The 60,948-nt window shown below is 57.8% G+C and overlaps 3 protein-coding genes across 5 annotated transcripts; 1 reads left to right on the forward strand and 2 right to left on the reverse strand.

Annotated features, from left to right (window-relative positions):
- Positions 1-4,144: 4,144 nt before the first annotated feature.
- On the reverse strand, positions 4,145-32,842 carry PTPA (protein phosphatase 2 phosphatase activator). Its single transcript, XM_082843330.1, has 10 exons — positions 32,737-32,842; positions 27,765-27,862; positions 25,227-25,313; positions 20,059-20,184; positions 17,797-17,914; positions 15,831-15,930; positions 14,803-14,927; positions 13,839-13,939; positions 9,510-9,617; positions 4,145-5,542 (listed from the first exon to the last, which is right to left on the reverse strand). Exons 1-10 carry the CDS (start codon positions 32,765-32,767, stop codon positions 5,465-5,467), a joined length of 972 nt encoding a protein of 323 aa, XP_082699456.1. The 5' UTR covers positions 32,768-32,842; the 3' UTR covers positions 4,145-5,464.
- A 602-nt stretch (positions 32,843-33,444) lies between these two features.
- Positions 33,445-49,015, forward strand: CRAT (carnitine O-acetyltransferase). 2 transcript variants are annotated; one of them, XM_082842957.1, is made up of 14 exons: positions 33,445-33,696; positions 36,476-36,739; positions 39,233-39,351; positions 40,475-40,528; positions 41,115-41,280; positions 41,695-41,869; positions 42,333-42,511; positions 43,062-43,162; positions 43,564-43,683; positions 43,847-43,969; positions 44,060-44,195; positions 44,757-44,819; positions 45,572-45,709; positions 46,285-49,015. In XM_082842957.1, the coding sequence occupies exons 1-14, from the start codon at positions 33,670-33,672 to the stop codon at positions 46,498-46,500; spliced, it is 1,881 nt and encodes a 626-aa protein (XP_082699083.1). In that variant the 5' UTR covers positions 33,445-33,669; the 3' UTR covers positions 46,501-49,015. The 2 variants fall into 2 exon arrangements, with proteins under 2 accessions (XP_082699083.1, XP_082699084.1); XM_082842958.1 differs by lacking the exon at positions 33,445-33,696 and adding an exon at positions 35,670-35,776.
- A 2,120-nt stretch (positions 49,016-51,135) lies between these two features.
- Positions 51,136-60,672, reverse strand: DOLPP1 (dolichyldiphosphatase 1; the record flags this gene model as incomplete). Of its 2 annotated transcripts, XM_082842383.1 has the most annotated exons (8): positions 51,136-52,519; positions 54,583-54,672; positions 55,151-55,279; positions 56,148-56,246; positions 56,478-56,577; positions 56,676-56,760; positions 56,984-57,084; positions 60,597-60,672. In XM_082842383.1, 8 exons carry the CDS (start codon positions 60,670-60,672, stop codon positions 52,483-52,485), a joined length of 717 nt encoding a protein of 238 aa, XP_082698509.1. In that variant the 3' UTR covers positions 51,136-52,482. The 2 variants fall into 2 exon arrangements, with proteins under 2 accessions (XP_082698509.1, XP_082698508.1); XM_082842382.1 differs by lacking the exons at positions 51,136-52,519; positions 54,583-54,672; positions 55,151-55,279 and having other exon boundaries at positions 55,679-56,246.
- Positions 60,673-60,948: the final 276 nt, after the last annotated feature.

Here is a 60,948-nt window from a genome sequence, read left to right on the forward strand (position 1 = left end):
CTCTCTACATCTCTCTCCCTCTCTCTCTCCCTCCCTCTCTCTCTTTCTCTCTCCCTCTCTCTCTCCCTCTCTCTCCCTCATTCCCTCTATCTCCCTCTCTCCCTCCCTCTCCCTCTCTATCCCTGTCTCTATCTCTCTCTCCCTCTCTCTCTCCCTCTCTCTCTCTCCATCTCTCTCCCTCTCTCCTCCCTCTCTCTCCCTCTCTCTCTCCCTCCCTCTCTCTCCCTCCCTCTCTTTCTCTCTCCCTCTCTCTCCCTCTCTCTCCCTGTCTCTCTCTCCCACTCTCTCCCTGTCTCTCTCTCTCCCATTCTACATCTCTCTCTCACTCTCTCCCACTCTCTCCATCTCTCTCCCTCTCTCTCTCTCTCTCTCACTCTCGACATCTCTCTCCGTCTCTCTCTCCCACTCTACATAACTCTCCCTCTTTTTATCTCCCTCTCTCTCTCTCCCACTCTCTAGACCTCTCTCCCTCTGTTTCTCTCTCCCACTCTACATCTCTCTCCCTCTCTCCCTCTCTCCTACTCTCTCTCTCTCCCTCTCTCTCTCTCCCACTCTCTCCATCTCTCTCCCTCTCTCTCCCTCTTTCTCCATCTCTCTCCCTCTCTCCCTCCCTCTCTCCATCTTTCTCCCCCCTCCCTCTCTCTCCCCCCCTCCCCCTCTCTCCCTCTCCCTCTCCCTCTCTCTCCATCTCTCCCTCTCCCTCTCTCCCTCCCTCTCTCCTCCCTCTCTCTCTCTCCCTCCCTCTCCCTCCCTCTCTCCTCCCTCTCTCTCTCCCTCTCTCCCTCTCCCTCCCTCTCTCTCTCTCCCCTCTCTCTCCCTCTCTCTCCCTCTCCCTCTCTCCCTCTCCCTCTCCCTCTCTCCCTCTCTCTCTCTCCCTCCCTCTCTCTCTCTCCCCTCTCTCCCTCTCTCTCCCTCTCTCTCTCTCCCACTCTCTCCCTCTCCCCCCCCCCACACAGAGGCTGGTTAAACACCCTCCCTGGTCACTTCTTCGATGTTTACCGCTGCCTGCTGTGTGCCAGTCTCTGCTGCCACTGGGATCTAGCAGTGAGCTGGTCCCTGTCCTCCTGTGGTTCGTCTTCTAGCGGAGAAAAGCCATTAAACACACACATTCGCAGATAACGGGATGCAGCTGTGCAGCCTGTCTCGGGTCTGCGGAGAGGGCTCTGGGGGTCTCACAGAGGCGGCCCAGAGCCCTTCTGGCCGGCCCGCCAGCCCTCCAGCGCTGCCTGTTGTGGCCCAACATCGGCACCTCCGCTCACAGCACGCCCCCGCCAGAATGCCCTCCCTCTGCGCCCATATTCCAGGCCCTGCTAGAACGTCACCTCCTCCACAGAGCCTTCCCCCAGCTCCCCCAGAGTCCCTCACACCCCTTCCTCCGCGGCTGGCCCACTGGGTGTCTTACTCCTCCCACTAAGTCAGAAGTTCCTTGAAAGCCGGACTCTGACCTTTTCACCTCCACATTCCCCTGTATGGTGCATACATGGAAAACCTGTCACCCGACTTGGGTATGAGTCTGGGGCACAAGAAGCCTTCACCTTTGTTCTCCTTCCAATCCAGCTCCTGCCTGGACTTTTCCTCCTAGAAGAAAGCCCCTTTGCTCTCACCTCCCCTGAGCATGGCTTGGCCTCAGTCCCTTTGAGCCAGAAAGGAGCACAGCTGGAGTTCAACTTGTTCCCTGGGGCCTCTCTGGCCCAGGATGGCGGGAAGCCGGCACCCCCGCCCCTCCAGCTCTGGGGGCCAGCCCCACCCTCAGATTTCCCTGGGACCCGCTGGCCCTCGGGGGATGAGAGCAGCGCAGCCACCCTTCACAGAGCGCAGGTGGGCAGGCGGCACGAACCGCCGCCGCGTTCCATCTCCCAGGTCCTGCGTGGCCCTCCCACCCCTCCCCGAAGCCCTTGCCCACATCCTGCCTTTCCCCACCCCACGGCAGCTGATGGCCTCGCCTCGCAATTCCCTGCAGAACTAAATCCAGTACAATCCGCCTGATGGATGCCAAGGGTCTGCCTTCCCTCCGTGAGGAAGGACCAGCAGCCTGGCGCCTTCTCCAAGGCCCGCTGGCATCAATGCTCCCCTCAGGCCGGCATCGCCGCCCTCTCACCTCTCCCGGGTCGCCCCCAGCGGAGGGCGGACGCGGCAGCCTGCGGCGAAGGCTTCCCTGACCTTGAGCCCCTGCCCACCCTCCCAGTCTGCTCCCTTCGCAACAAAACTGCTAACGGCCGGTAAGGAGCAAGTACACCGCCCAGCTCCACACCCCGCTTCCGGGCGGGGGGCTCGGATGAAGGGCCTCTGTGCTCCCACAAGCCCCTCACCAAGCCACCGCGGGCGCCAGGCTCGCCTGCCGCGCCGCGTTCCGTCCCCGCTCCCTCGCGAGCCCACTCCCGCGCTCCCACCCAACTGGAGCAGCCCTTCGCAAGGACACAAAGACCCAGGGCCCTGCCTCTGTCCTTAGTCACACGTCCAGCGTGTCGACACCACCTCCAGGGCCCCTCACGGCACTGCCCCGCAGGCTCCCCTGCTGCTGTGCCGAGTCAGTCCCTTCTCTCCTTCACCTCCCACCCCGCCGTGAGCGGGGAGCCTGGGCCCATCACTTGCTGCCCAGCCCCTCGTCCACTGCAGCAGCCCGGCTGCCTCGTGCCCACCCCACACCCCCGCGTGCAGCTAACAGCATCCCCAGGCCCAGCGGCAAATGCGTCCCCACGCAGCCCCGCCTCAGGAAGCGGCATCCAGCCACACGTGCCAGGACCTGGGGCTGCCGTTGGCTACTCATCTCCCGCTCCCCCTTCCTCCGGGCGGCCACACGCTGAACACAGCCTAAAGCAGACCACTGCTCACCACCTCCACGCCGAACCCTCACCTAGGCCACCAGCCTCGCAGGTGGGGCCGCCTCCACCCACCCACCCCCACCACCCCGGGCCCTTCTCCTGTGCAACCCCCGCCCCCCCACCCCCGGCAGCTTCCCACAGACAGCTCCCAGCCTGGACCTCAAACCCCTCAGCAGAGCTCACGAGGGCCCCCCACCAGGGCCCCCGCCCACCCCACCCCCCACCCCCACCACCTCCGAGCCTGGCCTCCCCCGCCCTGCCTCCCAGCCCTCCCCCCCCCCACCCCCACCGCCCCCTGCCCTGGCCTGCAGCTCTCGCTGTGGCCCTTCCTCCTCGGTGGGGTCTCAGCTCATGTCTTTCCTGACCCTTGTAGCTCAGGCAAACTCCCTCGCTGACCCTCTCTAATTAACTGCTCTCATTTCCTTTGTAGGAACATGCCACTACCTAACATTCTGGTATTTGGGGATTTACTGTCCCCAACACTAGAATGAGAAATATGTAGCCACTGTTTGTGAAATGAATGAATCTCAAAATCCGTGATCTAAGTACTATTATGCCCATTTTTCAGATCAGGAAGCTGAGGCTCAGACATGAAGTCAACTCTCAGGGTCTCCTAGCTACCACGCAGCGGGCTTTGGGTTGAACTCACGTCGGCCTGGCTCCTGGCCAGCAGGCTCTCTGTGCCCTGTGCAAGGCCTCCCCTCCGAGGCTGGCAGAGAGGCCAACGGCTCTTGTTCTCAGAGGAGGCTTGTCTGAAGACAGAAGCCAAGTCTCAGGCACAGCAGCCCCACAGAGACTCCCAACACCAGCAGGACAGGGACATGAGGCGTGGAGGAGAGCGAGCACAGGGCACCCCCTTAAAAACTGCAGGGGCGCGGTTCACAGCCAGGCCCAGTCCAATGGCTCCCCAGGCCAGTTCGGGGCTGACCCAGGGGTTCAGAAAGGCTGCCTTGATCAGGAAACAGCCGCAGCGACCGCAGAGCATTTGCTACGTGCAGGCCCTGCGCTGAGGACTTCACACCCCTCATCTTCTCCTGGCAAGCACCCTGTGAGTATCCCCATTTTAGAGATGAGGAAGCTGAGGTTCAGAGAGATTCAGGAACTTACCTAAGACCCTGCAGCTGAGGGTGGAGACAACCGGGATTTGAACCCGGGTCTCCACTTCGGAACCGCCTAGGCAACCCAGACCCCAGCTGGACCAGCTCAAGCCCCAGATTCCGTGGCCCAAGGGAAGGGGACTCGATGGGGGACAAACTGTCCCGTGGAGAAGGAACACTCATGTGGCATGAAAAGACACACCTCACACAGGTGACAGGTGTAAAGAGAGGCTTTAATCTGAAGAGCAATGAAGGCGCCAAGGGCTGGGGCCCAGGGGGCCCAGGGAAGGAGGGGCCAGGAAGCTGCGGTCTGGACCCTGGGAGGGAGGGAGGGAGGGAGGGACCGAGCCTTTCCTAGGATAACTATTGCTGTGACTCCTGCAGCTCGTGTCCCAGCCTCTGCCCAGGCCGTCGGCCTAGACCTGAAGGCCAAGCCCCTGAATTGTGCTTCTCGGGTGCTCCCCCTTCCCAAAGGCTGTGTGGACCCAGATATGGGGAGGGGGCGGTGGAGACGGGCCGACCTGGGCTTGGGCAGGGAAGAGTCTTCAAGACCCAGGCCTGGGAGCAGCGCCCCCCGCAGAAGAACATTCTGGAACTGGCCTGCAGCTCCCAGCACCCCCTCACCCCCCAGGTGGGCCTGCCCGGCCCAGCCCCTGCCGGTCGTCGGAGCCCATTCTGGAACTCCAGCAGGCAGAGTCCCGGGCGGTGGGAGGGCGAAGGGAGTGGGCTGCTGTTTTCGGAGCCCTCCTGCGGCGCACTCACCCACCGCCCAGCTAGAGGGAAGCAGCAGCGAGGGGCGTGAGGGTGAGCCCAGGTTCTCCGCGGCCACACTGGCCCCGAGCCCACCGCCTTCCTTCAGAGCTTCCGCCACCCCCTCCCAGCCAGGGAGAGCTCTGGAAAGGCAGGCCTCACCCACTCCGCCGGTGAGCTAGCCCTGCCGGCGCCCTCCAGAGGCCACCCGTGAAGCAGGAGCCAACGAGCAGAAAAGCAAGGATGAGGCACTGGACACAGGTGCCCACGGGCCCAGCGGGCGGGCGTGAGGACGAGCTGGGAGGGTCAGCGGCCAGAACAGCCAAGGCTTCCCCACCCCCCGCCCCCGGGCTGGCCGCCAGCCTCAGCGTCCAGCCCTCAGGACACCCAGACACCCACCCAAACAGCGCTCGGGAAGTTGACCCCCGGCGTGGGGAACAGCTGCTCCAACCCCTAGAAAGACAGCCTGGCAAGGGAAAGCAAGGGCAACTGCACACACCTCCCTCCCCACAGTGGCCCGGAACAGCCTGCTCTCAAATGGGACTGAACAGGGAGGAGAGGCGGCCCAGGGACCCTGCACCCGCCCCTCTCTCCTTGCCTGTCCGCCACAGGGCAAGTCAGGAAACTGGCCACACTTTGGTCACTTCTCCCACCTTGGGTCGTTCAGCCTTATGCCCTGAACCTCCCTCAAGCCCACGCTCACCACCCACCCCAGTAAACAGCCTCTCATCAAACAGAAAGAACACAGGGAGGGGGTGGGGAGGGGGCCACAGCCGGGGTGGGGGAGGGCGGGCACTAGCACGACGTGACCGGATGGATGGGCAGCAGGCTCCCGAACTTGAAGTGCTGGATCACGGGGAACTTCTCCAGGCACTGCGAGGAGGAGGGAGCAGACAAGAGAGGTGAGGGCCGCCTCCGAGGGACCCCTGGACGACTCCGGAGGCCCGGAGCAGCGCAGCTCCAGCAGGTGCCCACCCAGGGCCCAGGAAGCAGCCAGGCCTTTGGCGAAGGGCAGAGCTTCCGACCCATTCCTGATCACCCCCTCCCATCCAAAGACCCCGCACTCCACAACAATCAGGTCAGGTCCACCAAATAATGAGAATGAGAGCGGGTGAGAGGGACCGAGGGAGGGGGGAGGGAGAGAAGGCAGCCTAACCCCACAAGGCGGCCGCCAAGAAGAAAGGCAGCCGTGACATCACTTGGCCCAGAGGGACAAGTTGGGGACCAGAGGTGAAAAGAACCCTCCAGATCATGGGGGTTCTCCCAGCCCTGGAGAAGAGGTGTGGGGATACTGGGACCCAGGCCTGAGAAGGGTCCAAGGCCCGTTTTCCCAATGTTCAGTTCTCTGGACTGAAAAAGGCATCTTGGCACTTCCGAGTGAGACAATAAGAAGCAGCTGACAGCCTCCCCACCCCCAGGGCAATTCCCAGCAGCCCTGTGCGTGGGGCAGAGCACAAGAGCGCTGCAGGGGGATGGCTGAGCAGGGGATGGCGCTGCTCCCTGAACCCAGCCCAGCCAGGGCCTCGGCCCCAGGGCTCTGGCAGAGGAGGGGAGACAGAGAGCAGCAGGACCGACCAAGAAGCTGGCCTGGCCCACAGGCAGCCGGGGCCCAGGCCCACACCGCACAGCACCGGGAAGGTGACGGGCCCCCGGCTCCCAGCCCCCCGCACCAACCCTGCCATGCCTGCCCACCACACAGGCAGCAGCCCCGCACGTGTGAAGAAGGATCTGCCTCCTCTCAGACCTCTGGCCACAGAAACAGGCAGCATGTGCACCTCCTGGCTGGGGTGCAGCAAGACTTATGGCCTCCGAGAGGGTGAGAGTTCCATCCTGTGACCGTGCTCTCCTCCAACTAACTCAGAGAAATAAAGGCACGCCAGCGCTGGCCCAGGTTCCCTCACCTCAACAACCAGCCGCAGAGGTGAGGAGGTCTCTGCCCAGCTGTGTGTGTGTGTGTGTGTGTGTGTGTGTGTGTGTGTGCGTGTGTGTGTGTATGCGTGTGTGTGCGTGCGCCTGTGTGTGTGCGCGCGCACACATGCGTGTCAGAGTGGGGGGGTGGGCCACAAGGCCTGAAAGAAGGGAAATCTACGGTGGAAGGATGGGGAGCCAAGCTCTGTCTGTGTGGGAGCAGAGCTCCAGGCCAGCCAGGCTCCTGGGCCTGGGGCACAGAAAGTGGGGAGCAGGCAGCTGGGGGTCGGCGGGGGGTGGGGAGGGAAGAGCAGCAGATCCAGAAAAGGCAGCTTCCATTGTGCTTACATCATGGAGGAAGTGGTGGGAGTTTGTCAAAGGGGAGCCCCCCCAGGGTACTGGAATTCCAGAAAGGGTCAAAGGTCAACCTGCTTCTAGCTTTCAGGCCTGAGAAACTGCGAACGCAAGAGGCTTAGGGGGAGGGCGCAGGGGCAGAGGTTCTCTCCACTCCGCCCTCAGGGACCCAGAACAAGCTTCCCCAAGGCCTGGGGCAGGGCGGGGGGGCGAGGAGCTGGGCTAAAGGCAAAAGGCTGCTTGGGGCAAAGGAAGTCGGGGGCTCCAGGGTCACAGCAGAGGGAGCCTCTGGCCAGGCCTTTCTCCAGTGACCGGTGCCCCTGCGCTCCCCGTGTCCTGGGCAGAGCAACAGCTTCCGCCTGCCCATGTGCAGACCTTCCAGCTGGAGGCCCTCCCAGGTCCCGGTGACTCAGGGGGAGAAGGGGCTCCCCAGGTCCTGACAGGCCCTTCTGAAGGGAGCCCCAGCACAATGACAGCCCTCAGGAAAGACAGACCCCACCCCCCACAAGGGTCCCGGAAAGCATCTGGTTCTTCAGTTCAGAAAGGCTGAACTGACAGGCAGTTTGGAGATGCTGATAGCTGGTCCCAGATCCCGATGCCAGGCCCGGTCAGGCCTCTGTGGCAGCTCAGGGGACCCGCTCCCCTCCAGCAGCCATCTCTGGCCAGGGGCTCTGGCCTTTGCTAACCCCCATCTGGACTTCAAGAATGGTGAGCCTCAAAGGTCTTCCGCAAGGACCAAGACCTGGTCTGGAGAAGCAAGTCCTTGCCTTGCTCTCCTCCGAGCAAAGGGCATGTGACCACAGGACTCACAGGGACCAAAGACTAAGGGCAACCTGCTAGCAACTTGCCAACGAGTGTCGCACGTCACAGAGGCTTGGTGTCCTTACACTAAAGGCAGTGAGTTCCAGCGCTGTCCTAGAAAGCCGTGTGGCCGCCACGCAGCGCCCGGCAGGCTGCGTGCGCCCAGGGCTGGAATTTCCGGGTCTCAGGAAGGGCGCTGGGTTATCTGCTCCCTCGTCTGGTCCCGAGCTGAGGGCATTTTTCAGTGGCTGACCTCCTTGGGCTCAACATCCAGAGAGATACTGACAACCCTTACACCACGGGCGTTTCGTCCGCGTGGCCCCATCTCCGCCTCTCATCTTCATCTGCTCCTCCCTCAACCTGCCAGCCAGGGTTCTTTTGCCTTTGGACAGGGCAGGTAGGGAAGGGAGGCAGGGTCTCCTCCGCCCTTAGGGGCCCAGGTCAAGCTAACTTTAGTCACTCGAGTAAGAGCCTGCAGAAAGGACGTATCTTACCAAAGAGTCCCGCCTTGGGGGGGGGGGGGCGTGGCCAGCAGGGAGTCCCCCTCAGCACCAACTGTGGGACTGGGGCGGGCAGGGGTGTCAAGAACAACAGAACACGCAGAGGGCAGGACCCCAGGTGCTCCCCAGCAGGAGGGCCAGCGTGGAGGGCCGGGCTGCGGCCGGAAGGAGCCTGCACAGCCCCAGCAAAGGCTCCTCTCAGATTAGAGAGGTATGTGGGCTGGAACCTAAACACAGGATGTGAAGTCCAGAGGAAGGGGACCGGAGGCGGAGGGGGCGGAAGGGAGAGAGAAGGCCAGGCCCGGTCAGTTCCAGAGCCTTTAACCCCTTCAGGGCCACGCAGAGGGATCCAGGCCCACTGGAAGCGCTGGTACTACCAAACGCACCCAACCCCCTACAGCCTGCCCTCCCTGCTCCTCTGCCTCTGTTGATGGGTCTGAGTGAGCTCTGGGTGTAAGGAGGCCACCCGAAGAACCCCCCGTCCCCAGGAGAGGGATGACCAAGGGTCAAGAGAGGCGCACCTGCAGGGCAACACCTGAGACCACCAGCCTGAGGGTGAAAAGAGGGGACTTTGGGACCCACTCCTCCAGGTGAGGGACTTCACGCCCAGGCCCTCCCCTGGCCAAGGTCAAGCAGTTCCAGGATTGGTCTGCATAAGATGTGCAAGGAGCCAGAGGAAAGCGCGGGGTGGGAAGAAATGTCTCCTCCCTACTTGCCAGAAAAGAAGCCACCTCCTTGGCTGGGAAAAGGGTGCCAAAGAGGCGAGCAGAGAAGGGCAGGAGAGGGGGCAGCCGCCTCCCAGCGCGGGGAGCTCTGGAAACCCAGACCTCCCCCTGCCTCTCTGACTGGAGAGCAGCGAGGACCACCTCAAGTGGTCATTAAAAATGCCAGCTCCCGGCCTCCCACCTGCCCAGCGATCAGACCCACCAAAGCTGGAGAGACATCACTTCGGATGATGCCTCCGAAGGATAAAACCCTCTCCCAGGCCTGTTTTCATTTTCGTGTCCCCACAGGAGACAGGGCTGAGAAGGGCCCCCAGCCATCTGACAAGTGGGAACAGAGACCCCCGAGCAGCGGGGCCTTGGCTCAGTCACAGGGCAGAGCTGGGCCTCAGTCCAGCGCTCTTCTGACTGCCCATCCCACAGACAAGAGATGCTGAGGCCTCAAGCGTCAGAGGGGCTGGCCGGCAACTCAGAGCTGGATTCAGAGCAAAACAGCGGGGTGGGGATGAGGGCGAAGCAGCCCAGGACCCAGCGTGCAGGCCAGTGCCCACTCACCTCGGCCTTATACATGCGGATGAGACCCTGGTTCACTTTGGACCAGGAGGGGACGGCACTGATGTTCCACAGCTGGTTGGAGTGCTCTGCAAAGGGGCCTGTCTTCATCTGGAAAAAAAAAGAGTCCACAAGCTGGAGAGATGGGTCGCCCGGGAGCCCAACCCCTGCTCCCCCGGGAGCCCAACCCCTGCTCCCCTGCAGCAAGGTTGCGGGAGCATACACACGTACACACACGCGCAAGTTGCAGGCCCGTACATATACGTGGACACACACACAAGGGCCAGGACAGGGTCCCTCTTGGCCTGCCACAGGCAGAGCTGGAAGAGCTGAGGGAGGGGTCGGTTTGGGGGAGGGCCCAGACCAAACCCAGGCATCTGACTGCCCTCTGCATGGCAGGCAGAAGGAGAAGGAAAAGAGGGGGCAGACATGAGCCACAGGGTACCTGCAACAGATGAGGGAGGAAGGTCTGTTTAGAAAGCCAGCCTGACCTGGCAGGGGAGTGGGGAAGGGAGGGCAACGGCAGCAACGGCTCTGTTCCCAGTCCCTCCTCTTGGAAGGAATTCTGCGGCAAGCCCAGTGGAGCCCCCACGATATCAGAAACCACCGCGCTGAGACGAGGAAGAGCTCGTGTACCTGAGTGCACCCCGCGAGCAGCACAAGGCCAGCGTGTCTGTGTTTGCTAACAAGCCGTTCACAGTCCCCCGCCACACAGTCCCCTCCCGGGCTTTGAAGCAACACTGATGATGCTGGGGGAACGGGTCTCAGCACCCGCAGCCCCAGGTTTCAGAAGACAGAGTTTCAAAAGCAAAGAGGCTGAGCTGGCAAGAAAGCAGACTTGGACCTTGAGTAGGTGGAAGGTTCCAGAAGAGGCTGTGTGTGGAGGCGGGGCTGGTGGAGAGCTGTTCCAGAGAGGAGGGATGGGTCTCCATACTGGGCACCATAAGCATGAGGTCCCAGGAACACAAACCCCCCACCCTTCAGCTGTGGCCTCGCCTGGTGACCCACTCTCGCAGGCCTCTCACTCCTGCAGCAAGGCAACTCTCACAAAACTGTAAGATCTACGTCGAAAAAGATGCCATTCTACCCTTGCCATCTCCCTCCCCTGGCCCAAGTCCCCCCAAAGCCTGTCTCAACCCCCGGGGTTCGAGTAGTGAGGCCATGGCCCATGGTCCCCACAGGGCTTCTCCTGGGCCAGTCCCTTCCCCCAGAATCTTTCCCCTCCTCTCTGTTAAGGCTCCCTCCTCCAGGAAGGCAGCCAGGAGCCCCCCGCCTGCAGGGGCTTGGCCTTCAGGGTGCTTTGTTCCCAAAGTCCCACTCCGTCAGGCTCCACCCCGCCCTCCCCTCGCCCCGCCCCTTCCCCAGGCTCTGGGCCCCACGGGAGGAGCGCCAGGCTCTAGCCCTCTCCTGCATACTTCCAGGCCCTGAGAAGCTCAGGGATCACTGGAGCTGGGGAACCAGTTTCACTCTGGACTAGGCCCCGTGAGCGAACCACCCAGGAGGCACCCTGCTGGCTCTGTCACAGCCGCAGCTCCAGGGGTCTGCTCAGCGAGGGCTCCGTGGCCAAGGCTGGCCCAGGGACGTGGGGAAACCAGGGGTTCTGCCTGTGGGCCAGCCTCCCCCGCTAGGGGCACGGGGTGGGGGACCCAAAAGGCCTCTCTGGCCCGCTGGCAGAGCCGGGGGAGGCGCGAGCTCCGGAGCCCCAGTGGCCTGGGCCGCCTCCATGGAAAGGCCAGAGATGCTATTTAGGGGGGCTGCCCCCACCCCCAGCCTTCAGGGTCCCAAGGTCTCCTTAGGTCCTTCAGAAGGAGCCTCTGCAACTCTGGAAAGGAAAGCAGATAAGGGGGAAAAGGGAATGGGGTCAAGAAGACAAAAAACATTCGCTCATTCCAGCCACAAAGGGAGAAGAGAAGGAGCGAGAAGCAGCGAGCGAGCTGCAGGCCCGCAGTGACCCCAGGGGGATCGCATGAGTCAGAGCAGCCATATTGAGCAGGAAATTACTCACAGACGCTGCGTTCCTGCCTCTCCACTCCCAAGAGAATCGGCCTTTTGTAAATGGTTCCTCTGTCAGTAACTGAGGGGGGTGGGGTGGGGGGAGGCTCTGCACAGCGCCTTCCTGTCAGCTCCTTCCCTTCCAGCTGAAATCTGATCCCTCCCTTCCCAAAACTCCAAATTTAGAAGCCAGATTGAAACTGAAATTCTTTTCCTGCCTGCCCTGGGCTCTTAAAGGCGCCAGGGCTGCATTTCCTGAGGCGGCAGGAGCCCTGCAAGGTGAGGGCCCGCATTAGGGACGCTCAGGGCCACCGGGGCAGGTCGCAGGCTGGTCCCGGCGGGAGGAAAAGCACGGTCTCATTTCCAACTTCTTGTCTGTTAAATCCCGTAGCTGCACCAGCTCTAGTGATCCCTGGGGTCTCCAGAGGCAACACCGCCCCCTTCCTGACCACAGCACACAGAGCTCCACGCAGGCCGCCAGGTCCCCACGTCCCAGCGTCAGGCCTCGGGCCTCCCTCACCACCAACTGGGGGCTGCGAAAACCCTGGTCCGGGTGGTGAGCCCAGACTCCGGAGAACTAGCACAATGTGTGCCACCGTCAGGAGCTGCGCCAGCCTGCTGTAGGCTGGCCGAGTGGGCGAGAGGGGCTCTCGCCGGTCACTCAGCTCTGGGGCACGTCCCCTGCTAGCGGCCAACGTCCACCACCAGGCCCAAGCACCGAGGCCCCGGGCGAAAACCAGGCCTCGCAGAGGGCGTGTGGAACCACCAAGGAACTCCAGGGCCTGCCGGCCTCCTGCCAGTTCTTGCCTCTCCCTCAACTGTTACCAAAACCTCCGAGTTCAATGTGTCTTTAGTGCCACCTAGTGGCCATTGTAGGATTCCCTCTAGCAGAGGACCTGGGTCCCAGACTGGAGCAAAGCTTTGGGGTTTTCACACCAGCGTAATCGAACAAACAAACAAAGAAACAAAGTTTTAAGCTGGAGTCAATTCCCATACTCCCTGAGGCCCAGCCTGGCGTTCCTCCTTGTTAGTTACTGACAGGGACCCAGGGGCTTGGCCAGCCGGAAGGGCTTAGCCTCTTACCCCCAGGAGCGGGCGAGGCCACCCCTTCTCCTCACCCAGCTCCTCCTGGGGTCTCCCCAGCTCCGCACACCCTCCCGTTCTACTCTGGAGAGAGCAGCATGTGACTGGTTCTCAAGGCAGCGAGCCAGGCTGCCCCGGAGTCCTTCCGACCTTGGGCTGCCTACAGTGCTGAAAGCAGCAGATCCCAGCTGTCAGGACGGCCTTCATTTGCTGACTTGGAGAAACGCGGCATTCCCCTCTGGCCTCTGCAGTTGGGCGCAGGCCTGAGCCGACTGCTGACCAGGAGAGTCTGGAGCTATGGCTGCTTGGCCAGGCGTCTCCCCCTCTTCAGGGGGCTCAGAACGGGCAGCCAAGAGAGAAGCCCGCACAGGCAGGGGCGCCCACGGGTGTGCGAGGGACATCACCGGGCCAGCAGGAATGCCTGCGGGCGTCAGGAAGGAGAACGGGGGCGAGACCCTCTCCAGGCGGCAGAGCCAGGGTGCCCTTTGGGAGCCTGCGGGGTGGGTACCAGGCAGGGAGGATGAAAGGTCCCCACACCTCCTGAAAGAGAGGCCCGAGCGCAGTGGGTCCCCAACTTTCATGCCTGATCACCCGGCATATGTGTTTAAATTCAGGTTCCTAGCGCTCGTCCCCCAAGATTCTGATTCAGAAAGCTGAGATGGGGCCCAAGAATGTGCATTTTCACAAGCTCCCCAGGTGACCCTGAGGAAGCGGTCCAAGGCTGCACTGGCGGGAGGCCCTACTTTAGCAGGACAACGACACCCAGTTAAACGACCCCCGCTGGGTGGGCCGGGGGTCCAGGCCTGCTCACTTGCACTTCCAGCACCTCCCTTGGCCCAGGTCCAGCAAAGGCGTGTCCCTTCAGCAGGGATCTGTCCCGCCTTCCACTCCAGTCTCTCCAACTCTTGCAATGGCTTTGTCGCACACGTCCACACGCACACAGCTCTGCAGACCCTGTGGCCCCCACCCTTCAGACCTGCTGCGTCGGCCACCAAGTCCACCTAATGACCAGGTCTTAATCCGTCGGCTCCAGCAGAAACCCCAGAGTACTGATTTAGAGGAAGAGAGCCTGGACAGTCAGAAGGTGGCTTAACCTTTCAGAGAGGCCTGGCTGGGCTTCCTTCTCAACAACCCACTTCAGGGCTTGGCCCTGCCATCTTCAGACGGCAGCTCCGGCTCCTGTGTCCAAAGCCACCAGCCTCAGCCCCTTTTGGCCCGGAGGCTGCTGCGGGCCCCTCCCTCAGCCCTTCCGCTCACCTCGGTGATAAACAGGACGCACTCCAGGAACATGTAGTCCTTGTGGCACTCGTTCACGGCCTTCTCATCGACAAAGTGCCTGGGCTCCAGACACGGGTGGTCTGGAAACAGCAAAGAGCCCCGGGGTTTAGAAGCAGGCGTTCGCGCCGGCGGGGCACCGCAGCCCGGTGCCACCTGCACCCACCGCACGGCTGCGGTCCTGCCCACCGCCCTCAACGCCTGACCTCGCTGGAGCCATCGATGGCCCTGTGCAGGTCTGTACTCTAGTGTAATAAGCTCCGGCCCTGCTGCTTTCCAGCCATGCCACCCAGTTGCCTCACCCGTGCAGTGGGGCTGTGGGGTGCCACCTGAACGTCAGGAGCACCGTGAAGCACTCGGCACGGCGCCTGCACGGGTGAGTGCCGCTCAGCGGTTTGCCGGCAAAGAGCCTTCCCAGGGCGCTTGCGTGATCTGTCTGAAGCACAGAGAGCAGTGCCTGGCGCAGGGAAGTACTCAACAAAGGGTCGTTTATTAATGTTACTCCGTTAGGCAGTTAATCCTACGTGGAAACAGACGTGGACCCTTCACCCACTCTGGCTCGCCCGTGGGAAAGTGGGAGGAACCCCCAGAGCGGGCCCGGAGCGAGCAGCAGCTCCTCGATGGGCCCCCCCGCGCACGGCTCGATAATAACAGCGGATGACGCTGGTCACTGAGTCAAAAGAACCCCTCATTTTCAACATAAAACCCCGCAGCTGCCGCCAGGAGCCGGGGCGCATTTCACACCGGTCCATTACGCGCCAGGCGCCCTCGCCCCAGCCCGTCGCTTTCCATCATGTGCCTCAGCCTCCCCAGCCTGCACGCCAGCTGCCCCAGAAGGTCGGCAGAAAGCAGCCTCCGTCAACAGCCGGTCTAATGCCTGCTTTCCGAGCTGCCACTGTGTGCCCTGGGCAGGAGGGGAGGGAGGAGGGCCAGGGCACCTCAGTACCTATCAGCTGCGAACTGCCCCAGATGAAGGGCAGAAACTGGAAGTCATCCAGGCCCCACACGCCCTGGCTGCCGGCCGGCTCCATCCTGTACGTCTTCTGGAGCTTCCGCATAACCTCAAGGTACCTGCACAGGAGGGCAGGGAAGGGAGGGGAGGTGGCAAAAAGCAGAAAGGCAGTCTCAACCCTTCGGCCAATGGGAGCAAAGGAGGCCGGAAATAACCACCTGAGAGTGTAACAGATCTCCTTTTCAATGAAAACCTGCATGCCTGTGTTACGCGTCAGCTGATACACTCAAAATTATGGAACTTCATTTTCTTCCCTCACACTCAGCCTCTTTTGGCCCAGCAAAGGGGCAACACACCAACTGGGAAAGGAGGTTAGTGACATCACCTCCTGACAACTTGAGAGCCTGGGCAGGAGCCGCAGCTTCTCTTGCTTCGGGTTGCCCATAGGAAAGCTGATGGGAGTCCAAGGAGATCATCCCCTAGATCCCTTCGGGAACCGCCCTTGGAGCTGCGGCATCAGCAGCACCAGAGTGGGGCCCCGAACACATGTGTCAGCGCCCTCTGGTGACGGAGACACACCCACGTGCCGGGAGGTGGTCTGGGTGGTGAGGGGAGCAGGTCAGAGCCTGACTGCTTGGGTTCAGCTGGCTGTGACCTCAGTGAAAGGACCTGATTTCTCTATGCCTCAGTTTCCTCATCTATAAAATGGAAATGAGCGTCTTCGTGAGAATAAAAAGAGTTGTATGTAAAGCGCCTAGAAGTTACCTCTACGCGATAAATGCCACAGAAGCATTAGCGGTCGTTACGTAACATTCCCTTCGCTTATTTTTACTTGAACCTGTCAGAAGGAGGAGTCCTGGACACCCTGTTCACAGTCACAGCTTGATTAGGACAGGACAAGAGAAGCAACGGCCCCTCCGGAGCCCCCTCTAGCACCCCGTCCCCAGTCTGATGGTAACAAGGAGGAAGGAGACCCGGCTGCTCCTCCCCCGGCCACTGCCCCTCCCGCCGGGCTCACTCACCGATTGAACACCTTGAAGACAATGGCTATTTGGTCGTCCACTCGCAGCACCCCTATCTTGCAGAGACAGCAGAGAAAAGCAGCAAAAGCAGCTTCATGTCCTGGGGGAGAAAACACAGCCGAGGTTGACAGTCTTCCAGAAGGCGTGGGACTGTTCTTGGTCCCACCAGAGTCCAAATCACTGCTAACTTCCCCTCTAAGGACGGAGGTGAACATGGAGGTGACGGGGCCTCTTCCCCATCCAGGAAGAACTAGGTCCTTTTAAGAACCACTAGTACTATAATCCTACTCCTGAAAAGGCCCAGGCTGGTGACGCTTCAATAGGCATTCACATCTCATTCTGGGGGTTTAACTCACTCATCAGTTCTGCCCTATTTACGCAGCACCTACTGCAGGTGGCCATCACCGCCCATGTCAGGCACTAGAGGGACAGAGGCCAGAAGTCCCTGCCCTTGTTTGATAGTTTATGACCTATCAGGATGACAGACATTAAATATACAATCACTTCTATGAACCTACCTCTGAAGGAGAAGGATAGGGTGATAATTGGAGGATATCACAGGGGGATACTGACATTAGGGTTCAGGAAGGCTTCCCTTCAGAAATAATATTTAATTTGAAAGATGAGTAAGAGCTGGCAAGGCACAGGGCGTGAGGGAAGCAAGAAGGGCACTCTAGCCAGGAGAAACAGCACATGGAAAGGCCCTGTGGCCAAAAAAAAAAAAAAAACCACCACCGTGATATGTTTGAAGAACCCTAGGAAGGCCAGTCTGGCTAAAGCAGAGAGAGCAAGGGAGAAAGTGTAATGCAATGGGGCTGAAGATCAGACAGGCATTTACAGCCACAGGAAAAAAGGAGCCACTGAAGGCTTCGAAGCATGGCCACACTGCAGGGTCAAAGGGCACCCCCCTTCCTTCCCAGTCATGTCAAATAGAAATGGTCAGCGCTATAGAAACCGCCAGCTGGACTCTGGGCCGAATCCCATGGTTCATGGTGTCATAATAAACATATCTGGAGGGAGGGGAGGAGAGAATATTTCAGTGGCTTCCTGTCCTATTTCTGCAGAATAAGGGTCCCTCCAAGGGCCTGGAAAGCTTATGAGCTGTTACTTTCACCTGCACAGTTTTTGATCATGACCAGCCAGAGTCCAGGCCACCATCACGCAGGGGCAGTCATCACCCTTGCACGGCTAAGAGCATCCGATCCGAGAGTGGAGGAAAAACCCAGCCCCTGCTGACCTGGCCACTCCCCACCTCCAGGTCTTCCTGGTCGGCTGGCCTCAGTCAAAGCGCCGCCCCTAAAAGTCTCACTCGATAATAAGCCTGTTCCTCAGCATCAGGGGAGCAGATGACAGAACTTCCCCATGACCCAGGTCCAAGGGGGCCCTTCTCCAGGCCTGCCCCTGGGGCCGGGGCTCCTCCAGGGGCAAGGGAAGGGCCCGAGAGAGCAGCAGCTCTTGCATTCGCCCGCTTCAGCGTGGAAAGGAAAAGAAAGGCGGGCCTATCAAAGCAGCGACCCTCCTCGGCCACGCCTGACCTAGATAAAGGACGCCCCCCTTCCTTGTTAAGATGCCCACAGCGCTCCCTCTGAAGGGCACCGAGTGGCTAACAGCAATGCGCCACAGCGCTGCCAGAGGCTACCAGGGTCTTTCAGTTCTCAAGGCTTCCGTAAGCGGTTGTCTTGGGATACACTAAGCGCTCAACAAATTATTAGTTTGGGGATGACGATGAGCGCACAGCGAGGCCCTCTTTACAAGCAACAGAAGTCAGCTCTGCGCTTACAGCCACCATGCATGTGGCACCAGCTCCCCCTGGTGGACCAAGCCAGAGCAGCAGGCGTCCCTGCACCTGCCGCGCTGCACCCCAGCTGGCTCCCTCACCCCACCAACACAACCCAGAGCAAAGAGGAGGCAACCCGAGAAAGGGCCCCTGCGAAGCCAAGCAGGCGCCGCCCACGGTAACGGGTACCTGTGCCGTAGTCGATGCGCGTGGAGTTCCCTACTGACTCCTTCAGGTAAACAGCCACCTCGGGCACAGCAGCTGCCAGATGGGTGGGGACCACTGTGGCCACCAAGTTTTCTGCTTCCTGATAACATAAGAGACACAAAGTGGTGGCAGCAGATTAGGCAGCATCTCGGTGGCCAGGTGCCCAGAGGCAGCATCTTGGCTGGAGCCAGGCTGCCACAGCGAGCAGTCCTGGCTCCCTGCTCTGACGGCCCACAGAAGGAAGAGGAGGGAGAGCATTTATTTTCACACAACGGAGACCACCCTGGGGTGGCTCTTCATCTGCTGACCCTCCCTCCAGGGGACACGGTTCTGGGGGCAAGACAGGAGGGATCTAAAAAGAAGCCATTCGACTTTCCCATCTAGTAACTCACTGACACCTCCAGAGATGTCCTCTTTCTTCATACTCCCAGCGAGGGAGTTTGTGCCCGACGTCCACCAGAGACGTATGCAAGGACGTTCACGGCAGCATTATTTATAGCAGCCAAAACGTGGAAACAACCCACAACTGAACCGTCCGTCAACGGCAGAACGGATAACTTGTGCTATGGCCTTACCCTGGAGTGCTGCGTAGCAATGAAGAAGACCCACTGCTCCGCACAGCACAGGGGAGTCACACAATGTTGAGCAAAAGAAGCCAGACATTTACATGAAGTTCAAACACAGGCAAGATGGATCTATAGGACAGCTGTCAGAAGAGTCTGGGGGATATCAACTAGAAAGGGGCACAAAGGCCCTGCTGAAGTGCTGGAATTTTCCGTGGCTTGACATGGACGGATGCAAGGGTAAAAACATATTAAGATCTATCAGGGGGACTTCCCTGGTGGCCCAGTGGTTGAGACTCTGCCTGCCAATGCAGGGGATGTGGGTTCGGGCCCTGGCCCGGGAGGATCCCACGTGCTGCGGAGCGGCTAGGCCCCTGCGCCACAACTGCTGAGCAACCCCTGCTTGCCACGACTAGGGAGGGCAGGCCCACAGCAACGAAGACCCAGTGCAGCCAAAAATAAATTTATAAAAAAAAAAAGATCGGTCAAGCTGTACATGACTGACAGCTATGGTTTGTCAGTTTTCTTTAAGTTATAACTTAATAAAAAAAAACACGCCCATGTGCCACCTTAGAGACCAGAAGCAGCCCCAGGCCACTCTTACGCAAGGACAGTGTTTTGCTGGATCCTGGGGACTCCCCTCTGATCCATGTGAAAACACTAGGCCAAAGAAACTAGGATGCAAGTTTCTCTAAGTTCAGTCTATAAACACCTGGCATGAGGGACTTCCCTGGTGGTCCAGTGGTTAAGACTCTGCGCTTCCAATGCCGGGGGCGCGGGGTTCAATCCCTGTTGGGGGGACTAAAATCCCATATGCCACGTGGCGTGGCCAAAAAACAAGGAAACAAAACACCCCAAATCCCCTGGCATGAGAATCTCCCGGAGACCTGGTGAGAATCTGGACTCCCAGGGCTGGCTATCCTTCATGTTTATTTTTTGTTTGCTTCTAACAGGTATTACCTTTGCATGACTCAAAAATAAATACATTATAAAAGGGATGCATTGAGAAGTCTTACGTCACCCTTTCCCGTCCACCCCCTCCCCCCATCCTCAAAAAAAGAAACCACAGCCTTATTTGCCTCTTACATATCCTTCCAGTGCAAACTGAGCAATACAAACATACCTTTTTTGTTTCCCCTCTTTCTTACCAAAAGGCAGCTTGCCGTGTGCATGACACCCCAGCTCCCCTCTAACCTAACAGTACAGTCGGCCCTTTGTATCCATAGATGGAGAACCCACGGATACAGAGGGCTGACCGAACCTCGCCATTTTATACAAGGGACTTGAGCATCCGCAGGGGGTCCCGGAACCAATCCCCCACAGACGCCGAGGGACCACTGGAAGTTGCGGTCCCTTCCCAAGTTCCCTAGTCGGCCTCCCTATTCTCTCTCAGAGCTGCATGGTACTCCCTGGGTTGACTTTCCAATTTATTTAACGGATAATAAACTGCAGATGGACACGTGGGACGTTTCAATCTGTTGCTACGATCACCTAATGAACAGCCCTGTGCAGAGGACTGCGCATCCACAGTGGTGATTCCTGGAGGACGGCTGCGGGAGAGGGTAGACGCATTTGTACTCTGAGAAACGGAACTGCCATTTTAACAAACTCCCCAGTGATTCTGATACCTGACCGCTTTCTCCCCAGCCCAGCCCCCAGGCCTGTCCTGCAGCAGCCTCACCTCGTCAAGTTTGGCGTACCAGGTCCTGTAGGCCTTGTTCCCAAATCGAGAGGGCTGGTCCACTGGAGGAGTCTCGTCAATCCACCTGTCCAGCGTGTTAAGAAGAGCGACCAGCTTCTCAATGGCCTGTGGAGGCAAGGAGAGGGGGCCAAGCCATGATGACTAGTGTCCCCAAGCTAGAGCCACAGAGGGAAGAAGTCCCAACTGCTGCTGGACAGTGACCGCAAGGCCTGGCACCACTGGCATCTCCCTGCTGTCCCCCTGTCTTCCCAACCACCCTGAATATGAAGGAGGGGACAGGTGAACACAGTGAGCCTTACAGAAAGGACCCAGCACTAGGCTGAAGGACCAGCGTGGCTTCTGCACCCGGTTTCTCTAGCCACAGCTCATCCGGGGGAGCTGCCGCACAAGCACAAGCTGCAGCCCTGACCTGCTTTACTACGTTTTATTGGTGTCTTCCGTTTAGTACACAATACCTGCTCAGCACGGAAAACAGATATGTAAAAAGGAAGAAAACAAAAATGACCAATAATCCTGCCACCCAGAAATCAACACCATAGGTGTACTCCGCTTTTCCAAAGTTCGCTTTTCGCCGCTTTACTTTTACGGAAGACCTACGTTAGTAGCTGTTTTTGCTAACCGAAAGAAATCTGAAGAGGATTTTCACTTTACACTACTTTGGTTTACAGAAGGTTTCATAGAAACGCTCTACTTTCAGATAACGGGGGAACCTGCATTAACATTTTAACGTACTCTTCTATTGCATCTTTTTAATAGTGTTTTCCATTGCTTATCATGGTGAGAATTTTGAAGGCAGCTGGACCTGCCTTCAAATCATAGCTAAAACACCATTTCGTTGCCGCAAGACCTTGACCAAGTGACTTTAACTCTCTGAGCCTGTTTCCTCATCTCAAAAATGGGCATGATGGAAAATAACTCCAAAGGCCGTCACAAGGACTAAGTGACAATCCATGAAGCATGCTAGCACAGCGCCTGGCACAGGGTGATGGTATACATCCACACACAGACTCTAAAACAGGCGTCACAGGGCACACGCTGCTTCATAGCCTGACCAGTTTCCTCATGACCCTTGTTCCACAGCAACATGGAAACATAATTTCGCAAAAGCCTCTAACAAGTGAATAATATTTCACTGTACCAATGTACTGTGATTTACTTACCAAATCCCTCACTGTTAAATGTTTGGGTTACTTCCAATTGTTCACTCCATGAAAAATACCCTTTGCAGAAATGCTGGGTCAGAGGTGCGAACATGGGTAACGCTTTGTACGGCCAGCAGTGTCTGAGACCCATCTCTCATCTCTCACCTCTATCTTTCCTACAGAGGGCAGGGACTAAGGAGTGGAATCGGTGTGACAGGCCAGGCAGCGTTAGCACACCAAATGTTACTCATCGAGGACATCAGGTGATGCTATCTATCTAAAACAAAGGTCTGTGAGGGCAGCTCCAGAAGTGCCCCTTCCAGATGTAGCTCGCAGAAATGGGCCAGGACAAAGGTAACGAAAGGCTCAGGGAGCACACGACACAGGGGACAGGTGGGCCAGGAGGAGGGGCCTTGCCCAGAAGCAGATCTCGCCTGTGTCTGCCGGGTGCAAATGGTATAAGGAGACACCTCCAGGCGCTCCTGGCGGGGGTAGGAACTAGCAAGAGGTGCCCACGGGAAAAGGGGCAAAGGCACAGAGGGCGAGGCACGGTCAGGTCTGCCACTGCTGAGACTCTGCAGAGAAGTGGTCCCGAGAGCTGAGTGTGTATTTGTGGGGAGGGAAAAGGCGGCCTTGAGCTAACGGGGTACGTGGTAGCCCGTGCCCCCCACACCAGGAGGCACAAAGCACACTGCAGTCCGTGCAGTCCACACAAACAGCAACGTGACAGTGGCCCTGATGCTGCCCTCCCTCACCTCCCCTTTCCCTATGCTTGGGGCCTGGGAGAAGAGGAAAATTATCTGTAAGAGGAGAAAGTTCCCTTTATACCTGGCTGTGGCCAAGGGCCAGGGTGACAAAGAGCTGCGTTGCTGAAATGTGACCAAACGCACTGCCAGAGCCTGGCTTTGTGAAGAACCAGGTCGCCAGGAAGAGCTGATAAGGACAGAGCAAACCTAACCCCATGCAGCAGCTGGGACTTATAAGGAATGGTGCCGTAATCCTGGCCCCAGAAGCACCAGAACAGATTCCCCAGAGAACTGTCTTCTCGGTGAGGCACTGAAGGGGATATAAAGAAGGTGCTTGAAGCCAGCGGGGGCCAGGCCCCAGCTGCTAGCTCAGCTGGGCCAATGAATAATTAAAAGTCTCCTATAGCTCCTCTTTCTGGAGAGGGTTTTTGAAGGCAGGGGCTGCCTCTGTTGTTTGGCTTGTTGTTGGCTTTCTGGGAGAGGGTTGGAGGGGAGGGAGCTGCGGGCTGAAGCCCCTAGGAAGCATGAAGAATAATTTGAGCCACCCTCCTCCTCCTTGGACCAAAGCTTCCTTTTCAGATTTCATGGACCAGTAAAATTTTCTCCAAAATCTTACTTGCCAAATTTAAATTCTGCCCTCATTTAAAAAAATCAAACGGAACAACAACAAAACATAAGCCTCCTATCTACTATCACCTTTATTTTACAAAAATGAAACATTTTAACCCCCAAAGAATAGGACAGACATAATTTCAGAAGGAAGGAGCGCATTCTAAACATGGGTCTAGACGATCTCATACATCGCCTCGCCGGTTCCCCTTGCTGCGGGTGGTCTGGAAGCCGCCCCCAGGCCACTCCGCCCTCTCCCCCCCCCCACCCCGACAGCCGCCTCCCCCTGCCTTGAGAGGCAGGAGAAGCGTCAGGGGAGCCACAGCAGCTGGCCTGGCAGGAAGGGAGGCCGCGTGCTGTGTGCGGTGCCTTCTGCCGCCACTGCCAGCCGCAGGCAGAAGCCGGGAGACCTCTGGAGACCACACGGGCCACCCCTGTCCCCTGAGTGAGAATGAACCCAGCTCAGGAGCCCCAAGTGAAACAACATCAGGGTTACTAGAAATTAAAACTGAAAACCAGCTAACGATAACAATAGCTAATAATGACAATGCCATCTAGTATGTGCCAGGCTCTGCGCTAAAAAAAAAGAAACCTACACAAGGGATCTCCCCAGGGGCCATGAGGAGGTCTGTGGCTCTTCCCATGAGGAGACGGAGCATCAGAGGCGACAAGGCCACGCAGCTCAGAAGTGAGAGGTTATCAAAACCTGATCAGCCAGACTGCAGAACCCAAGCACTTAACCAGGTGCAATCCTGCCAAAAGAATGGCTCCTGAGCTGAGACGACGCCTGGGTGGTACGGACATCAAAGCCTCAGGGGTAACGAAGGGACCTGAGAGGGCTTTGGCAGCTCAGGATCTGCTGGGGTAATCACAACACTGCCCTTTAATTAGGCTTCCCCCACATTCCCCAGCCCACTGAGCACAGCTCAGCGTTCCTTATCACAGGCTCAAGGAGAGGCCCTCTCGCCCCCCACCCCGCCCCCCGCCGTCTGCGCCCACAGCCAAAGCCCCAGAGCACTGAGCAGGCCCAAGAGGAACCCAAGAAGTCACTGGTGGGCCAGCTCCCAAGAGACGGCTGTCAATCCCCAGCACAGGCCTGGCTCCCCGCAGTGACAGAACAGGACCTCGGCCTCCCAGCAGCCAGCTAGGGTCCAGGGGCATGAGGGCTATGCCAGCCTTGCCAAAGGTGGACGGACTGGGCCAGGGCAGGGCCAGGCCTTACCCGACAGACCGAAGCTACGGCTAGAGAGCTGGGTGGACAAGGCACTGAGAGGCTGCTCGGGCCTGGGGTCTGAGATAAGACTAAGCTCAAGGGGGCTCTGGGCTGCCTGGGACAGGAACACAGGAGGCCGCTGGAGGCCTGGCACCGGGGCTGGGATGGCATCCAGCAAGGGCCGAGAGCTTGCCCGTGCCTATCAGCCTCCCCACAGCTCTCACCCTCCCCCTACAAACAAGCCGGTCTTTGAAACACAGCCAAAGAGCACCAAGCAGTGTACGCCCTGCAACTCAGCATTGCCACCTCTCGGAATGAATCCTTAGGAAAGAACGCCCACAGGTCTACGTGCGAGGGTGTTCAGAGCAGCAATGTTTAGGGAAATAACCTCAAAGTCTAAGCGGGGGACTGTTTAAACCAGCGAGGGCATGGCTCAGGGGGCAGAGGAGCCCCCGGGGCAGGTCTGGGCGACAGTCCCCTCGCTGTGAGCAGCAGGCTGCCCTTGGGAGCCCGTCACGGGGAGGAATACAGGGCGCGGCCAGCGTTTTTGTTCGTGTTATACACGTTTCTAGCAGTAATCTCTTTTTTTTTTTTTAAGATTTTTTTGATGTGGACCTTTTTTTTTTTTAAGTCTTTATTGTATTTGTCACAATATTGTTTCATTTTATGTTTTGGATTTTTGGCCGCGAGGCATGTGGGATCTGAGCTCCCCGACCAGGGACTGAACCCACACTCCCTGCACTAGCAGGTGAAGTCCCAAACACTGGACCGCCAGGGAAGTCCCCTCTAACAGTAATCCCTTCAGTGAGCATATTTACCTCTTTTGTGATCATTTTTAATTTAAAAAGTTACATACAGACACCAGTTGACAAAAATGCAGGCTAGGGAATTCCCTGGCAGTCCAGTGGTTAGGACTCCACACTTCCAATACTGGGGCCTGGGTTCAGTCCCTGGTCGGGGAACTAAGATCCCACAAGCCACACGGTGTGGCCCCAAACAAAAGAACAACAAAACGAAACAAAACAAAAATGCAGGCTATAAAACAGCTTATATACCTTGATCTCAATTTTATAAATACACATCTATTCACAGATTTTTTTTTAATTAGCAATGCAGACACTAAAATGTCAGCGGCACGTGTGTCTGGGCGACCTTAGTTTCTGCAGACACTAAAGTGTCAGCGGCACGCGTGTCTGGGCGACCTTAGTTTCTGCAGACACTAAAGTGTCAGTGGCACGCGTGTCTGGGCGACCTTAGTTTCTGCAGACACTAAAGTGTCAGCGGCACGCGTGTCTGGGCGACCTTAGTTTCTGCAGACACTAAAGTGTCAGCGGCATGCGTGTCTGGGCGGCCTTAGTTTCTGCACTGGGCCCACTGTGGGCTCCTGACAGCTATTTCTGGAAAGACCCGGCCCGGCAGGCTCCTGCCTTTGCCTACCTCGGAGACTCTGTACTCGAAGCTCAGCTTCTTCCCCTTCACACCTTCGTTGAGGGTGAGGATGAATCCGATGTAGTCAGCGTACGCCTGCCAAACAGAGTGGGGGCGGGATGTGGAGAAGGGTGTCAGAGCCCCACCCTCTACACCCTTGCCAGCCCCCAGCTCCACCCAGTTACCAAAGAGCTCCAAGCTGCCCCCAGCTCCCACCCCGACAGCAGGAGCAGCAGAAAGATAACGCCAAGCACCCAACCCTGGTCCTCCATCCAAAACCACTGGCAGGCCAATGACCACAGTGACACCTGGACCTCCAACCAGAGTCTACTGTGCACTCACCATGGCTGCCAGCAGTTTCTTTATACAACAACCCCACAAGGTAGACACTATCATTGTCCCCATTTTACAGATGAGGAAACCAAGGCTTCAGGGGAAGTGACTCCTAAGACCAAGGTGTCATTAGACGTGGAGCTAGGACCCAGCCAGCCAAACTCCAAAGTAGAGCGGTGAGTACGCCACCGTTATACTACACCACCAAGGGTCCATCCCCTGGTAACTTTCCAGAGGTTTCCCGCAGCAGGCAGGCCAGGCTGCGTACCTGCATTGCAGATGCCCTGCTCCCAGGAGATGAAGTTGCTTTCTGCCCATGGCCAGGTCTCCCAGCACACCCATCCCCAGCTTCCAACTGGGCAACCTCTTCCCCACGGGGCTGCAGGTTACAGCCAGCACAGGGCCTAAGAAAGCACTGAGGTGCAGGCCCCTGTAGAGGCAGCTCCTGGCAGCAAAGCAACTTCTGTGTGGCCTTGTTTCTTCTGCATCCCTTTTGCCTCTCACTTTCTTGCTTCCTCTTTATCCAACACTTAAGGATGTCGGGGGGCGGGGGTGGGGGTGGGGAGACTTCCCTGGCGGTCCAGTGGTTAAGAATCTGCCTTGCAATGCAGGGGACGTGGGTTCGATCCCTGGTCTTCGTTGAGGGTGAACTAGATCCCTCATGCATGCCGCAACTAAGACCCAGTGCAGCCAAAATAAAAAGAAATTAAAAAAAAAAAAAACAGGCAGAGGGCCAGATTAGGCTGCCCACCTACAGCCTAGAGCACAGCAGCTCAACCCATGGGGCTCCAGAGCCAGGCAAGCTGGAGACATAACTCTTTGGACTCTCATCTCGACCACTAACTGTGCCTTGCTAGATGTCTAAATGTCTTCACCTCCTGGCCTCAGTTTTCTCAATTTCAAAATGGAGATGACCTCAGAGTCCCAGGGTTTTTGTGAGGGTTAAATCAGCTACAGTAACTGGAGCATCATAAACACCCAATGTTCTTTGGAAAACATCTAGGGGAAAGCAAGGAACTAAAGCCACGTTTGGATTCAGACAATCCTGCAGGTTCAGGGAAGAGAAAAGTGGTGGCTCTCAACCTGGGCGAGACGGCTCCCAGGAGACTTCCAACATGTCTGGAGACATTCTTGGTTGTGATAACTGGGAGGAAGGCTGCTACTGGCATTGAGTGGGTAGCGGCCAGGGCTGTTACTAAACATGCTACAGTGCACAGGACAGCCCCCTACAGCAAATGATTATCTGCCCCAAGTGTCAATAGTGCTGAGCTTGAGAAACCCTGAGGCAGAGCAACCAAGATGATGAAAGGACTCGAACCACATCCTTTGAGCAGCTGAAGAACTAAGGCGTTTATCCCGGTGAAGACTTGGGGGAGAAAACAACTCAGAAAAGACACGATATCCATCTCCAGATATGTAAAGGGCAGGCTTGTGAAAGAGGAGCCAGACAGGCTAGCACGACCCCGGCCCCAACAAGGCGGCGAGGGCTCGGGCTCAGCGTAAGCACAGCAGACTCCTCACAGAGGACCTGCCGAGCTTGCCAGGACCCTGGGCCACCCTTCTACACAGGTGACATCCCCACTCCAGCTGCCCAGACCAGGTGTAGGCAACTGGATGGAGCTGGACGCAAGGCCTTCCCTGAGAACTTGAAATTGGCTTTCTTTTTTAGTCCCAGTCTTTCCACAGCCTGTACCAGAAGCCGGGAAGGTACAAGCTGTTGTCTTCTGCCTACCATGAAGACTGAGAAGCACAGAAAACTGGGATCCCAGCTCCCTGGCGTTTTAGACTCAGCCACCTCCCTGCCCTAGGTTTCCACGTGGTAACCTCCTCTCCCTGTGATACACTGGCTCCCAGACTTGCTATTACTTGCAACCAAGCATCAGGGTGACCCACTCCATCATGTAGGATGTTCAGCCAGTACAGTAACACCCAAGGAGCGATGGCTTACAAGAATCTGCAGCAGAACTCTCCATGGTCAGCCTCACCCCAGCCCCCAGAGACCTTCCCACTAAAGCATCCTGAGTACTGCCCCTGAGGGGGAAGAGACAGCCAGCTCCCCTGTCACCTCTTTCCATAGCTTCTAAACAGCTCTGGCTCCAAAAGCAAGAAGGGTCAGGAGCTCACAGCCCCACTCAGGCCTAGAAAACCACTGTCTTTGAAAAAGCCCAAGTTTCTCATCCAGTTCTGACCCTACAGTGCAGACACCATTGGTACCTGAGAACGCTTCCATTTGCCCATGTCTGGAACAGTGTGGATCTCTTTTTTTGGAATGATGAAGTTCTGAGTGGCTGGAGGGATATCCTCCGAAGAATCTTGACAAAGAAAATGAAAAAGCAATCAGATAAATAGAATCCTTGCCTCCCAACACACACACACACACACACACACACACACACACACACCCCACACACCACACACACACACCACACCACACACCCCACACACACACCCCACACACACACCCCCCCACACACACACCCCCCCACACACACACACCACACACACACCCCACACACACACACACCACACACACACACCACACACACACCACACACACACCACACACACATACACCCCCCACACACACACCACACACACACCACACACACACCACACACACACCACACACACCCCCCCCACACACACACCCCACACACACACCCCACACACACCACACACACACACACCCCCCACACACACACACCACACACACACACCACACACACCACCACACATACACACACCACATACACACACACACACACACCCCACACCCCACACACACACACCACACCACACACACACCACACACACACACCACACACACACACACACCCCACACACACCACACACACACACACACACACACACACACACACACTTGTAAACCAAGACTCCACCGCGCAAGCCCTAGCATAAAGCAGACACATGCTCCCAGGATAAAGTACTGGCTTGTTAAGCCAAACCCACTGGCTTCCTGCCCTTCCTCACTCTGCCAGGAGCTGGGCAATCCTGGCAAACCCCTCAACAACTGATACGTCCAGTGGATCTGCCATGCCCTCTCCTCCTGCTTCCCAAGCAGGCAGAAAGGTTAGAAGAATAAAGCCAAGTTGACCTTTTAGACATAAACGGGCAACTCAAAGAAGAAGAAGGGGAAAAAAAAAAAGGCCAAGAAACATTTGAAAAAAATTACCAACATCCCGAATAAGCAAAGAGATGTAAATTAGATGAGACTGCTTTTCTAAATCAGGTTGGCAGATTAAAAACATCTGGCACTGATTGGGGAAGGGGAAACGGGAACTCTCCTGCACTGTTGGTGGGAGTCTTAGATGGTAGAATCTGCTGAGGGGGCAACTCAGCACTGTCTTTTGAAGTAAAAACTGCACACTACACCCACTGAGCCGACAGGAGGAATCAACCCTACAGATGTGTCCACAGAAATAGACAAAGATGTACATAAAAGTGCTTACTGCACCGAAAAAAATTAGAAACAACCCAAATATCAATCAAGAAGGCGATGGATTAATAATGATACGCCCGTATGATGGAAATCTTCCTAGCTTTTGAAAAGAACAAAATCTAAATTACTGACATGAGAAAAACAGCCTAAATATTAATAAATGAATAAACAAAACTGCAGTATATTATATACAATATAATAATCTTACTTTTGTAAACCAAAAATTTACATACTAATATAAATAACACATATACCTATTAGCTTATGCATTGGAAAAATCTAAAGGATTAAACACCAAAGTTAATAGCTGTCATCTCTAGGAGGTAGGATTTATAAAGGACTTCCACTTTCTAAGCTACATATTACTTTTTTTTTTTTTTTTGCGGTACGCGGGCCCCTCACTACTGCCGCCTCTCCCGTTGCGGAGCACAGGCTCGAGACGCGCAGGCTCAGCGGCCATGGCTCACGGGCCCAGCCGCTCCGCGGCATGTGGGATCTTCCCAGACCAGGGCTCAAACCCGTGTCCCCTGCATCGGCAGGTGGACTCTCAACCACTGCACCACCAGGGAAGCCCTACATATTACTATTAAAAACTGACATTGTAGTACTTTTGTGGTCAGAAATGAACTATTTTAAATAAGAGTTTCTGTATTTTCACAAGCTGAGGGGAAAGGAAAACACAGGGTAGTTTGTGTATCCCATTTAGCTGAAATTTATGTTTTGCTGCATAAATCTCTTTGTTTGATTATGGGACACTGCTTCCTGAAATCTGAAAAACTCTGAATTCCAAAATACACCTAGTCCCACAGGTTACAGGTTGGGAGTTGTGGCCCTGAATCTACCCTTGGAGATTTGTCAGATTAGTAAGCCCCTTCCTTTAAAAATGAAAACTCTCAAAAAATAAAAATAATTTTAAAAAAATACATAGGGCTTCCCTGGTAGCGCTGGGGTTAAGGATCTGCCTGCCAGTGCGGGGGACACGGGTTCAAGCCCTGGTCCGGGAAGATCCCACATGCCACGGAGCAACTAAGCCCATGTGCCACAACTACTGAGCCTGCGCTCTAGCGCCCGTGAGCCACAGCTACTGAGCCCATGTGCCTAGAGTCCGTGTTCCACAACAAAGAGAAGCCACCGCAACGAGAAGCCCATGCACCACAACAAAGAGTAGCCCCCGCTCGCCGCAACTAGAGAAAGCCCGTGCGCAGCAACGAAGACCCAACGTAGCCAAAAATAAATAAAAATTTTAAAAAATAAATTTATTTAAAAAAAGTAAATAAATGAAAATGAAAACTCCCCAAGAAGTGTAAAGGACTATCAGTCACTCACAATGTAGTATAAATCTGTTCCATTGCTGTCCTCCTAAAACCTAGCTCACATCAGCTGCATGGAGAAAAGGGAACAAAGACCTAAGTAGGTTCTAGAACATATGACCTTTGGGGGACTAGAGCCTGCCTCGAGAGGCCCTGAGGAAAGTAAAAGTGCCAGGAGACGTGGAGACCTAAGGAGACAGAGAATCTGGGATAAGACCAAGGCAAACCTCTGCCTAATTCAAATTCAACCCAGGGCCCCAAAAACCAGACCAGAAACTCTCTTCCTCCTCCCACCTGTTCTGCAAGTCCTGTTCCCAGAACCTTCAATTGACGACCATATTATTAATAAATTGCTACTTCAAGTAAGATGCTAAACTAATAGCTTTGTAGGTCAGGCTGGTAACCTAACCGCATTGTTTTTATGGGAAAATGTGTTCTACATTCCAAATTATCCATTTGCAAATGATCTTTGGGAACAGAGCCTTTTTCTAACTTTGCAAGAACTGTTCCCTGAAAGGGACTAGCCTTCCCCACGTTACTTCACAGGGCTGGGCCCTGTTCCCAGAGGAAAGGCTACTTGGAAGTTTTGCGACCAATCACTGATGAAACACACACACACACACACACACACACACACACACAATTCGCCAGAACATGCAATCCCAAATCAAAAAGACAAGACTTCAAACTCGAGACTGTGATCAGTGAGGTCAGACCCACAGCCTCTCTAGCCTCAGATTATTCCGCCTCTGACAAAGGTGCCACGGGACAGCTGGATCCCCTACAACCCCTCAGTATAAGATGGAAACCTCCAGAGTTTTAGAGGTGTTCCTAAAAAATCCCACAGGGTATAATATGTTATCACCTACGACTTGGGAACCTGTCTACATGTTTAACCTGTACCATCTTTGAAAAGGATAACAGCAATCCAGATTTACTGATTACCCCCACGCCCCATGATTTGCCCACACCATCGACGGAACACACGCTACCAGCTCGGTGAGGAAACTACAGTAGCCCCATTTTGAAAGATAAGAAAACAGGCTCACAGAGGCCGCAGCGTGCCAGGTAGAGCCAGGTCTATGTAACTCCAGAATCCAAGGTTTTCATCACTACACTGTCTGAGTTGAGCAGTTCTTTCCACTGCTCCTAAACATCCCTTGTTTCAAACTTCAAAGAAGGAACACCTCCTGGGAACCCGAATCTTCTCAGCCATAGATAACCTCCCTGAGCCTTCCTCGGTCTCAGTGCACAGGTTCTCCCCCCCACACCTCCCACCGCCCATCTTCACAGACACATTCATCTCACTGATAATTCTGGTTGTCTTATATATCCTGATGTCATTACCAGAACTCCTAAGGGCACATGCACAGAAGTTTTGTACCAAACAAAATAAATGTCAGGTTTCAAATGCCTTAACAGACCATATCCAGCTCTTTGGGTTTTTTGTTTTTTTTTTTTTTTTTGCTGTTGTTGTTGTTTTTTTGTGGCGGGGTAGGGAGTGGAGGGGATGCCTCTTTTGATCTTCAAAGTTTCTCCCTCCTGAGACCTTCCCAGAGGTCATAAAAGGGGAGACAAGGTAGAAGGAATAGTGAATGGTTTCAAAACATTAGCTGTTTTGAAATAGCTGTTTAGCCAACCTATTTGCACCTTTGACAGAATTTTAAAAGTCCTTCTTGGCTCAAGGGAGGGGACAGGGAGGGGTCAGCAAACACCCTTCCATTTCCCCACGTTACCGGTCTAAGAGGATCCTTTCCCTCGCACCTCCATCCCAGTTATTTGAGATGCACAGTGTAAATAAAAGTTACAGATGGTGATGCCAGAAAGAAAGTCGTCTCTTTGCACAACCAGCGTTTTTAAATCAGTGGTTTAGAGGACCAAGGGCAGTTTCCCTCGATAACTTCTTAGCCACTGAAACTCCGGAGCCCGGTCTCCAAGGGGAAAAGAGAGCAGGTGATGAGGGGGAGTCAGGGCCGAGGGGTCGAGGCAGGCCCCACGGAGCACCAGCCCCCAGCCCCAGTGCAGGGTCTAATGAAGACAGCAGCCGCCATCCCTGCCTGCTTCCCCGCCAGGTCAAGAGCTGACTTTAGCAGGAGCAGCCCAGGTGTGGAAAAGGCCTCCCCTTCGGGCCACGGGGCTGCCCGCCCGACCCTCGGGCAACTCAGGCTCCCCAAGTCCTGGCGTTACGCCCCACCCATCGCCCTTTTGCAGTCCCGGGATCCTACCCTCCCTCCAGATCCCCCAGCACTTCTCCCTCGGGGCCCAAGAGCGTTTGCCCCTCGAGTTCCTCCACCTCCCGACCCTCCTCCCCTCGCTGAGCAACCCACACACCGCACCCCACACACCCCACCCCGTCCCCGCCCCCACGCCTGGCACCGCCCCCGACCCCCACTCCACCGCGGCCCCTCCGCCCTACCTGGCTGCGACCGCTGCTGGCCCTCAGCCATCTTCCTGCCGCCAGGAGCCGGCCTGGATGCCTGCAGTCCCCTCTCACCTTTCACCCCCGCACCCACCCTGCCTCTCCCCGGCCCCACCACGCGCTCAGAGCTTTCCGAAGAGAAATGAGCACCGGCCGGCTAGAGCCGAAAACCGAGAATTAGAGTCACCCCAGCGAGGACGCCCGCCATATTGGTGCGGGGCACTCAGGGAGCATGCCCAGCAACGGCCGACTCGCGGCGGCCGCGCTCACCCGGAGGCGGTGGACATGTTGGTGCGGGGCGCCGGAGAGCATGCGCACCAACGGCCGGCTCGCCGCGCGACTCGCCAACCGCCTGCTGGGAGGGCCCTGGGAGCGCGGCAGCCATGCTTCTGCTGGGCGGTCCCCACCTGTCATCTAGTAGCGTGACTCTGACGCTATCCCTAGGACTAGGAGAAGACATTCCCTTGTCAACATGGTTGTGTTTTCCCACCACTCTGAGAGCAGCGGTCGAGGGCACCAAAAGGACTGAGAGGGATGCACACCACTGCCTCCAACAGTTTGGACGGCTTATGGAGGTGGGAGAGGGCGAGCTGGACGGCAGCCTCCGCCTTGCTCCCTTTCCAGGGTTCCACCACCTCGCGGGGTCCCCAACCGCTAACTGCGCCCTGGTCCCGCCCCAGGCCCCGCCCCACGCTCTCGGCTGGCCGCCGGGGCCAGCAACTGGCCCGAGGCCGCGCCCCAGGAGTCCGCCTACCCCGGGCCGCCTGCCCGGCCCGGTGGGTGGGCGCGGGGCCGCCTCTACCGGCTGGCGGCAGTGACTCGACGACCTTGGCCCGGAGGCTCTAGCGGGAACCCACCCACGGCGGCGGCGCGGACTTTGCCCAGCGCGGGGGACGGAGCGGACCGTGTGTCCGCGGGCGGGCCGCAGAGATGTTGGCCTTCGCTGCCAGGACCGTGGTGAGTGCGGCCGGGAAGCCGGCCTAGCGGGCCCTGGACCGGGCGGGCGGGCCGCAGACCGGGCCAGCAGCGCAGCTACGCCCGAGTGGGAAAACCGGCCGTCAAGGCGCCGCGGCCCGGTGCCTGCAGTCCAGCCTCACCAGCAGCTGCTGGGCCGGGCTCGGCAGGTGGGCTAACTCCGCTTGTCAGAGGGGGACACTGAGGCTTAAGGTCAGAGGCTAGATCGAAGCCACACTCTGTGGCGCCAAATTCCAAAGACCCGGCAGACACAGTAAGGACTCTGGCTTCGGGCAGCACCTCCACCTTAGGCCGGGAGCCAAGGAGCGGAGAGACCAGGAGTGTCTCCTCACGGTTATTCTCTGCCTCACACACCTGTCGCACGCTCAGCCTGAGCCATTTCTTCCCTGGCCAGAGCCACGTCTCCAACCCCATCCAGTTGGTCACCTTCCCCGGGCTTATGAAATGGCCCCTGGGGTATTGTGTGTGGCCAGAGACACTTCAGTGAGGGCATCAAGCTGGGCTGCTCAGAAAGCCCTCAGAATTGGCAGAAGGCAGCAGGTGGTAGCCCCATGCCCTCCCTCTCCACCAGTCACTCGCCCAACTTGATTAACAACCGCACACCCCCATGCCTCCACCCCTACCCCCAATCTTCCCCGGGAGCAGCTTGGAGCAGATAGTGCTGCTATCCTGACTTGGATTCCTTTCCTCTCTACTCCAAGTATATCTCTGTTTGTATGTCCCTCTGTCTGGGCCAAGAAGGGTATTCAGACACTGCCAGGCCCAGAGGGCTGAGGTACCCATGCACCTGCCCAGAGGCTTTTCCAGATTTTCCAGGACCTCAGAGCTCCATCTCATCCTTGCCACTGCCACCTGAGCTCTGTTCCCATCCCACAGATGGCCTCTGGGTCATATTCTAGGACCTGCTAAATGGCCTGATCACTTTACTGCCAGGAAAACTGAGGCAAGGGGAGCCTTGGCCAGCATGCCCTGGACTCAAATCTAGTCCAGCCTCAAAGCCAGCGTTCTCTGTTCTGGGGTATTTATTTATTTATTTGTCTGCACTGGGTCTTAGTCGCGGCACTCGGACTCTTTAGTTGCAGCATGCACGTGGGATCCAGTTCCCGGACCAGGGATCAAACTCGGGTCCCCTGCATTGGGAACTCGGAGTCCTTTCCACTGCACCACCAGGGAAGTCCCTGGTTTATTTTATTTTATTTTTTTGCGGTACGCGGGCATCTCACTGTTGTGGCCTCTCCTGTTGTGGAGCACAGTCTCAGCGGCCATGGCTTACGGGCCCAGCCGCTCCGTGGCATGTGGGATCTTCCCAGACCGGGACATGAACCCGTGTCCCCTGCATCGGCAGGCGGACTCTCAACCACTGCGCCACCAGGGAAGCCCTCTGGTTTATTTTTAATGCCCAAAGGTCTCGTAACCCCCAGCTGAATGAGCCACAACTCAAGAGAGCCAGGCTTTGGTGGAAGGGTGGCCCAGAAGGGCCCCAAGAGTCTTGGAGGGAAATGTCCATTTACACTCCCTTCCCAGTGTCTGCTCCTTTGCACCAACCCCTATTTTCAGGACTATATTCAGGGTTGTAGTTTAACCTCAGCGGCCAAGCAGCTTCTGTCCTCCAGCCAAGTTGTCCCTCATCAAAAACACCTATGCAGATTCTGACAGGTGCATTTTTAAAACCTCTTGGCCTGCCTCCTTGGCATTGGGCCCACCCAGGGAAGAAAGGGAAAAGTTTTCCAGGTTTCCTTCTACTCCAGTGCACACCGCCAGCCCTCTCACCTCCTCCCCATTCCTCCACTTCTGGAAGCTCAAGAGGGTGGAACAGCTGCTCCTGGGACAGCCATAACCCCAGATGCCACCACAGCTGCTGTAGCCAGCGCCGCTGCCCCCTCTGCCTCCCCCTGAATCTTGGCTCTTGTCTTTTCTTTCCAGCCCGGGCAAGTGGCTGCCTCTTGCTAGGTTCTGCTCACCCACTTGGTAGCACAGTTAGGCTTAGAGATCCAGCCCAAGGCAGACAGACAGGGCTCAGAACCTCAGTCCTGCCATGGAGGACGGGCAGCAGAAAGAGAAGGTATGAAACGGAGCCTCTGCCGCTTGCCTGCCCACTGCTGCCAGCAGCCTCGGACCCTCCTGTTTCTCTTTCTGTCCGCCTCCAGAGTCTCCAGACTCTCTCTCTCTGTCAGCTCTCACCCTCCTTGCCAGGCCACTCAGCTCTCTCTTGGCACAGCGCTGCCCCCATGCCACCCCTGTCCCCACCCCACAGACAGGAAAAAGCCCAAGACCTCGCCCTCACCCAGAGGTACTGTCGTCGTCTGGCCCTATCTGATTTTCTCTTCTTTCCTCCCATGTCTCCACCTGGTAAGGATGGGAGGAAAGGAGGTGGGGACCTCCGGGAGGGAGTGGTCACCTCACTGCTGGCTGGCTCATCGTCCCAGGGTGAGAAAGGTGAGGCCCTGTGCATCCAATAGGTGAGAGGTCCCTCAGAGCTCTGCCACCCCCAGTAGGTGCCGTTCATCCTGACTCGGTTCCTCTGAGTGCTGCCAAGATCAGTGGCCACTCCCCACCCTCCTCCATCCCTACTTACATCTCCTGGCTCCTAAGAGGTGGAGACACCTACAGCTGGAGAGCTGGGAAACCAGGGCAGTCACCACCCAAGAGGCCGTCTCTGTCCCCAGGAGTGGGCACAGAAGTGCCCAGGACTTCGGCTTTGGGATTGCCAGGGCCTCCCAGAGCCGGTGCGAGAATGAGTGGGATGTTCTGCCGCCTGCAGGTGAAGCCCCTGGGCTTCCTCAAGCCCTCCTCCATGATGACGGTTTCCAGTCGCTTTAAGACACACCAGGACTCGCTACCCCGGCTGCCCGTGCCCCCGCTCCAGCAGACCCTGGACCATTATCTCAAGGCGCTGCAGCCCATCGTGAGCGAGGAGGAGTGGGCCCAAACCAAGCAGCTGGTGGAAGAGTTTCAGACCGCGGGGGGCGTAGGGGAGCGCCTGCAGAAGGGGCTGGAGCGCAGGGCCAGGAAGATGGAGAACTGGGTGAGTGAGAAGGCAGGGGCACACCAGTCCCCTTGACTCGCGTGCAGGGTTAGGGGAACAGGGCACCCCCCACCCGGAGACCCTGGGTCGTTGTGAGCGTCCCTCCTGTGGCCTGTTGCTGGCTGCACACCCCAGATTTTCCAATACGGGCTGCTCTGGTGCAGCCATTTGCACCACAGAGTTTCTTGAGCACTTACTCTGTGCCCGGCACCAGGCAGGGTGCTGGGAGAGCAAGAGGGGCGCCGTCAGCAGCCTGTGGGAGCTGACATTCAAGTAGGGCAGGAGGAGGACACACGCAAGTGGACGAGGTCTTCTCAGCCAGTGACGTTCTATAGAAATGAAAAGGACGATGCGAGAGTGAGAGTGGAGAACAGTAGCATCTTCATTCTGAAGGGGCAGAGAGGGCAGGGAGGAGGCGGTGTTGGGTCTGAGACAGACAGAGGGAACAGCACGGGCAAAGGTGGCAACAGCTCGCGCGTTCGGGGACAGAGGCTAGAGTGGAGTGCAAGGGCAGGGCGGGGTCCCCAGGAGAATTCGGCACTTGGACTTGAGCTCAGTGGGAGGGGGCTGCAGGGTGATTATATTGACAGTGACTCATTGTCCTGGTTCTGTGTCTCAGTCTGTCACAAAGTTGTGTTCAGCGTGTGCAGATGCCCCGGGCCCTTGTCTGTGCGCATCTTACACCTGAATGTGCAGTTAGAGAGGACTGCCCTGCTGCTGGGAGGGAAGCAGGGTGGGACAGGGAGCCCGGTGGGGAGAGGGTGGGAAGTCATTCGGTCCAGGGTATATTTCGGGGGTGGACAGTCCTGTCCTAAAGCAACTGTGTGGGTGAAGCGAAGGGGAATGTGTTGAGAGAGGGGTGAATGAGGGAGAAGCGGGTGTGCGGGAGAGGACCAGAGCCAGGTCTGGGCCTACAACGTGAGGGGCGCTGTGAGGGAGCGGGTGGAAGGGTGGGGGCTGCACAGAGGAGGTGGGAGTCATCAGCTGGCAGAGGGCACAGATGAGCCTTGGCGGGTCAGGGCCTTGGACCCTGGAATCAGGGTCTCAGCAAGTCTGAGACCTGGCAGTTTTCCAGCTTTCTTTAGCCCAGAACTACTGCTTCAGACAGAATCTGCTGATCTGCTGGCTAAAGGGCTGGGGTCACCACCCCCTCGCCACTCACAGGGCTCCTAAGGGGCTCTCCCACTGCCCAGCAGATTCTCACGGAGGGAATGCCCACATCGATAGGATCTCCCCTTGGCTCCAGAGCTCGGGTCAGAGGCTCTGAGGTCCTTGGTGACCTGAGGGCTCCTGGCTAAAGGCCAGCCCAGCCCGGCTGTCCTCAAGGGGAGGGAGTTCCTGTCTGCCCCTCTCTGATCTACAGATGAGGAAACTGAGGCCCAGAGAGATAGATGAAATCCCAGAGGCACACAGCAGCTCTCCAGGAGGCCCCGAGTTAGACAGGAGGGTCTGGCTGATCAGGGGCCATGTCTCCAGGTCACAAATCAGCAGACAGCAGTCGCCCACTGGCCTGCTGTGCCACCCGGGCACGTTGTCCTCCTTCACCCCTTGCCAGGGGCCCAAGGCCAGCAGTTTCCCAAGGGGAGTCTGTGTGGTGAAGAGGCACGTCCCAGTGCTGTTTAAGATGGGATGCGGAAGCACGGTGGGGCCTGGGTCTCCAGGGATTGAGGGACCTGCCACAAAGAGGCACATTGGGCCTGTGCTTGGGGGAGTGTGTAGTGGGGGCGATGTTGCCATCAGCACCTAAGGTACAAGGGTGACAGTCACCTGGTTGTCCCAAGACAGGAGCCTTTAGCAGCATGTCCGTGGCTAGTCTCCAGAGATACCCTGCCCTGGGCGGAGGACGGCCAGCCCAGTAGAGACGCAACGTGTCACCTACATCTTGTCACTAGTGCAATGATTTGTCTTTACAGTGAGCTCCCCAGATTACCCTGACCTTGAGATCCAAGTGGGTGTCCATTCCCTAGTATGACAGCAACAAAACTGAGGCCACAGAGGACCAGGATTCCTGAGGGCTCTTCTGAGCCCCGGGCTCCTGCCTACCTGGACAGTGCCTACCTGAGATGGGCAAAAACTCATTCATCAGACTTTCTTTTTATATAGCTTTCTCTGTTTTCCTTTCTGTCTATCAGACAGACGTTTTTATTTCTAAAAGTATTAAAATCATTGACCTGAAACATGTAAGATAAGGAAAAATGGTTGATATTTCCGCCTCTGTTCTTCCCCCCACCCCAGGTTTCCTGCCAGTCTTTGCTTCTTGGCAGTGTTGCCTGATTTCCCTCGCTAATGCTGATTGGCTCCATCTAAAGGGAGGATGATGGGATGCTGCTGGGTTTAAGGGATGGGGTGGGGTCTGGATCTGAGCATTCACTTTGAGAATCTGTGCTCCCTAGAGGGGACAGAGGGTGCCCAGCCAGGTCCACTGGCCCTGGTGGGGAAGGGGCAACCTGGTCCCCGTGCACCCCTCCTCACAGGCTCTGGTCCTTCCCCCAGCTGTCCGACTGGTGGCTTAAAACAGCCTATCTCCAGTACCGCCAGCCCGTAGTCATCTATTCCAGCCCTGGTTTGGTGCTGCCCAGGCAAGACTTTGTGGATCGGCAGGGCCAGCTCAGGTGAGTGGCCAAGGTGGGCGTGGGGCTCTGGGCTTTCTGCTGGGAGATCGGAAGGGCCCCGGCCCTGTTACCTTTCATCCCCACAAACACCCTTAGGAAGTAGGGAGCGTCATCCCTGTTTTACAGGTACGGAAACAGGATCAGAGCAGTGAAGGCACCTGCTCAAGATCACCTTTTGGGATTGGCTGACCCAGACAGGAAGCAGGATCTTCCTGGCTCCAAAGCTTCATAACTGTTAACCACCAAACTGCAGACTGGGGCCCCTCCCTCCTGCTAAGCCTGAGGCCACCCCTCAGCCCAGTTCTGGCACCTCACCACTCCTTCCTGCTCGCCTCCGCTGGCCACAGGGGTGACCTTTGTACACAGTCCTCTTTCCACATTTGGCCATGTCACTTTGCCTTGGCCTCTGTTCCAGTCCTACCAGGGGTAAAAATACCAGTGACGGGGATCTCCTGCCCAAGGACTAGACACTCACGGCTATCACTGCTTCTCTTAAAGGGATCAGGGCACCCCAGGAAGGGCCGGGGGTTCAGGCCCAGGAACTCTAGCCAGTGGGCCCCATGTTGGAGGCCAGGAGCACCCCCAGGCTTCGGGCATGGTTGACATGGCCCAGACAGTCCAGGGATGAAGGGCAGGATGAGCAAGGTGGCCTGGGGGACACAGAGGCCCAGAAACAGGAAGGGATCTAGGAGAGGGGAACACGTCACGCCACTGCCCTCCCATTCACCCTTCCCCTACCCCCGCAGTCCTAGGTCCCTCCATAACTGATGCCTCAGAGCAGGGTGACCGCCTTCCAGACTCCAGGCTGTGGATCAGGGCCTCAGGCCCGCTGCGGTGGAGTCAGAGGGCACTGGCTCATAACCCAGCCATAATCATGCTGCTATCCCTGCCAGGCGCTTGGCCGCGCATCTCCCTAATCCCTTTCCCTAGAGATTACGTGGGCTGGGACTGGAACGCAGGTTCTGCACTTGAACTCCTTCAGGCTCTCTGTAAGCAGGAGAGAGGAGGAAGGTAGTAGGTCGCTTCCCTGGACTAGGCTGCGCCCATCACCCTGGCGTCTCTGACCCAGGGACCTCCTTCTGGGTGTCCACACAGCCTTCTGATCTGTAACTGGTCCCTCCAGGTTCGCTGCCAAATTAATTGAGGGTGTGTTGGATTTCAAGGCCAGGATTGACCAGTGAGTGGCCCCGCCCCCACCCTGTCTCCTCCCACCTTGACTGCCTACCTGCCACAGCCCCTCCAGACGGCCCCGCCCTACCCTAAACCGGAGCCCCCTCCCCACACCCCACACCCCCTGCCAGGGTGCTGAGCAGGCCCAGAGCTCAGTCACTTTCACTTCCTGTTGACCCAGCCTCTTTGGGGGCTGGGGAGACAGACCTGGGTCCTCCGCTCCAGGCGCCGTGACCTCCTCCGGGTGGTCCTATTCCAAGAGAGCCCTGGAATTGGCGTCCCAGCCAAAGAGGACCCCGCCCCCCGCCCCCCCCCCGGGGTTGACTTGCTGCTTCATCTTCCCTGTGGCAAACTGAAGCCCAGAGAGGAGAAGGGAGTTTCCAGGGTGACTCACGAGCAGGGTGGATTTCGGGCCTCCTGACCCAGTCGGGCTCCAACAGGCCCCCCTGCAACCGACCTCACGCTGAGGGGGCGGGGGGACACGAAGGGGCCCAACACTGCTTGCGTGAGCCCCACTGCCTGACCAAGCCCGCAGCCATAGCCAGCAGCTCCCTGTGGGTCCCGCCTTCCTCCCTGTCCCTCTGCCCCTGCAGCGAGACCCTGCCCGTGGAGTACCTGGGGGGAAAGCCGCTGTGCATGAACCAGTACTATCAGATCCTGTCCTCCTGCCGCGTGCCGGGCCCCAAGCAGGATTCGGTCACCAACTTCAGCAAGACCAAGAAGCCACCCATGCACATCACCGTGGTGCACAACTACCAAGTGGGTGGGCCCCCGCAGCCTTAGCCCCCGTGGTGCACAACTACCAAGTGGGTGCCCCCCCCCCGCCCCCGCAGCCTTAGCCCCGCGCTCGGTTGCCCGGAGGAGAGGGGCGGGGCCGAGAGTCAGCTTCCCCAACACACCTGCCCATGTGCCCCCGGAACAGGCAGACCCTGGGCCTCTCTCTGCCCTGGGTCTCCAGCCAGGCCCCGGCCTGGGGGAGGCCAGGAAGGGCTATGGGCCTGGGCAGCCTGGGGAGAGCAGTGCAGGGACCTCCTCCCATCTCCTCGCCCTCGGCCTGACGCCATCCTCTCAGCTGGGCTGCCCAGGCCAGGAGGAGGCTATGCTGGGAGGTGACTGCTGCCCATCTGAGGCTCCCACGAACCGCCTTCTCTCCACCTGCCTGTGCCCGGACAGTTTTTCGAGTTGGATGTGTACCACAGCGATGGGACGCCCCTGACCTCGGATCAGATCTTCACGCAGCTGGAGAAGATCTGGAACTCATCACTGCAAACCAACAAAGAGCCTGTGGGCATCCTCACCTCCAACCACCGTAACTCCTGGGCCAAGGCATACAGCACCCTCATCAAAGGTACCCCTGGGATGGGAGGGGAGGCCCACACCAGGCCCTGGGCAGCCACGAGTCTCACTGAATCCTCTCAACTCGGAGCGGGTGCTGTTGGCCCCATTCCACAGAAGAGGAAACTGCAGTGCGGTTGGGTCCAGTTAGTTCATTCTTTCTATTAAGTAGCAAGTTGCCGTGAGAATGCAAGTCCTCTGGCTGAGGAGCCCACCTCCACCTTCCCTCCAAGTCCCGTGTTGGTCAGGAGCATTGTCCCCAGAGTCAGCCCCCGGGTCGGATCCCTGACTGCCTCAACGGCTCTCTGCGTGACCTGGGCTTCTGTTTCCTCCTTTCTGAAGTGGGTCAGGTGTTAGCCCTGCCTCACGGGGTGCCGTGGGGCCGCAGGCCCCTGCCAAATGAAGCTCCGGAGGCCTCCCCAGGCCGGCCTGGCCCCCATGCCACCACACACACACGCACACACACATCCCCACAGACAAGGTGAACCGGGAGTCAGTGCACTCCATTCAGAAGAGCATCTTCACCGTGTGCCTGGACGCACCCATGCCTTGGGTCTCGGAAGATGTGCGCCGCAGCCAGGTGGCTGGCCAGATGCTGCACGGGGGTGGCAGCAAGCTCAACAGCGGCAACCGCTGGTTCGACAAAACGCTGCAGGTGAGGACCTGGCAGGGCCAGGGCTCCCGCCCAGGCATGCACCCAGCCTTGGCCCACTGCTGCCCCGGGACTTCCTGCCCCTCCCCTGGAGCCCGGAGTCCCTGGCTTCCCAGCTTGTAAAGCAGCGGGGAAGCCAGAAGGTGGGCGGGGCTATACCTAGCAGCAGTCAGCATGTCATTACCGGGCCTGGCCTGGTAACCCGCGTCACTCCTCCGACATATCCATCAGCAGATCAGAGAGAGCCTGGGATGTGGGGCCAGGCAGAGTGGCACAACCTTGGTCGTGACTTTCCCTCTGTACCTGTAAAATGGGGTGGTAGGACTCGCAAGGGTCGTTGCGAGGACTCGGAAAGGTCTGTTTAGCACGGGATGTGCTTAGCGTGACCTGGGACAGGTGTTCCAAGGCCCCCAGTGAGTGTTAGCTGTTAGGAATAAGAGTAATAAGTCAGCAGAACCCCTTGAGATGGTTCAGGGACTCCCTACCCATGGGACCCAAGCGGAGACTGGCTCCAGGGACCTGGGGCTGTCGGGGTCCCCATTCTCCTCTGCAGTTCATCGTGGCAGAAGACGGCTCCTGTGGGCTCGTTTATGAGCATGCGGCAGCAGAGGGACCCCCCATCATCACCCTTGTGGACCACGTCATTGAGTTCACGTGAGTGTGGTTCGCCCATCCTCCAGTCAGTTCTCCAGCTCCTGATGACAGGTGACACAGAGGCAACAGAGTAGCCTTCAAAGGAGCAACGGCATTCTCCCTTATACCTGGGAATCTGTTTCTTCAGAGGAAGCCAGAAGAGGGCATGGGTTTTAGAGTCGATCAAACCGGGGTTTGAATTCTGGCTCCGCCACTTCTCAGCCTTGTGACCTTGGACAAGTCCCTTCTCCTCCTCCGTTTCCCCATTTAAAAGCTGAAATGAAGGCAGTTCTCAGAAGAACAAACCCAAGAGTCTCCCTGGGCTGGTCCCCGCCAGCTTCGGGGACCCATCCTAATCCCGGGGATGGACCCAGGCTCCCGAGACGCCCAGCAGGAGGCTGAGACCCCCACGTCCTATGCAGGAAGAAGCCCGAGCTCGTGCGGTCTCCCATGGTGCCCCTGCCCATGCCCAAGAAGCTGCGGTTCAACATCACCCCCGAGATCAAGAGTGACATCGAGAAGGCCAAGCAGAATCTCAGCATGTGAGTGCTGGGTGGCAGGCGGGCGGGGCCGGGCCCCTCTAGCCAGCACAAGAGTCAGCTCTGCCATCGTGCCTGGCTGGTTCTGAGACTGCCCTCGGCCCCTCCCTGGGGCTGGCAGAGGCTGCCCGGTGTCTGCTCCTCACCCACCTGCCCCGACCCCCAGCATGATCCAGGACCTGGACATCACGATGTTGATGTTCCACCACTTTGGAAAGGACTTCCCCAAGTCTGAGAAGCTGAGCCCAGACTCCTTCATCCAGATGGCACTACAGCTGGCCTACTATAGGTGCGCCCCGCCCCCCATGAAGGAGGGATGAAGCCTGGGGGCGGAGGCGGGGGGGACCTGCCAGGTGTGCTCAGCCCACCTCCCACCCAGGATCTACGGACAGGCGTGCGCCACCTATGAAAGCGCCTCTCTGCGCATGTTTCACCTGGGCCGTACCGACACCATCCGCTCGGCCTCCATGGACTCACTGACCTTCGTCAAGGCCATGGATAACCCTGATGTGACGGTGAGAGGTCCGGGGCAAGGGTGGGAGAGCTGGGTTCGAGCCTTCTCCCTTCCTGCTCATTCTGTCAACACGCAGTGAGCACCTATTGTGTTCCAGTCCTGTGGTGGATACTGGGCATCTAGGGGGAGATGGAGCCATGAATTTATCAGCGTGGAGCTTTCTTTCAGCCAAAGAGAAAAGGAAACTGCAGTGGACCCTTGAACAACGTAGGGGATAGGGGCACCGCACGGTCAGAAATCCACATGTAACTTTGTAGTCAGCTCTGTGTCCATGGTTCTGCATCTGCAGGTTCAACCCACCACGGGTCATGTCATACTGTCGAATTTATTGAAAACAATCCACGTGTAAGTGGACCCGCACAGTTCAAACCCGAGTTGTTCAAGGGTCAGTCATCAGCAGTGAGCACTTGCCCTGTGTCAGGCCTTGGCTGGGGGCTGGCCAGAGAGATGGCAGCTCCAGTTCCTGGTCTCAGGGAGCTCAGAATCTAGAGTGGGGAGTGGGCCACTGAGGAAGGTGGCAAGAACAGGAAGCTGCAGCTCCCTGTCCCCTCCCCCTGCCCAGGAGCACCAGAAGGTGGGGCTGCTGCGGAAGGCCGTGCAGGCCCACCGAGCCTACACCGAGCAGGTGAGCCGGCCCTTCCTGTCCCTGCTTGCGTGACCCAGGCGTTTCCCACTGGCCTGTCCACCTGCCTGTCCATCCCTGCAGCCAATGGCTGCTCCCCTTAGCATCAGACACCCCTCCCCTAAGGCTTGGGGCACTTGGAGCAAAGCTGAACATCCCCATTTTACAGTGGGAGAAACCAAGGCGAGGCCCAGTGGCTGCCCGGGTCGGCCTCTGGATCTTGCGTCATCACGGCTTCCCCGATGCCCCTGGAGCCCAGGATGCTGAGGGTGTGCACGGGCTGGCAGACAGCAGGGGTCCTGCCCTCTGACAGCTTGGGCTGCAGTCAAGGGGTGGAGGTCTGGTTCCCATCCTGGCCCTGAGCGCTTGTACATGCCAGGCTTTGCCCATGTCACATGCAGAGGTCTATCTAGATCTCACTGCCGCCCCGCAAAGGGAGTTTAGTGACTGTCCCTATTTCACAGATGAAGACACTGAGGCTCCAAGATGTAAGTGACCTGCCAAGGTCCCTGCCAGGATGAGGCCACCCAGCTGCAGTCCTGTGCTCTTAGGCTGCACCTTCCTGCCTCCTGGGTGGGTCCCTGGGCCTCAGTTTCCCCATCTGTGAAGTGAGGGCTCTTCTGCTTGGCTGCCCTGGTCTCACGGGTTTGAGGGGCCAGTGAATGGAAGAGGCATTGCCGCCATGGGCTCCTGAGGAGGGCAGCGGTGCCTCGTGGGCCTGAAGCCCCTGTTCCTGACAGCTCCCCTTCCTGCAGGCCATCCGTGGGGAGGCCTTCGACCGGCACCTCCTGGGCCTGAAGCTGCAGGCCATCGAAGACCTGGTGAGCATGCCCGACATCTTCATGGACACCTCCTACGCCATCGCCATGCACTTCAACCTCTCCACCAGCCAGGTGGGCCACTGCCCTAGGTGCCCTGGGGTAGCAGGGAACAGAAGCCACTAGAAACTGGAGCCGGACAAAGGCTGCACTGAGTGGAGCCGAGGTCCAGAACACGGTCACTTGGTGGTGATGTGACGCACACAGGCGCACTCCCGAAGCAGCTGAGCTCTGGAGGAAGAGCTGGGGTCAGGGGGCTTCGCTGCAGCTCGGGCAGGCCGGGAAGGAGTCAGGATCCCCCCCGCCCGCTTTCATTCATTCACTGATCAGATGTGAAGGAACGTCTGATCCATGCCAGCCTGTGCTGGGCACTGGGGTAGAGCAGGGACAGACCACTGCCCCTGCCCCCAGGGGCTCACAGTCCAGACAGGAAGCACAGGGAATGAGACAGTCCCCCCTCAGGGACGTCAGGGAAGTCTCTGTAGGGAGGTGACACAAGAACTGCACCCCAAAGAATGAAAGGGAGTAAGCTGTCAGCTGGAGACGAGGAGAGGGCGTCTCAGGCAGAGCACGGTGGGAGCCGACGTGGAAAGGCAGGCTGGTGCCGCGATGGGGCTGGGATGAGAGCCTTGGTCCTGTGCCATTCTCAGGTCCCTGCCAAGACAGACTGTGTCATGTTCTTTGGGCCTGTGGTCCCAGATGGCTACGGTGTCTGCTATAACCCCATGGAGGCGCACATCAACTTCTCCGTGTCGGCCTACAACAGCTGCGCAGAGACCAATGCAGTCCGCCTGGCGCACTACCTGGAGAAGGCGCTCCTGGACATGCGCGCTCTGCTGCAGAGCCACCCCCAGGCCAAGCTCTGAGCCCCGCTGCTCAGGCCTGCCGGTGCCACGGCCAAGCCGCCTTGGGCTGGCCCACCCACCGGGCCCTACTCCTTCGCTCCCTCTCCCCCTGGGCCCCCGCAGATCCGACCGAGTCTGGGATGGCATCCCCCAGCGGGGCCCGCGGGGCCGAGCTGAGTACCTTCCGTGGGTCCTCGCCAGCACCCGGGCTGAGTCCAGAAGCTGAGCAGGAGGTCGGGCCCGGCGCCTAGCATCTCACCGGCCATGGCCTCCTCCTGGGAGAGGAACCAGCCGAGCTCATCCCTCGTCAGGGTGGGGACTGGGGAGTCCCTTTCTTACTAGCTCAGCTCTGCCCAGGTCCTCCCGTGTACACGGCCAGGCTTGAGTCTGTACCCTGATCCCTAAGCTCCCAAGGACCTAGAGACAGGGTTACCTGGAGCTGGGGGCCTCCAGGCTTCCCCAGGGCTGAGGGGCCAGGGCGCAAGGTGTGCTGGTGGAGGGGAAGCCCACGCAGTGTCACAGCACCGTCCCCCGCGGCTCCGTGCTCTCCTGGGTGACGTGGCTCACAGGCCCCAGCTCGCTTGCTTCCACACAGCTTGATTCCTGAACCATGTCCTGGTTGTATAACAGTATCACGCGAGGCAGTTAATAAAGGGGAAATTTGTTGGGAAAGAGTTGTTTCAGCCGAGGAGGCAGGCAGGGTGCGGCAGATGCCTGGCTTTGCCTTCCTGCAGCTTCCCCCGCATCTGGGAGCTGGTGTCCAAGCAGCCAGTGGGCCCAAGGGGAGGGCTCCCAGAGGAGCGAAGCTCTCAGGCTTGGGTCAGGAGGCCAAGGGCCAGCTCGGACCTCAGGGCTCTGGGCCAGGACGGCACCAGACCCAGGCCTGCGTTCTTCATGGATACCTCCCACCTACCCATGACTTGGGCCTCTCCAGTGCCATGGGCTGTGCGCCGGGACAGCCCTCCCAGGGGACTGTGGGGCCCGATACCCTCGGGTCTGGTTGTCTGGGCAGTGTGGCTGACACCCAGGGCCCAAGGCCTCATCTGCTGCCTTGCACTGAGCCCAGCAGGAGTGGTGGCTGGGCAGCCGTGCTGACCCCAGCCCCAGCCACTGCCTGGGACCACCAGGCACCAGATCATGTGGCCACCCAGTCCGAACATTGTATCTGTCCCCAACCCCACGCACCTGGTACGGGCAGGGTGTCCTGCCAAAGTCAGCTGGGCTGCCTGTGGAGAGCGGAGGGACTCTGGCCCTGAGGAAGACACATGTGAAGCCCCAGTTGGAGATGCCAAGGGTGGGAGAGGCTACCCAGCCTGTGGGCGCGGTGCTTCATGGCCTGGCTAACCTGCGGTGGTCACTGCAGGAGGCGGGTCCTGAGGTGGTGTCCGTTTTGCAGATGACGGAACAGGCTCGGGGAGCACGTGCCACACCATGGGGCGAAGCCTCGGGGAGCAAGGAGTAGAGCCCAGCCCGTGGGGGAGTGGGTGTCACCCGAGGCCTGGCTGCTCCTTGGGACCCCGGCAAGGCCGGCAGGGTGGGGTATTGCCAGGGCAGGGGTGCAGGAGTGTCCCTTCAGGGACCTCAAGCAGGAGGACCAGAAGAGAATCCCACCTCAACAGCACAGAGGCCTTGCTCTGCAGCTGGGGAGCGGGGCCTGGCCTGGCGTCCGCAGGCTGGGTCTCAGGAAGCGGGGCCCGCAGCCGGAGCTGAGCGTGCCCTGTGTGAGCAGCGCTAGGGCGGAGCTGCACCGACCCAGCCGGGGGCAGGCAGGGAGGGGAGACAGTGATGCAGGCCAAGGACACTGCAGTGACACACACCCAGGACTCCTGAAACTCAAGTTCTAAGAACTGTATGGGTCTGACTGTAAGGCAGGATTTTTTCCCAAAACATTATCCTTCAGAAGTGAGGCCGTTCCGTTGCATCTGAGTTGCTACGGGTCTCATAACACAGAGGCTCACTCGGTTCTTGAGGACAGCAAAGTACCGCTTGGGGAAGACACATGTAGCACCTAAAACAACCCCAGTCAGGCCAGATGGAATGCTTAGAGGTCCCCGGGTGGAGCTTCTGGGGGAAAAAAGTCAAAAGAACGATGAAGATGTAGTAATTATTCCTGAGGGTGTGACCTGTGGCCTCACACTTTGCAAGTGTTGAATGCAGGACAAGCAAGTGTCTTATGGGTCTCTGGACATGAGGGGAGGTAAGTTTTGGGCAGGTCACATACTCCTACAGGAGCGATTTTTAAAATCCAGCTGTCTGAATGTTACACCAGTATGTTTGGAATAAAATTTCAAGTACACTGTCATGCATGAAATCCAGAAGGTGCTGCTGTATCCCAAACTGCCTGTCTAGTGGACCCAGGAGAACTAGGTCAGCAGACCCAGAGGTTGCCCAGGGACAGCCAGACCCTGATGCCAATGATGCAGAAGAACTTTTTTTGCAAAATGAGTGAGAAAGAACTGTCCTCAATTTATGTATTTTGTGTAATACAGCATTTGAAATTTGAGAATAATTAATAATAAAGATTACTTGGCTCTTACCTAGGTCCTCTCAAAGTTTGTCCGGGTTGGCATGAACTTGATTTTGCGCTCTCCATTGGGAAAGTGCAGCGGCTGGAATCAAGGGCAGGCCTGGAGCAGAGCCCCAAGGGTGAGTGAGGGCTGGACGCCATGGGCCAAGTTAAAGGCTTGGGTTTTATCCCAAGACACCGAGGACGATGTTTTAGGAAGATGCTGAGGAATGGATTGAAGGGCCCTGATGGGTGGGGATGAGGGCAACCTGCCAGGGGGCTTTGCTGCTGCTGAGCAGGGGGTAGTGGGCTGGGACCCAGACTGGCCTGGAAGGCAGAGAAAGTGGCTATTTCAAAAGACACTGACAAGGTGGAGTGAGCAGGGCTTGGTGACCAACTGAATGGGAAAAGGAGTTGGGCAACCCGCAGGTGGGGTGCTGGGCAGCTCTCTTGAGAGCCCAACCAGGGTGAACGTGTGGGTGAGTGCCAACTGGGGTAAAAAGCAGCGTTTACCCGGGATTCAGGGAAACCTCAGGGCTCATGAGACGGCCCCGTCCTCTCTCTTGCTGCATCCTGGATTTCCTCTGACCTCCAGTTTTTCTCTTTAACTATGTCTAGTCTGCTGTTAAATCTACCTACTGAGTTCTTGTTTTCTAGCTATCATATTTTCCAGTATTCATTGAAAAATCTGCCAGCGTTCATGTTATAGTTTCCTGTTCTCTGCAGATACACACATATATACACACATACATACATACATACATATATATATTTATTTCTGGCTGCCTTGGGTCTTCGTTGCTGCGTGCGGGCTTTCTCCATTTGTGGTGAGCGGGGGCTATACTTCGTTGTGGTGCGTGGGCTTCTCATTGAAGTGGCTTCTCGTGGAGCACGGGCTCTAGGCGTGTGGGCTTCAGTAGTTGCAGCACAAGGGCTCAGCAGTTGCAGCACGCAGGCCCTAGAGTTCATGGGCTTCAGTAGTTGTGGTGCGTGGGCTCAGTAGTTGTGGCTCGCAGGCTCTAGAGCGCAAGCTCAGTGGTTGTAGCACACGGGCTTAGCTGCTCCATGACATGTGAGATCTTCCCGGACCAGGGATCAAATCTGTGTCCCCTGCACTGGCAGGTGGATTCTCAACCAGTGCACGCCCAGCGCAGTCCTGCAGATATTTTCAAGTTTGTCCCTTACTTCTTTAAAAAAGTAAAACAACTTAAAATCTGTGCTCGATCATTCCAGCACCTGAAGTATGTGTGGGTTTGTTTCTAATACTTGTTTCCAGCTAGTTCTCAAGGATGGTGGTGATTCCTTTCCTACCTGGTCATCTTTGTCTATATTTTGTTCATGGTAGTTTCTTAAAACTGTATAAATAATTGAAGTCTGGCATGAAGGTTCCTTCTTCCAGAGATCTGTTTGCTTCTGCCACACGTCTGGGATGAGGTCACCTTAACTAAATGTCCAGGTTGTGTGGGCCGTGGTGGGGAACCCAAACCCAGCCTTCGAGCTCATGTGAGGATGGGATTACTTCTGATTTGCCTGAGGGTGAAGCTGTTATGAATCTCAGGTTAATGAATTAAAGAAGGGTTAGAAGCCCCGCATTGGACCCGACATGGCTTGTGTTCTTTTCACTCCTACAAGGCATCCGAAACCCAGGTCAGTTTGCAGCTATTTCTTGCAAAGCACGATACTCACCTGTCCGCACGCTAAAGCAGCACTGAACTCAGCAAGGAGCGGAGGTCTGTATCCTGGCAGAGGCTTAGGAAGGACATGCTGGTTCTCCCCAGTCTTCAAGGGCTGTCACATGAAGGAGAAGCTAGGCTTACTGAGAGCAGAGCCAGCCAGCGCCACAGGGGGAGGTAGACTGGGACGAAAAAAACTCAGTGGAAGGGAGCTGTCCTCAGACCCCAGTGGGGTATGTCACAGAGGCCATTCCAACCCTGGCTTTGGGGGCTGGAGGGGACTAGGTGTCTTGGAGACGCGCACGATCTTCTGGTCTTAACCATGCCCTTGCCCCTCAGGTTGTGTGTCCGCACAGCCACGTCCCCGGCTCCTCCCATCAGCTCAGTCAACATGTTCAAGCTGCCAGAGTTGAAGATTTTATTTTAAAACAATAGTAAACAATTTTCATTGATTTTTCTTAAGTCAAACCACCTCACACTTGGCTTATCTCAGGCAAAATGTAAAAAATAAAAATGAGAAGGGAAGGAAAGGAAAATGTGGGGACTGACCAACCTTCCCCAGAAACAGGCCCCTGGTCCTGGCATCTGGAATGGCTTTGGACACTGTCTTTAACAAATGAGAAAAGAAAGCACCAAAATATTGTGCTTCAGCAGCAGATTAGGAACCTCCACAAAGAAAAGGCGGCCGGGGAAGGGAGGGGGGTCGGGCCCTGAACACAGGTCCCGAGCAGCCTGGTTCAGTTCTAGAAGCTTCCAAGTCTGGCCGCATCTCCTCTCCACAGCTCCATTTCAAGGCGGCTTCAAGATTGGGAGGAGTCGTCCTCTGAGCTGGGCAGTGGGGATCTGTGAGCCACACCCCGGACACAGGTTTGGGGTGACCCAAGCAGGTTCCCAGCCTCTCGGAGGGGGGTCGGGAAGGACAAGGAATGCTCAGAGCACACAGAGGGGAGGGAAGGGTGGGGACAGTAGGCACCGCTGCCCCACTCCTCTCACCAGCTCCTGCTTCCTCTGCATTTTGTTCGGGTGGAGATGAAGACGACCCACTAGCGGACGCAGGACAGGAAAGAGCTGTAAACAGCTTGGGTTTGCTCACCCACAGGCGCAGGCTCTTTCATCAGAAAGGGACCGCTGTCCTGGGGACAGGGAACCAGAGAAAGCCCTTGCGGCGCAGGGTCGATGCGGGTAGGACACAGCGATGGCAGCTCAGATGCCTGCTCTCTCTGGGCCTGGCTCCCACACGGGAAACACTGACCGAGGTTCTGGAATGGCGTTGGCGGCAGGGGGGGCATGGGGGTGCTCCCTCCTCCTGGGCCCCCAGGCCATCTCTCAGGCCCAGGGCAAAGGGCCTGGGAAGCTGACCTGGGCTCCTCGGTACGCAGGGCAGCCCCCGCAGAGCTGGGTCTTCCAGTCCCTCTCCAAAATCCCATCTGCCTTTGACAAAACCAAAAAATAAATAGTGTGCATTTTTCACGCCACCTACATTTCCTGGCCCTGCGGCCAGAGATTCAAGCCCTCCTTCTCTACCCCATGCCCCAGTGCCCACGCCAGGGGCACTTTCCGCCCAACTGGGGGCTGGCAGCAGCACTGTGAGGGTCTCTGGCTGTGAGGCCCCCCGGCAACAGGCCCTCCAGGGTCCTGGCTGAGGGGCTGGCTCAGCCCTTTGGTCCACCTTGTTCATTAAAATTAAAATAAGAAAAAAAAGGCTCCACTCGGTGACTTGGGTCTGTAGAGGTCTCTGCTTCGTCCCTCTGTCTGTCATTCCATCCACCCTGCAAGGCATCGTGCAGGCCACATCTGGAGGCTGGAGACAGCCACACTCACCCGTCACTGCAGTTTCGTCCCCAGCTTGCGCTGTCTGTTCCTGCAAAGTGGGGGTGGGGGTCAGATGAGGGGACTCCTGGCATCCAGTGACTCGCCCCTCAGCTGTCTCCTTCCTCCCCACAATCCCATCAGAATGAGTGAGGGTCCACTCCCAGTAGCCCCAGTGGTTGGCTCAAGCTGGGCCAATCAGAGCTCCTGCCCTGGGACCTGGGACTTGGGGCCTAGAGAGGGTCAATGTCTCTGCTGGGCCTGTATCACAGGTGCTCAGCTCTGGAGTCCAAGTGCAGCCAGGAGGCCAGGGCAGGGGTGGGGGCCAGGACGGGAGAACAGAGGCAAGAGGGACCTGGCTGGATTCCAGTAATCATGGGCAGTTCCCACTTATAGATAAGCCAGCATAAGTGGGGTTCTGTTACCATCAACCTAAACAGACAAGAAGGTAGTGAGTTCTCCATTTGGGATATACATAAGCAAAGGTAGGAGCACTCCTGATACAAGTTATCGAGTGGATCTGAGTACCTGACTTGGGGGTGTGGCGATACCTACGACGGGCTCAGGAGCCTGAAGGAAGCAGGGGCAGCCCCGTTCCCTGGAGGGCCTGGCTCCTCGAGAGACCCCACTGAAATTCAGAAACCTAACTGTCCCCACAGGTCCTGCGTGATGCAGCCCCAGCCTCGTGCCATGGCCAGCCCCCTTCTTCCCTGGGCTCCAGCCACACCTGCCTCTGTCTGTTTGGTGGACTCCCCAAGCTTCCTGTTCTCAGAAGCATTGCACAAGCTGTTCCCTATGCTGAGAGCACTCTCCCTGCTAAACCCCAACTTGGACAGTCCCGCTTTCTCTCTGCTCAGACCTGTCACAGCGGCCAGCCAGCCCAACCACACACCCTCACAGCACGCTGCTGTCATGAGCTCTCAAGCCCGAGGCACTTGTCGCACAGGTAGGTGCCTCATTCCTCGTGTCCCTCCTGCCGGCCACTGCCGCCCACAGCCTGGCACATAGCAGGTGCACGTGGAAGTTTGGGTACATCAAGGTGGGTGGCGGCCAGCCGGGAGGGGCGGGGCCGCTCTGGGAGCCAGGTGGAGAGCCTGGGCCAGCTGGGGCCTTCCGCCAATAACAGGATTGCCTGCCCTAACCCCTCAAATCCCCTTTCCTCAGGATCCAGGGCTTTACCCTTAAGTTCGTTAGGATAATTGGGACCATGATGCCCTAGACACACTTCCCGGCTGCTGTGACCCTGCCCTGTGGTTCCTCTCACCAGGAACCCAGGGCTCCTCAGGAAACCTCCCAGGCTTGTGCTGGAGCCCAACCTCGCCTCGGCTCCCCTCTGAACCTGGGAAGGAGCCAGGCCTTCCCGACCCCACCTGGCACCCCACCCAGGATTTGGGGTGCGTGGAGAGCTAAGTCAGAAGAAGCCTCCAAAGCCAGCTTTGCCCTGACTGGGTGTGCAAACACGGGTGCCCCTAACTCACCACACCTCAGTTTACCCCTCCAGAGGAAAGTGTCTGGACTAAACAGTCCCGAGGGGGGTCGACACACAGGCCCCCAGAGAATCCTGGCTGCCCAGCTCTCTGGTTCCGGGCCACAGAGGTTAAAAGCATGGCCCTGGGGCTTCCCTGGTGGCGCAGTGGTTGAGAGTCCGCCTGCCGATGCAGGGGACACGAGTTCGTGCCCTGGTCCAGGAAGATCCCACATGTCGCGGAGCAGCTAGGCCGCTGAGCCATGGCCGCTGAGCCTACGCATCCGGAGCCTGTGCTCCGCAACAGGAGAGGCCACAACAGTGAGAGGCCCGCGTACCGCAAAAAAAGGAAAAAAAAAAAAAAAGAGAAAAAAAGCATGGCCCTGGGCTCAACAGCCTAGGTTCCCAGCCCAGCTCCCACACCCACGATCTGCAAACCCTTGGTCAAGTGATTCCTCTCCTCCTCTCTCTGAGCCTCAGTTTTCTCATCTGTAAAATGGGGTCCAGGGGAGGATTCACTGAGGCAGTGCAAGAAAAGTGCTTAGGCAAGTGCCCGGCTCTCAGGCAGCCTTCCAAAACTGGGGGCGGCACTGACTGAGGGATGTGCCCCACTGAGCCAGGACCCAGTGATTGCTATCCCCTTGACTCACCTGGCTTCTGCCCGGGTTACCGTGTACTCAAACCAGAGTACGTTGGGAATGAGGCTCGTGTCTCGGATTAGGAAGAACTCAGAGATAGGCCTGGAGAGACAGACACCCGGAAATCCAGGACCATATCAGAACATGAGTCTGTCACCAAGCCAGACTCTCCCACCAGTGCCTGGGGCCGGCGATGCACCCTCTCCCCACCACTTTGCCTGGCCTGTGCAAGACCCAGATGTGTCGCCTGTGTGACACTCAGGCAGGTCCAATGCCCCAAGGCACACACAGCCCAGAAGGACACATGCTGCTTTCCAAGTCCCTGAGAGGCCAGGCAAGGACAGAGGCTGGCATCTTGGCTTCTGGGCTGAGAAAACACCTGGGGGAGATGGAAGCCAGACGAGCGGGGCCTGCAGCCCTATGCCCACCTGGGCACTAGGGCCCTCCCAGGGAGACTGAGGCTGGGGTCAGGACGCCTGGGTCCTCCCACCGATGGCCCCTTCGCAGGAAGGGGCACGGGCCATAGTGCCTGGGAAGGTGGGGGGAGCGGGGGACAGCAGCAGGGGCAGGAGGCAGTTACCAGGCTGCTATCCTAGGGAACAGGGGGGTGAGGACCTCCTGCGTGAAGACGAACCAGGCGATGGCCATGAGGCCTCCAGCGATGCCCCCATAGAGCACCTGGCTCCAGGTGTGGTACAGCAGGTAGACCCTGGGCCAAGGACAGAGGGAAGTTCATGAGAGCCAGCCAGACACAGTCCTGCACAGCCTCCCCGCAAGCCTGAGTGCCAGCTTCCCTGGACCTCTGCACACACACGGGAGACATACACAGACGGGGCAGGCCCCTGTGACCACACGGACTCAGAGCTACTTCTAGAAGGAGGCAAGGGGTTGGACCCCAACAGCTGCTCCCCTGACTCTAGAAGTGAAGGGATGGCTCAGCTAGGATTTGCCTCCCTTCTGTCCAGCCCTTGAACTTGGAGTTTGTCTGCAAGGGGCTGCTCCAGGACATTGGGAACAGATGGCTAACCCTAGAACCTTGGGCCCAACCAAGAGGAGAGAGCAAGGACTGGGTTGGAAGGGGCAGCTGGAGCCCTGGCCCTTTAAAATGAGAGGCCTGGAGCTTCCCTGGTGGTGCAGTGGTTAAGAATCCGCCAATGCAGGGGACACGGGTTCGAGACCTGGTCCGGGAAGATCTCACATGCCGCGGAGCAACTAAGCCTGTAAGCCACAACTACCAAGCCTGCGCTCTAGAGCCCATGAGCCACAACTACTGAGCCCGCGTGCCTAGAGCCCGTGCTCCGCAGCAAGAGAAGCCACCGCAAGGAGAAGCCCGCGCACCGCAACGAAGAGTAGCCCCCGCTCGCTGCAACTTGAGAAAGCCCGCATGCAGCAATGAAGACCCAACGCAGCCAAAAATAAAAAAATAAAAATAAATAAATAAAATAAAATGAGAGGCCTGGGACCCCCTTCGCAGCCCTGCCCTACAGGCTCTGGGACTCGGGTCCACAGCGAGGTCCAATACGGACCAAGTATCCAGCGGGCAGGGCGTGGGGCAGGGGCTCTCCCTCCCTCTGTACCTGCTATAGGAGACTAGAAACGCCACGGTGAGGAGACCCAGGGAGAGTACATGCCTCCACAGCAAGTCCAGGAACCTGGCGTTGTTCGTTTGGTGCATTCTGGGAAAACAAGCCTGTTAGGTGGCCTCGGCCCACAGCCTGGGGCCCAGGCCTCCCACACAGCCCCGGCCCCAGCCACATGCTCCCTGGGCACCTTCTGCCTTGGCTGCAGCTCCTCCCACCCCCAGTAGAGGCCAAGCCCTAAATGGCATCCAAAGGGCTTGCAGCAAGTCCCTGGCAGAGGCCAGCCTGGGCCAGTTCAGGGCCACCCCAGCCAGGGCAGAAGCTCACCTTAAATACAGAAAAAGGAAGGAATAGACGGAGAAGAACCACATAAACTGGGAATGGCTGGAGGGCATCCCGTACTTGGTGCCCACTGCCGTGTGGGGACCTGGTGGAGACAGAGAGCAGGGCATGATGGAAGGATGCAGGCCTCCCAGTAATGCCCTAACCTGGGGGACCCGCAGACCCCCAAGGCCTGGGCCCTACCTCCACAGGGCCGTGGCTCCTGGATGACGTGTTTGATCAGCCAGTTGACCCCCTCGTTCAGTGCCAAGCCCCCAAGGAACGAGATCTGCTGGGAAGATGCATGGTCAGCAGGGCCTCTGTGTGCTTGCTGGCCGCCGCCCAGCCCAAAGGCCGTGGCCGCCCACTGAACCTCCAGCCCAGTGGACAACCTGCAACCAGCCAGGAGGCTCCACACACCTCAAGAAAGGTGGAAGCAGGGAAGGGAAGGCAAAGCCCCTGGGAAGGAATGGTGAGGCCCCTCCTCCCTGGGGTGGGAGTGACTCACTCACCGTGTGCAGCTCCCGCTTGAATATGATGAGGGTCACAAAACCAACGGTGACAAATATGGGGCTGAGGCTCAGGTAGGCAAGGAGATGGCCAGAGAGATCACCTGGGCAAGGCAGGGAGAACAGGATGAGGACAGAGCGCAGCCATGGAAGAGGGCGTGGCCCCCAGCAAGCCAAGTAGAGCCTCAGTCAGAGGTGGTCCCAGCCGGGCCGGGAGCGCAAGGCCAGGCAGCTGGGGGGTGCCTCAGCCTTCCAAGCTCACCGTTCGTCCTCAGTCACGGGCACAGCGTGTGTACTAAGCACTCAGGTTCACAGATCATGAGTTTAAAGCAGGTGCCTTCATTCTCCCTGTTCTACAGATGACGACACTGAGTCCCACAGGGGCTGCATGATTTGTCCAAAGTCACACAGCCAGAAAGAGGTAGGATCTGACTAAAATCCAAGTCTCTAGCCTGGTCCAGGTGCTACACCCACTATCCCACCAAAGCAGATATTTGAACCTGGCTTGGTCTGACCCCAGAGGCTGGGCCCTGTCCCAGGAGGCAGCCTGGCGGGCACATGGATGACTCTGGAATGCAGTGCTGTGCGGAGACCGACCCAGCCAAGCCCTGGGCCTCCAGGGCAACCTGGTGTTCTCTGAACACCGCACAGACTTGGGTCTACACTGTGGACTCTGACAGGGACCAAGGCTGGGGGTGGGGGTGAAGCTCTGTTGCCCACTATGGCCACCCGCTGCAGTAACAGCTTCTCACTGCCTCTCTACTGGCAAAAAAATTGGCTACCTATTGACTACCTGCTTTTTACCCCCTAATAGGTCTCGGCGGGAGGATCCTGGAGCCAACAGACAGGAGCCACTTTCCTGCTAGTCCAAAGGCCACCCTCACCATTTGAGACAGGGCAGCTACGTAGCAGCTCTGGGGTCAGAGAGTGTGGTTTAGTTCCCGTGCCAGCACTTGCTGGCTACACGACCTCAGGCAAGGACTTCACCTCCCTGAGCCTCAGCTCTCTCACCCGTGAAATGGGGATATCAGTAGCCACCTCCTACAGCCATGGGAGCTCTGATGTGACCAGGCCTGTGAGACGCCCAGCTCGGTCCCTGGCACCCAGGACACTTCCATGTTTGGAGAACTCAGTGTGGGAAATCGCCCCACCACCAGCCTGGCCTCACACAGGCAGCAGGAAGGTACCCACCCAAGGCCGAGCCCAGATTCCAGGCTGAAGGGATGGGCACATACCTGGCCTCCCCCACACCTACCCAGGGTAGGGCTGGCTTTGAACTGGCCTGGGAGAACAGGCCAGCAACATAGGTCCAAATGCTAGTACTGCCATAGGCCCCCTGGATGACACTGGGTGAGGCCCTTCCTTTTTCTGGGGTTCTGTCTCCTCATCCACACAGTGGCCTGGCCCCCTCCAGCCCTGAGATTCTGGGTCTCTCAGCCGTCCAGCCGATGCCCAGGACACTGGGTCATCAGGAGGACAGGAAATGGCTGGTGCCCCCAAAGCCTTGGCCATCTCCATGGCCTGTCTCACAGCAAGTGCCACCTTTGGGCCTTCCTGCAGATGCTGTCAGCAACTCTGCCTTGACCATCCTCTTGTCTAAGCCCCCCGGTGGCTCTCTCAGCCCTTAGGATAAGTCCCACCTCAATCCAGCTCATCAAGCCCTGCAGTCCTGGCCCTGCTTCCCTCCCACCTTCTGCTCCAGTTCCAGGAACCAAATTCTAGTTCCCTGAATGCACCATGCTCTGTCCACTTCTGGACCTTTGCACACACTGTTTCCCCCACCTGGGATGCTGTCTGCGTTAACTCAACATAAATTAAGTACCCACCACAGTGGGGAAAAAAAAAAAATCACACTCCTGCCATTGCAGAGCTCTCAGAATCTGTAACCAGGGCATCGTTCAGGACACCACTCATTAGTGGAGCTATCCGGCCTGCATCTGTCTCTCCCTCTAGAAAGTAGGCGCCATGAGTGCAGGGATGGGGTCTCTACACCCCACTCAATTCCCCCAAGCCCAGCACAGCGCCTGGCACTAACTGGGCTCTAAAATGATGTTAAATGAAAGGAGAATGGATGAAGGAAGCAGGGTCCGTGTGATGAGGGGCACGAAGGAGAAGTGCAGGGGGTCACAGAAGAGTTAGCGGGGGCACTAGACCTTGAGAGAGGCCCCCAGGTTCAGCCAGGTCTCTCCTCCAGGCACCCACAGTCCCTGCAAAGGGTCCCTCATCACAGCCTGCGTCATGCCGCTCACGTCTGCCAGCCTCCTCCTTCCAGGCCAGGGAGGGGAAATCATGAAGGTGCTGAGGACTTAAGCAGGTCCCTTCCCCACTCCAGACCTTGGTTTCCGTCCTGTAAAGTGGGCTTTTTTTTTTCACAGTCTAGGAGTTCAGGGACATATTGGTTTGTTCACCGTTCAAAATGCAGAGCGAGCCCAGGGCCTGGCATTCAGGAGGTGCTCAGTGGATACCAGCTGAATGAAGGATGAGTGAATGGCGGGGAGGCAGGCAGACAGTAGGGCCCAACAGCTGCAGGGCCGCCCCATCCCCAGTATAACCCAGAACACCTAGGGTCAAAGTTTCCTGGCATCCAGTCCTCAGCAGGGCCAGGTTCTCATGTCTCTGCATGAGTAGGCCCTTCCTGGGGCAACCAGGGCTCAATGAGGGGGCCCCCAGCCTCACCCAACACCCAACCATCCTACACATAGATGGCAGTGTGGGCTTGAGAGGGTGCTGGGAAGGTGGCATCATGTTAACTGCAGTTATTTCTTCAATGTTTACTGTATGCGAGGCACTGCACTCAGCATTTCTCACATCTCCTATTTCTGATTCTCACGTCACCACTAGAAGGGAGGCACTGTGATTAGTTCCACTTTAGAGAGGCACAGAGAGGTGAAGTCACTTGCACAAGGCCTCGGCCTGAACTCTGACCCCAAGGCCCAAGCTCTGCACCACTCTACTAAACGGCCTCCAGAACGCTCACTACAGGACCTCACGGATGGAAAACGCTGAGCTTCTGGAGCTGTGTCTGATGGGAAGCTCCAGAAGTTAACATCCCAGAGGCTGCCTGACCCCTCACCGGGTTCCCTGAGTTGTAGAGCAGTGCCCCCTACCCAGGGCGTGGCATCAGAAGTACTCAAACAACGAAGAGCTGCCCGGCCTCGATTTGCACACTCCCAGCAATGGGGAGCTCTTTCTTCCAGGCAGCCCAAAAGCACTGTTTGAAGGAAAAAGGCACTCTCTACACGCCGAGGAGAGAATTCAGCCTCTCCGGCTCCGGGAAGGGCGGGGAAGAAGGGCCCAGGTCCAGGCCAGTGATCCGTTCCCGCCTCACGCACACCACCGCCCCATTACAGCCCACCGGCGCCCCAGGACCCAGTGGAGCACCCCGGCCGCGCAGCCGCAGAGTGCGCGAGCGAGCGACTCACAATTTCGCCCAGCTCATCGCCACACCACTGCGCCTGCGCGGCGCGCGCGCCGGCCGAACCCTCCGTGGCTCACTATTTGACAGTTCCCACCCCGGTCCCCCGGCGCCCCCTCTGCGGGCTTGCGCCGGCCGGAGCGCCCGGCACTGACCGGCCGGCCCCAGGAAGGCGTCCTCGAAGCCGGGGTTGTCTTTTACCTGCAGGATATTCGACGTGGGTGAGGGTCACCGGCCGCCATGAAGCGGGGAGCGAGCACTGTCCGTCCGCTGCCATCTTACCCGGAGACCGGGCTTCGCCGAGCAGCCAATAGGGAGCCAGGGGGGCGGTGGTCCTGACCTATCACGCCGGGGGAGGTGCCGCGCACCCAATCGGAGGCCGATACAGGTAGCGGCGCAGCCATTCACCGTGCAGGCCGTGGGGCAGGCCCGAGCGGCGAATCAGGAAGCAGGGCCCCTAGGAGCCTGCGAGCCGGCCAAGACGGCGCCCAATCCGGGACGAGCGCAGGTAGGTGGCTAACCAATCAGAGAAAAGGAGGGTTTCAGCACACAA

This window comes from Leucopleurus acutus (genome assembly GCF_964270905.1).
Source record: "Leucopleurus acutus genome assembly, chromosome: 7".
In the NCBI taxonomy this organism is placed as follows: domain Eukaryota; kingdom Metazoa; phylum Chordata; class Mammalia; order Artiodactyla; family Delphinidae; genus Leucopleurus; species Leucopleurus acutus.

Coding starts and splice junctions, on each gene's coding strand:
- PTPA (XM_082843330.1), bottom strand. CDS start 32,767: ATGGCTGAGGGCCAGCAGCGGTCGCAGCCAG. Junction 15,931..17,796: donor GCGCATCGACTACGGCACAG/GTACCCGTTACC, acceptor TTTCTCCCCCAG/GACATGAAGCTGCTTTTGCT. Junction 5,543..9,509: donor TCCGCATGTATAAGGCCGAG/GTGAGTGGGCAC, acceptor TCCTCCTCGCAG/TGCCTGGAGAAGTTCCCCGT.
- CRAT (XM_082842957.1), top strand. CDS start 33,670: ATGTTGGCCTTCGCTGCCAGGACCGTG. Junction 44,196..44,756: donor TGGATAACCCTGATGTGACG/GTGAGAGGTCCG, acceptor CCCCCTGCCCAG/GAGCACCAGAAGGTGGGGCT. Junction 44,820..45,571: donor ACCGAGCCTACACCGAGCAG/GTGAGCCGGCCC, acceptor CCCTTCCTGCAG/GCCATCCGTGGGGAGGCCTT.